The sequence below is a fragment of the Clytia hemisphaerica genome, unplaced genomic scaffold (genome assembly GCF_902728285.1).
Source record: "Clytia hemisphaerica strain Z4C2 unplaced genomic scaffold, Clytia hemisphaerica genome assembly, whole genome shotgun sequence".
NCBI lineage: Eukaryota > Metazoa > Cnidaria > Hydrozoa > Leptothecata > Clytiidae > Clytia > Clytia hemisphaerica.
Genome location: NW_027103910.1, coordinates 589,105 through 660,970, shown reverse-complemented (window position 1 = coordinate 660,970; position 71,866 = coordinate 589,105). Strand labels below are relative to the sequence as shown.

Genomic DNA, 71,866 nt, shown 5'->3' with positions numbered 1-71,866 from the left:
ACACCTCCGATTTTAAACGAGTACGCGCTTTTTCTTTATTTTTCTTTATAAAAATATACTTTATAAGAATATTCATGATGAAATTGGCCAAAAAACAAAGAATATGGTAATTTAACCCAGCTTTCACATGAATGCCAATTTTTTTTATTCCATGCTAGATTTAGGCTGGGTTTTGATCCTACCCTAAGAACACCGCTCGGGAATACCGTATGAATATTTCAGGATAATTTTTTCCAAAAATTTTAGAATACATCCATAATAGTGAAATGCAAAAACACCACACCTAGGATTTTTATCTAATTATTTGTCATTATTGCGGTTTATTTTTTTTTATGTCATCCGATGTGGCTATTTGTTACTTCAAGAGTTATTTTACTTTGTTTAGTTTGATAATAATACAACCCTGTGTACATGTTTTCTTTGAAACATTTAAGCTGCTAATATTGCTAAGTTCCCTAAGGCGTGGCTTTTTTAACCGATATTTTCTCTGAAGAGTCGCTATTAGTGCTACGAGTGCATGATATTTGCTTCTAAAACTTTATCAAAATTACAAATTTTGATTTAGAGCTGTCCTCCTTAACATAAAAAAAGTTTGGAAAATTATTTTTTTTAAGCGTGACCAATGCAGGAATATAAACTATGATTGGTTGTCGCTTGTCTTTGAAACTAAAACGTGGTTGCAGCGTGACGAACAGAGTCTTGAAATCGTGTGCAATTGGTAGACCAATCCAAAAGTTAACTTTTCACCTTAGGATTTCAATTTCCTACCTAGGGATTTTTCCCAATCATCTTTGGCAGTAAGGCTAATTTATTCAAAAAAGCGCTAATTTGTTCAAAAGAGCGAAATTTAGCCTGATTTTGCTTGTGATTTTAAGAAAAAATGGGGTATTCATAAATTTTAATCGCATGTTTTGATTGGAAGCGTTGTGAAAAACCACAACGTTGCAGAATTTTTCAGCGCTGTCATTCTAAACTATCATAGCCTTCATGTAATCCTAAATGATCATTTATCAATATCTGCAAAAATTGTTCATATTATAATCGCTCGTTCGCTCATTGCAGCGATCTATTCCTAGGAATAAAGAACTAATCTTATCAGAGTAGACAACTTTCGAGTTCCTTTCGGATTTACGAAGACGTTTCGAGGAAACATATAATCGGATGTTCGAAATGTCTTTCTCGTGAGATTGATAAGGTTTTCTTGCACGGAAAGGGAAGTCAAGATAAAATGTTTCAAAAACAGATTTTTATCCGTAAGAAATTGTTTAAGTTGGCAATTGAAAGATGTGACTCATTTTGTTTATTTCTCCTGTTTGTTGCCACTGTAATTACTGTACAAACCTTGTTCCCAGGTCTCTATTACGTACACGTAGACTACAACTTTTGAAATAATATTTGGCACAAATTGATATTTTCACAGTTTTTGACCCAGGAACCCCACCCCTAAAGTATCAATGTTGTTTATGTCAAATTTCTTCAAATCCAACATTGATATTGGGGAGGGAGGGGTCAAATACACTTTATTTAAAAGCTGTTGAAATTATATGTTGACAAACTTTATAGGTTTGATTGAAATTCAAATACTAACCCTGACTAAGACGAGATTATATTCGATCAATTTTGCGGCCTGAACTACAAGATATCCCCTTTTCTGGCGAACGTCTCAATACAATGTCTTTTATGTTTTTTAACCCTGAAATCAAACCCAGTCTCTTTTTCGTGAAGTTTTGTTGCAGGTGTTAATTGGTGTATTGTGTATTCTGCGAACCAACCACCATAATTTTATCAAGGACATGAAACTTAAAAGGACTATTTCCAAGGTTGGTTAAGTCTCCAGTAATGTTTAGCTTAAACGAAAATGTAGTCAAAGCAATTTCCTTTTCGAACCTCCTCCAGCGCAATAAAAAGTTTTGTTTTTCTAGAAAATGATTTGTTCGTTTCATAATTCAAATTATCTTTGTAATAAACGATCAAACCTGTCCAAATTCACGTTTTTGAGCCAAGTAATTTTCTTCATTATAAATGCAATATTCCAGGCAAAATTGGTAGATAAACTCCACACTTAACTTTGAAGGTACCTCTAAAAATAAAGAAATACCTCATATGACATGGAGAGAAAATTTTTGAAAATAAAGTAATAAACCTGATCGCCTTAGCCTTTTATCGTAAAATCTGGGTATACATCATGTTGCTGATAAGATTATAGTTGACGCTCTCTAATTGACGTTCTATACTTCGAAAGGCTCTCTTATTCGATGAAATTTGAAGTCCCCGTCAACAAAAAACTCTCATAAACGACGCTCCCTTATTCGATAAGCTCTCTTATTCGATGAAAATCCAATTCCCCTTGAGAGCGTCAACTAAAATTTGAACGGTTTTATGGTTTCAAAACTTGAGTTATTAGCAAAAGAGCGCCAGGCTGATTGAGAACACACCCTTGCTGTTAAGAATAGGGTCAAATGCCATTTATATGCACTACTATGATGTTGGAGTTTCTTCTATTAATTTGATTTTAGTACCTTTGGGGTATCCTCCATACAATCACTGGCCCTTCAAAAAAAGTTGCTATAATTTGGAGGGCCTGAAAATATTTTTATGGGCCCCATTCCGATTAAAAAAGAATTCATAGATAATTTGCTGGAGTTTTTCTTGGCAAAGATCTGAGGGGACTATAAACTGTTTTAATTAAGATCAGTTGGCTGATATTCTATTTGTTTCACTCCAAGAATTCCTAGCAACGTATTTATGGAAACAATTTTAAATTCGTTAATTGCAGTTCTCATTTTACCAATTAAAATTTTTCATGTACAAAAATTAAAAGTTAAATTAGGAAGGAAATCAAGAGATTTGTAATTGAAATTGGCCTCGAAATGGTATTTTAAAGTATCCACTTGTCACATTTACATATTTGCTGTGTTTAATTAATGAATTGATTTGTTATCGTTATTATAGATACCTTTTACCTTACCTTAAAAGAACTCGAAGGTAACGGGGTATTGATTTAAATTTCAAAAGATCATTCGAGCGGAGTGTTGATGCTTTTTTGGTTCAACACAAAAAGTTTCAGCCTGAAATTCCGCCTAAATTTTCAGATAGAGGGTACCTCTATTTTTTTAGGTTTTAATGGGGTATTAATTTAAAACCGCCGTCAAAATTAATATCTTTTGATGCATTTTAAGGTTTTAATCAAAACTTTTTCACCGGAAAACCTTCTCTACTAATTAAAATAAATTAGCGTGGGTTAAGATGATCTCGCAACCTCGTTAAAAATTTTCATGATGCACATTATAAATTTTTTTGCTAATTTTCTTTTCATCAAAATGAACTTATTTATGGTAGAGATTCTGAAACTAAAGGTAATATGTTCTTCATCTGTCACAGACCCGCCAGGACCTCCGCCCCAGTGATAGATTTGGGCTAAAATTTCGTTCCCGGTAGGAAAATACCTTACAATTTCAGGCCCACTCGAAATCAAACTGACTTTTTTCATTGCCATTTAAAATTCAATGGGAAAAAAATTGCATTCCAAAAAAATCTCAAATGGATTTTTTAACCCGGGAACAATAGAATTTCTTACCAAGGGTCGGCGGCACACCCCGTCAGCTTGCAGCCTCAGTACCCCCCCCCCGGGGGGAAAGGGGTGTTTTTTGACGTATCATGCAAAATATCCTCTACTTTTCTGATGGTATTATAATTCTCTATGACTTCAAAAATCTTTCGTGCCGATAAAGTCCTTTAAAAAATTTTACTTGACCTATAAATAACATTTTATTGCTATTTTTATCAAATTGCAAAATTGCAAATTGAAATCGATCAATATGACCTTGAAAGAAGGAAAGTTTTGAACAGAACAGTGCATTTTATGTTAGCTGCTAAAGTGATGCTAATAAAGCATGACCCAGATATAAAAAAGCTTTTTATAGGTATCTGGCGTATTCTAAGGATTTCTCATAGGTGTTCTTATCTTTCATTCAACCTGCAGTTTTCTAGAGTTCTGCAATTCTATCATTTGCTTACTTACTTACACAAACTATTTAAGAACACAAGACTTCGATGGCCAAAATATTTAGAACAAGTTAAGAAAATTTTAAGGCTTTGTGAACGCTAAAACACCAGATTTCTAAAAGGACACTGCTGACATAATGGTGAAAATAAGAACATATTAAGAATACCTCTAGGCTTTAAGCTCAAAACGTTAAGAACATCCAAAGGCTTCTGAAATTTTGGATGATCTTATAATAAGTACAGTGAAAATTAGCTTATACCAGCAGCTAACTTCTTCTAAATGAGTAAGTGATATAACAAAAAAGGACCTGATTTTCGGTGTCCAAAAGATTAGACCACCTGTGCCACTTCCCAAATATTGATGTCTTCATTTTGATACAAAAGAGAGATTTGATAAAGTAATCAAATTGTATTTATTATTGAATGGGCGCAATCTACTGCAAATAGACATGCTTTCGAATCTCGAGCGCACGGTTCTTCAGTCCACCGGCTCCTTCAGCTCAAAACCCTGTATTTATTTTTGAATGGTTGCAATCTACGATACTGCAAATAGACAATAGCCTCCTTCATATCTATGGTTTTTCGATCTTATCCCTTTAGCTCACAACCCTTATAAATAAATTCGTAACCAGGCTTCAGCTTTCTTGCTTTGTTTACATTCTACTGTAACTACATTTTACTCTATTGCATACTGTACTCACTTCAGTGCCTTGTTCATAAAAGCACTTTAGATTTCAATACTGTACCTTTGTTTATAAAGAATGGTTGACTTCCATTTTCAAATTATTTTGAAATGAGCGAGGCATATCCCCCAGAAATCAAAAAAATCAACCAATGACCTCATCCATAAATGCATCTATTCAACTCAAACCCTCCATATCTTGAATCAATTTGTATGTTCCTATAAGCGTTCAATTTATTGAGAAGGTTTTATGTAGCTGCCATATTTGAGGAAAAAAACGAACATATTTTGGTTTTGTTAAAGTTTAAATATCTTTTGAAAATCTCTTTTATAGTCGTTAACCTACCTATCTACGAATAAATATTTAAAAATAATTTACACTCTAATAATCTTATTATAACTATATTTACAAAAAAAGGTAATTTATTAAAATATATATCATATTATTATATTCTATTTTCTTTTTATAAAAATTTGTCAAACTATTTTTATCCCACCGTTAATTTCCAATGTTTGTTGAACCAGCCAACTAACTGTCAATTCCATAAGTATTTTTTGGGGATTTTTTTTGTTCTCGAATCTACATTGTAACCAAAAATCTACGCCGTATTTGTATCAGTCATATCGTTACCGTCAGAACCATCAACTATACACATGGCGAAAATGCCTCCGAACAAAGCCCGGCATTTTAGTTTCTTGCCACAGTTGTCTTTACAATCTTCATCACCATTTGCTATACTGCAGTCATGGTTTACTTTTGATTGACATTTTCCTTCCCCATTCGCCTCTGTAGTTGTTGTCGTGGTCGTTGTTGTAGTTGGGGTGGTCGTTGTGGTTGTAGAAGTGGTCGTTGTTGTTGTCGGATTTGTCGTTGTTGTTGTCGGGGTTGTTGTTGTCGTAGTCGGGGTGGTCGTTGTCGTAGTCGGGATGGTCGTTGTTTTTGTCGGAATGGTCGTTGTTGTTGTCGGAATGGTCGTTGTTGTTGTCGGAATGGTCGTTGTTGTAGTTGGGATAGTGTTTGTCGTAGTTGGAGCGGTCGTTGTTGTAGTTGGAGTGGTGGTCGAAGTGACCGTTACCGTCGATGATGTAGAGCTCGTAGGAATAACACTTTTCAAGTCATTAGATTTTTGAGAATTTACATCAATAATAGAAGATGTTGAAACTGTACTTGTATCGATGTGATTCAATAAAATAGACTCTGTGCTTGTGACAGCTGATGATGCGTGTATAACACTTGAAACTACGGAAGCGATATTTGATGAAGGTGACAGTTCAGTTTGTATACTGTTGCTTATAGATGGTGTTGGCACTACCGACAGCTGCGGTATCTAGAATGATGAAAAATAACATGATTTGAGATACGTTCGGTTTTTTAATAACCTTGTGATTCAAAAGACATATACATCTATGAAACTGTCTGATGAAAATTTCTAGGAAAACAATTACACGTATTTTTTCTAAAAGAGCAAAGTTTATAAAAACATAAGGCTTCGAGGCAGAGAAATTAAGGAACATTCTAAGAACGATTGTAAGGCTTCGCGGGCTTTAAAACATGCAGTTTCTTAGGAAATTCCACCAAAATGCTCCATGCTTTTCATAATAAGGAAAGAATAAGTGAACAGATTCTTCTCATCGTCTAATGAAAAAAAACATTAAAGAATACTTACTGGTTTGGCTCGACAAAATGTGGCTAATAGGACCAACAGAACTAAAAAATTTTTTGATTTCTTCATTCTCAGCATTACTCTGTTGTTATTTTCTCTTTTTCAATAACTCATTTAGTTTCGTTTTCTATCGTCTGAAAAAAAAGACAAATGGAGTTAATGATTAGTTAGATGATACGCAACGGAGGAAGAATAATTTTTTTTCTTAGATTCGATTTTCATTCCCACAGTAAGCCCTATGCCCGCGCATCCATAAAATAAACCAACACACAAGAGACGAGATATGATGAGATATCCCAAATTATACAAAGGAATGATGTACCGTTTTGTCTTTATCATGTTTTTGTTAAACAGCACACTGCTTTCACCAGCCTTTACGAAAACATCCGGCTCAATATAAAAAGACATGTACAGTTTTTCACATGGTGTTGCAATTGAAAGTACAACACTCTCTTTAGGTGATTTTTTTTGTACATTTTGAGTGATTTTTTCAAACAATTTCCTAGTCTAATGTTTGTTCTTTTCGTGTTATGTTATGACTCAATTGAAATACAATGTCACGATGACATACATACTCTCTCAAAATCACTCTCTCTAATTCGATCTTCAAGGGTCAAAGCTTTTCTGTTCGAATTACAGAAAGATTCAAATGATAGATTTAGAGAGAGTTGCCTAGACATATTTTTGACTGGCTACAAAAACTCTAAACTCTAAACTCTAAACTATTCTTGCATTTTCAGCGTGAGAAATTTGTGATTTGTCCCCTCTCAAAAGATAAAGATAAAAAACCTTCCATCTGTTATAAAGTCAAAACCACCTTGTCTAATTAAACTGTTTAGTCATTATAATCAAAATTAATTGACAAATTGCGTAACTAAATTGAGAAACCAACTTAATTTTAAATTCACTTTCTCACTCGTTCACTCCTGTTGTTTTTCAAGAAGGTTCAGTCAATAAAATGAAATATATGACTTCTTCTTTTCATTTGAGGCAGTATAAAGTAATATGCCTTAACTAATTAGACTGGCAGTTATGTCTAATTACCATATTAATGATAATTTCATAAGCTAGCGTTGTTTTCTTCTCAGTTTCGGTCACATTTGCTAATTTTCTATACAAAAACTAATAATCAACGCGTTTTTTACAAATTATCTAAGTCTCGCAACCAAAAATCTTATAATCTCCTAAACTTTTGCTGTTTTTCTTTTTTAGTGATTTCTATACAAAAGTATGGAGAAATGTCATCTAACTTTTTAAAGAGCAAAAGTCTTAAGATGTCAAAGATTTCAAAAACAAAGAAATGTACATTTATCAATTTTCGAAAAAAGAAGAAGACAAAAAAGACCAAAACAAAAATGAAGAGCCAACAAACCTGCAACTCCTCTCTAATCATTTCTATAATGACTTTCATGAAAACATTAATTACACCTATTGTCTGTTTAGTTCCCCTTCTTCAAACCAACGACGAAAAATCTAAAGGGCAGCAATATTATGAAAATAAACACGGTCTTTCTTTTATATAATTGAAATAATTTAATACAGGAAACCCTTAGTAATGACAGTCCGAACTTCAATAATTTAAAATATCTTGAGAGCCCCGGAGTATTTATTTTATACCTACGCCGGATTTGTGATTTTTAAAGGGTGATAATTATTGTAATGCTCAATCCCGGTAATGCTTATTGACAGGTATTAATCTATCTGAAAATGTATATTATGCAATTTTGATAAAAATTATCTCTACTGGTCTCTTTAATTTCACCTCCAAGCAAAACTTCTGAATCAATAAAAAAAGCTATATAAACTTTGGTATTAGTTTTTATTTATAGTTAGTAACGTCGATTCACGGTTCATTGAGATATACAATAAACGCTCTCTACTTCGACGCTCTACTATCCGATACGCTCCAATTATTCGATATTATTGAAAGTCACTGACAATAAGAAAACTCTCATAAAAAATGCACTCCACTATTCGATACGCTCTCTATCCCCCTTGAAAAATCGAATTCGAGAGCGTCAACTGTAAAATCAGATCTAAATATACAAAAGCTCCAAAAACAGGAATTTGAAATTACAGCACTTTTCCCATAATTTGATTTTGAATGACCACTCTTTGCACACAATCAATGACCATCAAATATATTGCATATTTCTTTGTATGAAAACGATACAAGTTTCCTTATTTAAAGACAGACAACATTTAAAAAAGAATAAAATCGACCATCATGATACCACTATGCCAATTTCAAGTTCAAAGTGTATGCAAATAAATTAACATTGCATATGAAATTACCTTTTTTCCTCCCTTTCCCTTTATTTAAAAACTTCAAGCCAATGCTTTCACATAAAGAAGCTATGCTAAACTGAATTGCATACTTCTCGCACTATCTCTTTTATACACACGGAAGCCTTTTTCAGGGGGTTTTGTGTGTGTTTATAATTATGATGTCATAGGAATCACATGGACGATTAAGCTTTGGTTAATGATTTGCTTTATGGTCATTTTCTAGATTAAAATCATCATTGAATAGATAGTTATCTTCCCTTTAAAAATATGTATTTTTAAGCACCATTACTTGACTTTTGTGTTTATTATAAGAATGTTTGGTCAACTCTACTCATTTTCCTACTATTCGAGTTAGCTCCTATCCAGATTGAATGACTTTTTCCTTTACTTTGCTTCTTGGAAATCTATGTCTCAAACCAATATACTCTACCGTGAAGAGATTTATTGCTCCTCTGTTTTGTTTGTTACTTAATCTCGTTCATTTTTCTTATAACGATAAAAAAATGTGAAAGTGCCTTTAGAAGAAAACAATGCCATTTGACTTTAATTTCTTTTTCATTTGGTAGTTAATTTTGTTGTCCTATGTCTTTAATTATTCCCTTAGGTGATTATTGAAAGTATATAAGCTATAAGGAAACAGGAGCCCCCTCGCCCCAGTGGAACTTCAAGTCACACGCACGCTTCACGCAGCTTTTTAAGATTTTCACGCATTCACGCAAGTGAAAAAAAACTATTTACGCATTCACGCAAAATGACTGCTGGGGGGGGGGCACCTAACCCACCTTTTTTTCAAATAGAAATTTAGATTTAGCTCACGAACGAAGAGTTTTGCCAAAGCATTCCAAAATTAGAAAGATGATGATCGTTTTCCATATTTATGAAAAATATGCAATTTTAACGACTCAATTCATCGACATGCACTTGATGTCATATGCTGCCAAAATTCCGTTTATTTTCAAAAGAGAAAATGCATATAAATGATGTATACAGATAAAGTCTTTTAAGTGAGCTTTGCCAGGATTTGTTGCCAAGTTAAGACTACAAAAAGCTAAAATAAACTAGTCAAGGAGGTTTAACAGGTCAAAAGCACTTATACTACAAGGATTTAAGTTTTAAAGTAGGTATATAAGACACTCTCTTGTAAAGAGTGAAATATTATGATTGTTAAGTGATGTTGAGTGCCTGTAGAGTGACTGTAATCAGATATCTCAAAATAGATATTGTATTATGATAATTAAAGCTATAAAAAAAGCATTTAGTTAACAGGAGACGCAAATTCGCGTTCATGACGCATTCAATTGCCCAAAAATCTCAAAAAAGTTCTCTGGAAATATTCTCATGATGTGCTGGTACACAACGCTGAGACAGGGATACTTAAATTAAAGAAACACAAGATGAACTTCCAACCAGTCAGTTAATTCACCCCCTTCTCACAGACTCCCTGGAAAAATCGTCCCTTGTGGAAAATTATCCTCCAATCTTTGTCCCGCACTGAAAGTAATCAAATAAACCAATCCTCGCTGCAAAATATTATGCTATTTTTTCCATCCCCACTGAATTATCTAACTTAAAAACAAAAGAATTGTCACCTCCAGCCATAAAACATATAGGAATAGCAATCCCCATCAAGTTTAGTCCGTTATTTTTATCCCCGCTGGCTGAAAAAATCCTACCGGGTCTGTGAGAAGGGGGTGTGTAAATGATAACTAGCCTCATTATTTCCTGAACTGGAGCCATCCTCTCATTTGTAAGAAAAAAGCAGCAGCAAGAATCTCCATTAAGTCACAATTCTGTCTTCTCTCTTAGACATCGCATCCTCTTATAGCCAATAGCGATACAACTGATTCAGCAAAGCTGCAGAGATGTGGTCTCAAATACCAAAGAAAGTTTTCATGTTGCTAAAATTCAATACAAAATAAATAGTCATATCTTATAGAATTTTTAGAAACTGATTTTTGTATTAATCTGATTTTCAAATTGTCGTTGTTATATGACTGCACGTTTTTTTTTTTAAGAAACACAGTTTTAAGGCTCAGAATGCCTAAGAACTAAGAAACATGTAAGGTTCTAAGAAACATGTTGAGGCTGAGAATGAGAAAATAACATTTTTTAATTCGGTTTTTTTAAGAACCTTCCAATCCAGCCTTCCATGAGGCTGATTATTTATGTCAAAAAGTTTAGAAACATGTAAGAAACATTTAAGGCTCAGAAGGCCGATTTCTTAAAAAACATTGAGGCTGTTTGGTAAAACTAGTTTCTTAAAAATAAAACGTGTAGTCTCTCTCAGTTCATCATACTGATGCTAAATAAATGACCTTGTATAATTGTATTTAAGTCGTAACAACAACCTTTAATAACTTATAAAAAACCTGAGGGCGAAGGGGCTTTTGAAGTCAAGTAAATAGTCAAGATAAATGGCAAAATTTCATTAAATATTATGAAGCATACAGTAATTTTAATTAATTTTGCAAGTCTTTATGATTTGAGTGTTCAAAGTGCTTTCCATACTCAAAAAATCAAAACAAAAAATTACTGAAATAACTGCACGTAGAAACAGTATGATCCATGTTTGCATGTCACACTCGAAAAACACACTCAGAGGAAGTATTTTCGAACCCCGATGAACACCATAATTTAGCTCCTCCCATGTTGATTTTTCTTTAAAACTCCATCCCACTTTGTTTAATCAAACATAGAAGAATAGAAAGACAATTTGTTAAAATTATAAATGAAATGAAAAATGATTCATGTCAAATTTTCTTCATTTCTTTAATCTTTTTCTCTGATAAAGTTAGCCAATAACCCTCCTCACTGATTCACCCATCTATACTTGTGAATGATCAACGCGTGACTAACAATACTCACTGCTCAATCATACAAAAAATGCATAACTAAATTTCGTCCCTTCGCAATTTTCTCCTTCATGCAACGTAGTAAAGTGGGCGACACTTTTTTGAGTAATAAACCATCCTTTCGTTTCCTTCCTGCAGCGACTGTTATGCGTGCAAATATGTAGAGTTCAGTACGGTATTATGGGCTGTCCGATTGAATGAAAGATGGTCGTCACTAAGATGCTCTGTGCTTAGACGATCCCATCGTCTACAAAAGATCACTAAAAAGGGTGATTAATTTGAAAATGGTGGTTAGCCCAGGGGCGGAGAAAGCAGTGGCGGAGGTGTTTACAGTGTTTGTTCCAAACTCTACTGCTACTTTTTTCCCTAACGCCCTTTGCGGCTTTGCGCATATATATTTTCCCGCGTTTACTGACCCCTCTAACTCTTTAAGGACTAAATTTATTCTCTGATAATTCTGTCTAAGGGAGTCAAATTTTTGTCGAATTTATGCCTGATTTTTACTAAAAGTTGGTTTCTGCAGGGAGTGTGGTTTCTGACAGTGTCTATTTTTCGAGCTCCGGCGGCGCGTCTCCATCGACTGTCTAGGTCAGTATGCCATCAGATGGTATCCAGTGTTTTAATATAAATACCTGTTTTATGTTAACTTATATAGAAAACACTTAACACGGAGTCTCATAGTTAGGATTTTTCCCCATTCACGATCGTAGTCCCACTTGTAATTTTAGTCTCTTATAACCCCTCACATTTTCCCCATCAAAAACTCCCCCAAAAATCAACGATACAGGGGTGTAACCGATGGGAAGTAGAGATCTTTCTCTTATAGTGTTGTTGTTACTAGGACATTATCTTCTTTATTCATTATCATATCACGAGAGGAAAACTGGCCAACATTTTCCCATCTCAAAGTTGATCAAAAAGTCACACAGAAGAAAATTGACAAAATTGAGAAATCAAAAATTCCTATACCATTTTTGTTCCAGTTATAAATCTTGGCAACTATGCAACTATCGTTTTTTTTTTACCGGAAAAAGGAGGATTCAAGTTCATATAAATGTCTTCTCCCACCTTTTAAAAAATCCAATCAATGTATTATTCATCCAAGATAGTAATTTGTTCTTATCTTCGTCTTCATCTTAATTATAGTATACTGAGTTATTTCATGGACCTCCCCTTTGTTTCAGTTGTTGAGGAGACTCAATTTTGTAGGTATTTTGTAATTTTTGAAAGTTTGAAAATTGTCTTGGAATCTAACATTGCAAAATCTATATTGGGACCTATTAGTAAGCTTTACAACAATGATATTTTTTCTTTACAATCGACTATTGTTCTTTCATTTTCAAATAAATGGTGTTTTTTCGACTGAACTTTTTCTACCCAATATCATTCCTTAGGACAAGTTAGAATTTTCTCTCGTTATTTTGGACGAATTCAGTTCCTAAACATTCTAAATATAGATTTTCAACAGTCAGCATTGAACGCTAACAACTTTTGTTTCATCCCTTTTAGAAGAAGATATTGGTCCTTTGTCCATCCGTGCACCGGTTATAGTTTCCAACTGGATAGGAACAATTTCGATAAAATTATATAACAAAATTGTGTAATGGAGATATACTCAATTGCTAACGACAGCTAATATCCCACGATGATCATTATCGTCTCATCGGGGATAGTTGTTAGGTTTCCTTAATTTTAGGATATTTAAAGATTTCTAAAACGACCCGGTTTGAAAATCTTGTAAGGAGATCCGAGATCTAAATCATATTCGAACTTCCAATTACCTTGGAAACATCATTGCCTATAATGTGTATGTAATGTAACATCCCTGTCTCCAAAAGTAGGATGAAAATTTTAACAAAAATAAGATGAAAATTTCTATAGAAATTCCAATCGGATAGTTTCCCACACAAAAAAGTTGGGATAGTTTTGAGTGGGCAATTTTTTCCATTTGAACTTAAAAAACAGGGGACGAAACTTTAATCGAACTTTCCAGTGGGGGATGGGTTCCAACGGGTGACACGGGGGTCGGAGAGCAAGGTTCTAACCAATTTTCAGAATTACGTAAGCGTGAGATATATTCAGAATTTGTTCTCAAAAGTGTCCAATGTCCAATCTACAACTTTTTTTAAAATTATTTTCAATATTCATGATATTCATGACGTAATGTTTTCTACGGAAAGACCCCGGTTTTTGCCAGTAGTGGCAAATTTTATACAACTTTTGCCTAGTTTAAATTTTCCACTACGGGCTAAAACCGGGGTATTTCCGTAGAAAACATTACGTCATGAATATCACGAATTGGTACTGCATACTTGTTACTTACAAATGGAAGCAAAGTCCAAACAAAACACTGCTTGCTATTTCATTACGTCATTATTTGTTGGTTTGTCATTACCTCATCTTTAAGAAGATTAACATTCTTTAATTACGTTTTGATCACGTGATTAAATTGATTATAATGACCATAAAAGGTATTGCTTTTTAAGTATCAGTTCAATTTAGTGGTGAAGTTCTTAAATGGTGCCTCTGCTATGCGGTCTAAAGTCATTTTACAGATGATTACTAATTTTCAGATAAATTACCCTGTTCCTACTCTCTGCTGAGATTTTTCGGAGAAGCTCTGATTGATTTTTACTTATCTGTGATGTAGTCAAGTCTTGCTAAATTTTCTGTAACTTACTTTCAAGGGGGGGTTGTACTTTTACGGTGTAACGGGATTGGCCCTTTTTTAGTACGGTATTACGGGATTTGACGAAAAAAAAACGGGAAAACGGTATTTTAAAATCAGACGGTGACGGAATTTGGCATTATTTTTTGTCATTATGCCGGTATTTGAACCTGTACAAACCGGTGTGACGGTGTTATTATTTTTTTCCAATTTTCGGGATTCCGGGAATCAGCAAAAATTTTGACGGGAAAACGGTATTTCGAACCCCTACAAACCCCCCATTCTAAAGTCAAGGGGATATAATTGGTTTTACTTTTTTTCATTTTCCTGAATGGTATATATAGTTTGACTCTCTAATTCGATCTTCATGGGACCAAATACACATTTTATCTTCTATATTAATTACGAGTTACTAATAAATTGCTGAGAGTAATTTCAACCACTTTCCAACTGAGGAGACCGATATTTTAATTCGAATAAAGGAGGTTCGATTTAGAGTGAGTTGGCTGTAAGCACAAAGTTCTTTAACTGTTGCTACACTATTAACTATATGTGATCCCTTATTGGTCGGAGAATGTTCCGGTCTAATAGATCTCAGATTTTGACTTAGATCTCTTTTCCCTTCTTATATCCGGAAAAATATTTAGCTCCTTTTCAATATGACAGGGGATTTGTATTCATCTGTAAAGTTAACTTCTCCAAACTTATCCATATTTTGAGTCCATTTTTTCCATAATTGCATACGTGAACGACGGGGTTTTCAGCATAATTGCTAAATATCATATAAATTATGTGTCATTAGCATAGATCTTTATAGAACATTGAAAATAAGCGTTGATAATCACCATTACAATGATATGAGTAGTTTGGTGATTAAGCTACGTTTAGCTTGTGATATTTACGACTAATTAATCCATTATTATCCAACCATCAATTCAATAATTCTCCAATAGTAGTGACATTCTGAAATTGGACCAACTAAAGAAAAATATGCATAGGTCATTATTACGTCATTGATACGTCATTTTATAAATATCATTTGGCTTAATATATTTTCTAAATATATTTTTAATGTGATGCTGCATGATAGTTTGAAGATTAACACGAAATAAGCAAATTTAAATCATTCTCTAGAGATTTAAAGCGATTAGAAACAATCTATAGCACTTCTATTGCCGAATCTCATGATTCAGCGCAGAAAATTTTTCCAAGTTTTGAGCTACCATTACAATCTTTGTGAAAACCAACTTTAGGGGAAAATGAAACGTTAGGGTCACTATCTGTCACTTAAGTGCACTCGCCCCTAAAAATGTTAAAGATTTTCCTGAAAATTCCTTAGTTATACACTTTTCAGTTAAAAACCCTTGCTATTAATCTTAGAAATGATGTTATCATCCGTTGAGGGATAGCCAACGCGGGAAAATTTATATGCACGGAGTTTACAGTCGGGCTAATGGGCTTACCTTCGTTTTTAAATTTATCTCACCTCCTAAATTATTTCTTTTTTAGTGACCTTGTGTAGACAATCATACTAATCCTCGTGATTCAGCTAGAAAGAGCTCAACTGGCGCCAGTCAGACACAAATAATTTAGATATGTCATTGCAAATATCATGCTCATTTTGGATACTTGGAAACGACAAGATATAAACTTTTAAAGAGAGAAAAAGTTGCGAAATGATAAACTTGGTAGGCGGATACTCCAACCTCCCACATGAGAAGCAAAAAGGATATGAATAAATTGGACGATTACCGAAATCGTGAAAATCTCATTTCAAATATTTCATTAAATACGGGTAATCTCTACACTTATTCATAAGATATTTTTCCGTCCGAAATTAGATTTGGACTTTGACCTCTTTCGAATAGCGTTATATTGAGGCAAAATTAGTCATTTTTAACAACGGCAGTAACATTTGACCTATGAATGTTCAAAAATAGACTATTTGTGACGATTTTCGTCCAGAAGTAAATGGACTTTGACTTTATCTTTTCTAATTATCAGTATGAAATTTGCGGCTCGAAATTGATCCTTTACTATGCACTGACGGCCAAATGAATCAAAAACTTGAGTTAAAAATCAGTTTAAAACTCATTTGAGGTAAATTGGTAATAAAGATTATAGTACAATATCGGTAAAAATATATATTGAGAATTTTGGTTAATTCCTCGTTCTTAGCATTTTAACGGGCGAGAAAATGGCTATTCGTTAGATTTAATCGGATATTTCAATTTGGGTGGGGTTTATAAACTTTCAGGTAATATTTTGAGAGCCGGACCGTTATTGAACTTTTGGATCCTCAGATTCTAAGGTCCTCTGATTCTAAGTTTTTCTACCCTTCCAACCTAAGTTAGAGCGCTTCCAAATCGATTGTGGCTGTAAGATTTCGTGGGGACTTTACCTTTTTTCTCAAATATTATGGCCGGTATTGTAGTTTTATCAATAAATGAAATCTCATTGGTCGTTTACAATGAACCCATCTACATTCTTAATTTTTTTCTCCACTTTGCCGTCACAAAATTAAAATTTACAATGACGTCAAGAATGACTTGTTATCATAGTAACTTTTATACATCTCAAATACGCATATAATTATCAATGTAATTTGTTGCTTCATAGGATTTATACTACACTTTACCTTGGTAACCAAAGGGCCGTTTAAGTCGACGGCCTTTCTGATTTTTTCATCAGGGGGTTTCATAGACTAGTGAATAGACTTCTGATGATCTTTTAAGAAACTCTGAGTCCAGTGCAGATAAAGAGGAGCACTTACAGTGGTCACCATTTTGAAAAAGTGTCATTTTGTTTGAGAAGAATTCCAAAAAATAGCTGACCCTAGTCCGTGAGCTGAGGGTAAACAAATTGGACTCAGTTGATGTTTCCATAATTAGATTTTAACTGCCTAATTTCAGTTTGTTGGAAAATTTATTTCAGCAATTTCAGTGAAATTTCGACAAATTACCTAATTACTGTAGTAAGAGGTTTCGACTATATGGTCCATTATGGACCTACAAATTCTCATTTGAGGCATTTTTCTGAAAATTTCCGTTAAATCAAAAGTCTGGAAACCATTTAAGTTAACTTAAATTCTGCGCAGAGAAGTGAAGCAAGCTTGGTTTCTCAATAAGCAATTTGAATAACATTAAAATAACTACCTAGCCCTCATTTTAAACTAAACGAGATGTGGTTTCGCTAACGTGACCATGAGATTTTCGATTTATTTTGAAATCATAGTGCAATATTTAAGTGTTATATGTAGGGGTTATGTAGGATGCATAACTGTTTCAACTTTTTCATCTATTCTCTAAAGTCGTCAATTTTATTGAAAGTACACAAATTGATCTATTACCTAGAGGGCCCCAATAGTACTCTAGTCTGAATATCGCAGACCTCTACAAAACCACATATCTTATAGTGGTACGCCTCATTATGCCACCATGCTATTTCTTGCTTTCATCACACGACCATGAAAATCACCAAACTTTCCTCATAACGCCAAATACCTAAAATTAGTCCGATTCATTGACCGTATATGTAGGCCTTTGAAATCGGATCATTGCAATGCAGAGAAACTTAGTCAAATCTGAGTAAATTTTGGCGTAAAATCAACCTTTACGGTGCAACTGTTTTTGAATCGGAGCACAAAAGTATCCATGGAAACTGGTCCAAGATACTTCAGAATCATATAAGAGCAATACATGGGAGTGCTTCTTCGAAACATCAAAACAAGTTTTTAGCAAATGGAATCCTGCTGACGGTTGTTAACAAATTTTTTTAAGACGCAGTACTGTTGTGATTAATAATCTTGTCAGAATCTAATAAAAGTGGAGAGGCTGAAAGCCCAAAAAATGAGATAAAATTCGCTAGAAATTATTGAGAAAAACAATTTCATTTGTTCAAAAATGGGGAGGCTGATATCTCCCCAAGTCTCCCCGCTTTCGATGGGCCTGTCTCAAGAAGCATGTCGGTGACTGTGCTAGAGGTAAAGTAGCTCTGAGTAGTATGGGATTTTTTAACTACTACTGTCTTTACCATTGGTAAGTGGCTTCATTTCACATACAGGAGTCTAGAGTCTAGCCCTTCGGGCTTGGAAGTTAATGAGTTGAACACGCCCCCTCCCCCCTACCCTGCGCTCAAATTTCCAGAGGAAATATCGATGTTTATTAACAAGCTCATGGTACCCCTCCCCCCTCCTGCTGTCAACCACCACACCACGCTATTATTTGTACACTGTAATTGGCGAACTAAAATATCCACCCCTTCAGCTTGAAAGTGCTTTGAAATACTCCCTGTAATAATCAAAATAATCCTTCTCTATCCAAGAAGATCCTGCCTCTGAGAGAGCGCAGCATCAAAAGTTTTCAGTTCAACTGTTCTCCCGGATGACCTCGACTTTCCCCGGGTTGGTATTTAAGCGGAGGGGTTACCCGTCGCTATAGACACGGAAAAAATAAATCGAATTTTCATCTCACGGGAAGTAAACAAAAATGGCGGTCCAGATTTTGAAATTTTGGAGAAAATTTTTTTCATTGACTGGTCACTTTTTAAATGTTTTTATTACTTCAACAATTCCAGTATTGCTATTGAAATTCTGGTAAATTTCGATAGGTTTGCTTATTTGAAAATTATCAACTAGGTAACATTTAGATTGAAAAACCGGAGTTAATCTAGTATAAGCTAGTAGAGGGCATTTTGTAAAATCGCTCGACTGTTTTGTTAGAAGCACTTGTTATACATTTTTGGAAAGCTAAGGGGTAGGGGAATCGAAATTACTATGTTTCCAATTTTTTTTTGGACACTTTGGTGTGATTTTCGGACAAATAACTCGAGATATTGAGCTTCAAAAAGCGCAAAAACTGGACAAAATAGCTGTTTCTGGCTGAAAAAACACGGTTTTCAAGGATTAATATCTCGAGTTAGGTACAGAAATCACCTATAATTGCAATATATCTCTAATCTTAATTTTTTGAGAGCTTTCCAAAAATATACAACAGATCTCTGTTTTCTTGAGCTAAAATTTTCATTAATTTTTAACCCTGTGATTTTTGCCTGAGACCGTCATATTTGTCCGAAAATCACACCAAAGTGTCCGAAAAAAAATTGGAAACATAGTAATTCCGATTCCCCTACCCCTTAGCTTTCCAAAAATGTATAACAAGTGCTTCTAACAAAACAGTCAAGCGATTTTACAAAATCGAACAAAATTCCCCCTACTATGCCTGCCACGTTGCCTGCCCCTTTTGATTTGTGCGAGGAGTGCTGTCAGCAGAGAATCCTAAAAAAGAGAAGAGACTTGGTTTCGAATGTCATCTTTAACATGTACACCCAGACAGCATTGGATCCTCCTTGTATGCACTTATTTGTGGAGTCTTCCTAGAGGAATATAGCAATTTAATAATGAGCCTATCTCAGTCAGGAGTTTTTGCCTATAAATTTTATATAGCAGGCAGGGGCCGCGACCATTGAGTTTCAAGCCCGAAGGGCTAGAGGTCAATCTCTAACCTTTCTCAGGCAAGAAAAATTGAAGCCTTAAAATATGCGCCGTATTTTTGATGACGGATTGAATCTAGCAATTCCTTTGTCTTCGAGTGATATATTTTTCGAAATTAAGCGGTAAATTTTAGTTTCAATCTGTCATTTGTGTAAAAACCAGGCGGGTCGCTCAAGGCCGCGCAACTTTGGTAGGATTTGTTGGCTTCAAATCCTACCAAAGAGATTGACCTCTAGCCTTCGGCTTGAAACTCAATGGCCGCGACACCGGGGTGGCCGTGGTTGCCATGGCAACCCCAATAATTTTCAAAGAAATTCTCTTTTTTATAAAGTTTTATCAGAGAAAGTAAAAAGAAAGCTAAATGTTTATTGAAGTTGCCAAAGAGTTATTTCCCTTCGTATGGTTAACGTAGTTTGTTTAAGAGTTGTAAATAAAAACCAGGCTCTGACTCCTTTATCAAAATTGAATTAGAATTTAGAAAAAAGACAAATTTTCTTTTTCGTAAATTGAGTACAGTAGAGCTGGGTAATATATTTAAAATGAATTGGTTTTTAAAAAGTTTCAAGTTTTAATCATTTTTGCCCGGACAGGGCGAGTTTCATCTATGTCCCAGAAAAAAAATTCACTGGCAATTTTGAGCACACATAAAGAGATTTTAGATACTCTCTCTCTAGTCGATATTGCAAATGATTTTACTGCAGCAATAGGTTATCTAGAAAGGATGATTTTGGTGTTTTCAAAGAAACAGAACTGTGATAATAACTTTATTTTCATTTTTGCCGTTATTCGGGAACTAAACACTTGTGTTTGTATAGCCTGGGAATCCAAGCTCATAATTTTAGAAAAAACAAAAAATACCTCACCTCACAAAGTTCTAAAATTATAGAGCTTGGTGCAGGTAGATTAGTCTGACACAGAATGTTATAAACAGTCTGTGTGTGAACCCTTGTTGACAGACTTTCTGAACTTTGGAAACCCATGTAAACACACATAATCAACTTACCATAAAAACTTATTCACAAGTTCTAAGGACTTTCAAAACTACTAAAAACCACATCAAAACATCAGCCACATGTATTTAGACATCCAGCCAACAGCCATTTTGTTTCTAAATGAATCTATGTTTTCATTTTCATTTGTTTTCCTTTTTTCTGCAGAGTCAGCTTTTTCCATAAATTATGCGCGCGCATCGAAATAATCAAAATGCGCGCGAAAGTACTGCTAAGTAATACGTCGAAAGCTGGCCAATCAGGCCGAACCTGCATTGCAGGGAAAAATCTCCCTGCAGGCGAGTTACCTGCACCAAGCGTTAAACCAGCAGCAAAAATATCATAAACTAGACTGTGAAAAAAGTTTAACGCTTGGATTCCCAGGCTAGTGTTTGTAATGTTATGTTTTCATTTATGATTTAAGGAAAATACATATATTATGAGATAATTATTTTCCGTATTCCATATATATGAGCTCGTTTGAGCCAATTCTTTCGACAATTTTAAATGGCCTGAAAAGCACCTTTAGATCCATATTTTAAGGCCTAAAATCTAAAATTTTAAGGGCCTCCGCCACTTATCCCGCAGAGGGGGGGGCTAGGCTAACAGCGCCCCCTAACTCCCAGCTGACTAAAACTTAGCGCAATCTCAAAATCGTGTCACGGCCCCTGATTAGGAAGGTATTTTACGTTTTTCTTAATTAGGAAAGCGCTTAAAAAAGTTCCTTTTCTCCTAATCCCTCCATAATCGCAAGCTCTGACAATGACCATTGGTTTCAGTAAGTCAAAATTGATCTGCAAAAAAATATGATCTCTTATGGGGGGAGCGTTGAGATATACTGCCCGGAACGAATAACTTTTCTAGTTAGGAAATTTCAAAACGTTAAAGCCCTGGACACATGTTGAAATTTTGTTTCCGCATCATGCAGAGAGGGTTTTATCGGGTCTTTCCTTTCCTAGTTAGTAAGGACTTTCGTATGTACTTTATAGCCTAAGATTCCAGCACTGCCACTTTTAAAGCCGGGTTGAGAAATGTACCTTAACCCTTTCCGGACGCATGATTTCACGGCTATATGACGCAAACAAAAATTTGATTTTTGACTGGCTTCACTAAAATTGCAATAGAAAGTGGTTGATAAAAGATATCACGATAAGTATTACCTCGTTTTTTTCACATGTAATAGGGGTTTTGAAAAACCAAAAAAAAATTTTAAATATGGCTGACACCTGGTCACGTGACCGAAAAATCGGCAGATTTTTTTTCGGAAAGGCAAAATTTTTGACTTTGAATAAAGAAATAGAGTAAAAGGCCTTTGCTTTACGCCTTGAACTTTGAATATGATTTAGAGAATTGAATTACTGGCCGGGTAAAAAAAATTTCATGTCAAAAGCTTTCCAAGAATCTGAGTAAAGTGATTTTTTGTCCAAATTTTTGAGCAATTTTTCCCTTACAGATTTAGCCTGAGTAAATTTACAACAAATATTGAAAATTTATAATTCTAGTTGTAAACAAGATATCGAAAAGCGGTTTTTTGCAGGTTACGGGAAATTTACCTCAAAATCATTATTCAAAACCATGTTATTGTATTTTGGCGCGAAAACGGTTAAAATCTTTTACAAAGCTATGGGCCACCCGGTGGCCCGTGCGTCATATAGGAACACGATTCATGGGCCACCCAGTGGCCCGTGCGTCCGGAAAGGGTTAATGTAGAAAATAACCCTTTCCAATCTCATATATACTGATCATCCCCGGGAAAATAAGCGGCAAGATCCCAGGCCGGGGGAAGTCGGACAGTGGGATCTTAGTGCGGAAAGGGAAATCTTGAGTGAAATGAAGCTAGAACAAATAAACACCCTCTTTTATCACAGACCCACTAGGACCCCTTCCCACTGGAAAAATTGGCCAAAATATTGTCCATAGGGGAAAATTATCCTCCAATTCTTTGCCCCCACTAAAAATAATCAAATAAACCAATCCTCACTGCAAATATTTACTATTTTTCCCTTCCCCACTGAATTTTCTGACTTGAAAACAAAAGAATTTAAATCCCCAGCCATGAAAAAATGGGAATATCAATCCCCATAGAGTTTCAGTCATTTTTACCCTTCACTGGCTGAAAAAACCCTACCAGGTCTGTGAGAAGGGAGTATAAATATGTACAGGATGGTTTAGTGATACTTTCATTTAGTAATACCTTGATAGCACCAAGTCTTTGAATGTTTCTAGTTTGAACCTGCACATGGTTTGCTTTTGTTTTATTTTTGTGGGTACAACTTATGTCAGTTAGACACATCCGTTGTGGCACAATAATTGAAGACATTAAAAAAAACTATACCTTAATTCCATTAATATTCGCGCGCCTTTTATTTTCGCGCCTCTAATTTTCACGCCTCTAATTTTCATGCCTTTAATTTTCGCGCAACTCGTAGAAAAGGTTATTTGCGCACCCTTTAATAGGCCTATTTTGCGCACCATCTCCGCAAAAATAAAAAGGGCGCATAAATCAATAGAATTAAGGTAGGTCTAGCAGTGCATCATGAAGATATAACATAAGTATGATATAACAGCTTCATTTCCTCTCATCATATATTCATAATGTTATAAAGTGACACAGATATAAACCTTTATTAGAGAAAATGTTTTTAGTCATTCTATATCTCAGTAACTTTCTATATCTTTTGTCTTTCTGCGTTGCACATAAAATGATTGCATTCTCGAAATTTCTAAACCAATCAACACACAACAACGGAAACTGTGCTATGTCTTCCCTGACAACCTAAGCAGTTGCTGCATTCATTATTATATATTAAAAATCAGAAAGATCAAATTCTGCAAATGGGTTTTCTTTGAAGACAAGCTTATGACAGACTATAGGAATCACTGACCTTTATATATCCCTGGACCAAGCTAAACCCACCATCTTCGGTTTTTCTTTGAGTTTTTTTTTTTGGAATTGGTACCCAAGAAGAAACCATGCATTGTTGAAAATTAACATCTAACGTCGCTACATCATCAAAAGTAATCAATGAAAAGTAGATCTAGCGCTCTCAATGCATTTTCATTTAGTGTCGCCATTAGGGTACCAATTTCAAAAAACTCTGATCAAAGATTTTTGGTTGGCCTGGATTGAGTAAATTAGTCCAGGGATAATTAAATGTCAGTTATATGAATAATAAAATAATTTTTTATCTTTTCGAGGCATCCTTTGTCTTTTGATGTGATAAGAGAATTTCATAAAGTGATCTCGCCTAAAAATTCCCCAAACCAACAAGATTCTAGCACAAAAAACTGTTCTTGGTCTAAAAAATATCAGATTCAGTAGACTGGGGTTTGTTGCCAGGTTACCAGGCTACATTTTTTTTGTAGAAACTTCAATTGATTGAAGCTTCAATGGGCATTGATAATGCGTCATCAATTGATTTTGTTGCTCCTTCTTTTTTGTTTTCAAAGTAGACCGGTATTATGATCTTTGATAGGTTGTTGAGTGTGAGAATGTCAATAGTTTTTTGGAACCTTGGATGTTAATTGATACTTTTTGGTGGGATAATTTTAAACTTATGATTTCAAAGTTAACTTTAGAGTGCCGTGCTTGGACTCAATGATTTTCTTGATAGTTTTGACTGGATAAAGTTTATATTCTATGCCAGGAATTCTTTTAAAAAGAAGAAACACAATATAAGATACAGAGGAACAAGGGGGAACCTGATGCTAAGTGGATACATATTGCTATAACTATAAGGTTTCCTTCCTAATAACGGAAAGGGTCAAAGAATTTAAAAACACTGTTTTTTAATTGTTGTTATTTTTACTGAATAGTAAATTTTATTTTTAGGGGATTAAAACTAAATACATAATTATAGGGGTCTAGAAAATAATTTGAAATATAGCTAGGAAAAAACTAGAATAAATATGACGCTTGATCATGCTGGCCGAATGAAGGAATTCTTATTGGATAACAAAAAAGGTATACTTTCAAGTAAAAGCTTTTTGACCCACTGTTTTTTTACTTTCAGAAAAGTTTTAATTTTTAAACATTTTAACGTTAAGTTTACAAACTTGTTACTTGTGTCGACGAACAATTTGCAATGGAATATTCAATTATAATAATATAACATTTTGTGCTCATTACTTATAGTAAATCTTCAAAATACTTACAATAAACAACAATAGACATTTTGGATTACATCTGAACATTAAAGAATTAATTTTTTTCTTTCCTCTAGTTTCCAATGTTTCCTTTGGTACAACATTATCAAGAGAACTTTTACCACTAAAAACACCACACACCAAGGCTGGTAATGAAATGTGTTTACGGGGTGTACCCAATCTTGGACCAGGGTCTTATAAAAATGATGAGGTAAAGAAAAAATTCAATTTTATTTATCGTTCGATTTTTGAATGAGATAATTCTACTATTAGTTAAGCCATTTTTACAACTCAGCTTATTGTTATAAGTGACGTATTGGGCAGAACTTGAAGAGGCCAGAAAATGTTTGTTATTGCATAAATGTAAGCCGTTGCAGTAGTGCATACCATAAATCTTTTTTTGAAATCTATGAAACCATTTTAATTGCAGTAGAAGCATGATTAATACCCAAACACAACAACTTTGTTTTTTAGGGATGTTATGGCCCTAGTTTATCATATTTTCTTTTTCTTTTTCTTATTAACAGACCAGCTCATTCATTCACGAATTAGAATTAAAACCAACTTGCAAAAAAGGTTATTCACTTGGTGCCAGGACAGCTCAACGCTTTCTAGAATTCAGGGTAAGCATTTATCTTGCGATTAATTAGTATTAGATTAATTTAGCTGGTACACCAATTTGATTTTCCTTATTTACGAGTTTAAAAAGTTACTCTTGTTACAGTAAGTCTACAATTTCAAATCCAAACATTCTAAATTCAATATGAAGAAGAACATGCTAATTTGAGATCTAGTAGGTTCAATTATCTAGTAGGTTCAATTTTTGAGAAATTTGTACTAGATTTGTTGATCACTTTCCGATCTCACCTAAATAAATCGGAAAAAAATGCTTAAAAGAGGGTTTTTAAGAAAAAAAACAACACCCGGGAAAGTGACATGTGAGGATTTAAGATTATCCGCAAACCACAAAAGTGAGAGTGGAATGTAAATTCAATCTTTTTAGGGTCCATTAGTGTATAATTACATTTTAATTTACAGGAAGACTTTCCAGGACCTCCATCGTTTCAAGAGATCATTTCAAAACCACGTGAATTTACTGCGGATAAAAAACCTTTCAGATCTGGTTCATCAAGATTCCCATCGATAAAACTTGAAAGTTTACCAGGGTTAGTTTCTACTTTTAACCATTTATATCTCGGATAGTCAACATCAGGGTTTACTAAACCATTGACAGGTTTTTTGCTTTTGAACCTATTGTTATCCCAAGACAATTCTTGGATCAGAAGAGGATTTTACTGAGCTAAATAAGGACTCTTCAGAATCTCAGTTTTTACTGATATTGAAAAGGCCTCGTTAGTACTCCTTATAACGATAGGGAAAGCCACGATGAAGTTTCGCTTCGGTGCAGGCCGATGAACTTTTCTATCTGATTACTGTGTATAAATATATTTGTTGTTTCAAAACAAAAGGGTAGTACCGTCAAAACTTGGTGTTTCTTAGAGTTGTGGCTTTTATCAAACTAATTCGTGGAACTAATTTGTCAAAACTAATTTTTGTTTTTTCCTTCCCAGCCCGGGTACTTATGAACATAATGTTGGTCGAAATCGTAAAGTTCAATTTCATGGATCCTTCGGTGGACCACAAACACTACGCACATCCATTCAAACTATCTGCTCTTCTGATGTCACTAAAACACCCGTAAGTACTACATTGGGAAAATCTCTTAATGTAAAGTTTTAGTGTTTAATTCGGCTTGACATAAACATGAAGTAATGTTGACTTATTGTCTTGAAGTTGGAATATTTAAAAAAAGGAAAGCCTCGAACTGAAAGTTTTAATATCTATTACGAGAATTCCCCGCGGGGAGGGGGGTTGTACTAGGTTTGCGTGATGGTTTGTGTCGCCCGACTTTTGGCGGTGAGGCTCTTAGAGGGACTAAAACTGACCCCTAGAGAGACTGAAATAAAGGAACAGCAGAAATTTTCATAAATTATATGACCCATATTGTGACTATTTTGCTTTGAGTTTAGACTTTTGAGGGTCAAGAAATTGGATTTTAGCTGATTTATAACCCTTAAGGGGACTGGAATTAGATTTTGTGATTTTTACGACTCTTCGTGGGATTTCAAAGATCGAAAAAAGGCACCGTTAAGGGCAGTACATACCCGTACCCTCCTTTCGCCTAAGTGACCCACCAGGGAGGGTTTCAAATGCATAAACTTTCGCAAAAAAAAGGACAAAATTCCTGAAAATCTCAAAAGTGTGAACGCCTAAAGTATTGGATACAGCAATGTTAAGTTTAATTCTTATTTTTTTAGTGTTGTCGATGTTCTGCTGACCCTGCTGGTGACTATTACATGAACAAGAACAACGTTTCAATGTGTCGTAGTTGCAAAGAAGATGCCCCTTCCAACCTGACCGATAAAAATAAAAGGTAACATCGAAATTCGTATACCTTTTCAACCGTAGCCACCAATTGCCGCGCGGATATTTTGTTGTCCGTTTTACCACCTTAAAACCGTCCCAGTCTTTTTTTCGCATTTATAGACAATAGAAAAAAGTGTAATAAAAGGATTGGATCGAGTTAAGGGTGGTAAAACGGACAAAAATAAGCCCGCGCGGCAATTGACGGCTACGGTCGAAAAGGTGTATTGATCTATTTGTACGCGAATAAAAAATAGGCAATTATTTTTTTCAATGGCCTTGAAATTGACATATCAAGAAGTTTAAAATAAATCACTGTGCTCATTGCATTAACAAACCGGCTGTTTGAAACTAAGGGAACTTTACTATTTCAACGAAATTTTTCTATCGTGTTACAGTAGTTATATTTCTCGTTATGTCGTCTCGTTATTGAATATATTTGTTTCAGATTAGAGAGATGAACTCTTTTTTTATAAAAACCGGTAAATTTTTGTTGAGGCTTGCTTGACTGTTCTTATCTTTTTGGAACCTCGATCCTCGCATTGTTCTTTTCTTGTTCTTATTTTATACACGATTTAAAAAATATTTTGTCCCATTACGTGAAATTCAGCATTTCAGGCTCTTTTTTTTTAAGTTGTTCCAATTTTCGACGATTTTGAGCCTCATTGTTCTTATAAATTGATTGTTCGTGTAAAAAAAGAGTGTATTCGGGGAACGAAAGATGACACTTAATCAGCTAATGAAAAATATCGTTCATGGTACTTTAATCGGATTAAATTTCGCGAAATTTTCTGGATTTAATTTCGCGAGTCAAAGTTTTGAAAAATTTCGTGTGGATTTAATTTCGCGAGTCAAAGTTTTGAAAAATTTCGTGTGGATTTAATTTCGCGAATAAGCCTGAAAACAGCTGAAAATAGGCATTTTTTGCCACAAATGGAGACTTTGGACTGGTTTCTCCACTGAAAATGCAATTTTAAAGATTTTGTGGTGGATTTAATTTCGCGAGACAGGAATCTCACGCGTTTTCGCGAGTTTTAATTTCGCGAAAATGGCAAAAATTCCCGAAATCGCGAAATTTAATCTCGCGAAAGTTAATCCGATTAAAGTAAACTAAATCATAGACTGGGAATCCAGTCGTTTATAACGTTTTTGTTGAAAGCGGGAAATTTTTATGTCGGGATATGGTTAAAATAAACGACTGGGCTAAGGTGGTTTCCGTAGCTTACGGGAGTTCCAGCAGGGCCCGCAGATTTCTGCGGGGTGAGAAAACAATCATATACAACAAAATATATAAACAAATAAAAATTTCTAAAATAGAATTTCTAAGTGAAAGAAAAAAAAACAAACCAAATCAAACCAACAAGACCCCCTGAAAATGTTATCCAAAAACATGAAAAAAGAGAATTTTTATGAAAAGTTTGTTGTGCACAAAATATTCTAGACGACTATATTGATGCTCCTGTCAAGTTTTCTACTTCCTATTTTTTACTGAGTTAAGTCGTCTAGCATGCTAGACTAACTAAATCAATGTTTTTCTTTAGGCAAAAAAAAATACACGCTTTTTTTTATAAGCATAGTGTACTTTGGATGAGTGTCAAGTATTCTTAAGAAAGTGCCAAAATTTAGGGTGAAATATTCTTAACGTAATATTCTTTCTTATTCTTACTTATTTAGACTTGACTTTTTTACAAAAATGAGAAATGATCAATTTGAAAGTTTTGGACTTTTGAGTGAACATTTGGGTTAAAATTACATTTCTTCCTCAAAGCTTCCTTCAATTTCTCTAACAAAGGAAGCAGTTTTTTCTGTTAACCAAATACAAAATTACTGTATTCTTATCAATTTCTGTGAAATTCACCCTAGAGGGTATTCTTAGGGTATTCTTACGATTTGGCCGATTTTTACCCTGATATTCTTATAGCATGTTAAAGTGTGTAATCCTATTTAGTAACAATAGTAATCCTGTTTGTTTTTTTAGATTTTGGAGTGGGTTTTTTAAAGTACGCGATTGTACTGGTATACATTCACACGAAGGGACAAGCGCCAAATTAAGAGTAAGTGCACCTTTCCATAAAATATTTGCTCAATGTTCATAGAAAAAACCTAATAGTTTAATCAGATTAGTTGTTGCGAGATTCAGTTTTGCGAATTTTTGCCTTCTTTGCGAAAATGAAACTGGCGAAATAACGTGATTCGCGCAGATAAATTCAAATAATTTTGCGAAATTAAATCTTGCAAAAATTAATCTGATTAAAGTGTATCATTCCCCCTTCTGGACATCTTCTATATTTCCACAGACTCTTGAGCTATTCTTTCCTGAAAGCGATGTCAAAAATCAACAGTTTAAGCCTCCCTTAAAAGCATATTCACTGAGCTTTTACGACAAATGATTTATCCATCCATCCCTGGTGCATACGCCCAAAATAATATTATGATCAACTTTTCGACCAATCATCAGAAAATTATCAAATTGAATACGACGAGTAGTATACTTTGCCTAAAAGAAAATTATTCGTTATTAAACCTACGGCATCATTACTCGAACAATCATTGCGTTGTCTTGTTACAGAGTCCTATACAGAGTAGTTAAAATTCAACCTTCGACATGGTTACTTATTCAAAGTTTGTTCTTTTTTTAGCTGAAAACTGACAAAGACATCAAGAAACAACGCATGCGTGAATCCTACTTCAGTTTATACTATTAACCACGAACATTTTATGAAAAACCATTCACATTTTTATTTTTTTCCAAAAAGATCTATTTTCTATCATATTTTTAAGATATTTTTGTATTATTGTATCTTTTGGTTTTGAATGGTCCCGGGGGTACCCGACCTGCTGCTTTAAATGTCTGCAAAGTTGATCCAAACAGTGCACTTTTTTGGTAGAATATTGAACCTAGACTAAGATATAACGTCTTAAACCATACAATGGACCGAGATAACAAAAGAAAACATCTGAGAGCCAATAGTGTCCCCTGTCATATCTTAACTCTTATCTTGTCTCTTTAAAAACACATCCCTCTGTGTCGCAGACCCGGAGGAAAACTTAGCCAAAATTTCGTCCCCGGTGGGAAAATATATTGACTTTGATCTTATCCTCATTTGAAATTCTATTTATAAAATTGCACTTCAAATCCAAACCATTCCCACTGGATATTCTTAACAATAGAATTTCTATCCCCATTGGGATTTCGATATTAATTTTTATCCCCGCTGTGGGGAAAGTTCCAACGGGGTTGTGACGTGAGACAGAGGTGATGCAGCGAGAATTTTTTGCTTTCCCAATATAAAACTTTTAAGTTTTTCATAAACCATTTTACTACCATAAACTTTATGGTAGGATAGTTACTTCAACAACTAGATTTTCGCATTCTTTCCAATAAAAGCGGTTCTTTGTCCTTGCTTTATTTATAAAATTTAAGTAAAATATTAGAAAAAATATACTTTTTAATTACATTTTACTTTATACTCAGTAAATCTCTTTCTTCTGTAGTGGAATCAGTGGAGTCAAATATGTCCCACAATGAGTGAACATTTTTGTGCTAGATTCTTTTAGATCGAAATTAAATCTCTTAACGGCCTTAAGAGGTTACCTCTAAAGCGCACTATATTATCAATCGTCAGAGCCGCTTGTCTCCTTAGTATCTGACCTCTTTGACTTATCCTATATTCGGGTAAAACCACAGATATCTTTATATAAAACACTCTAGATAGGGCTCGTCTGTCCCTGACTGAAACAAGAATGTGCCATTTTTAAAAGTAGACCAGCACAGTTCGGTGGAGATTTGATCAATCAAGCCTTCTCTCATTTCCCGCCATACCAGTTGTTTGTAAAACGGCTTCAAGCACACTCTCCGCCATACCATAGAGGTATAAAGAAAAACAGGAGTTGAATGTGTCGGTAATTGGTCGTTAAAGTCTTTTGATTTCTTTTATAAAATGTATCAAAAGAAATTCTAAGCTCGCCCGATGAAATAAGACTTTTTAGTAGAACTCAAGTTTGCTATGAACATTCTAATAATCAGTATTGAAGATTCTCGCCTTTTAATATACGAAAATTAGATAAAAATTCGTCCACGAAGCAAGTTTATGTTCCATTTCGCTATCCGTTCAATTTTGTTTTGAAAAGATATTTTCTCAAGCCAGAAAATGAAAAGTTCTTTATAAGCACACACGATTTCAGACTCAATCTGTAGACATAAAGTCGCTGGAGAATTTTGGAGGAAAGTATCAAGCAATAGAGTTCACCTTAAGGAAAACATTGATCTAAAAATCTTATCATTTGATGAAGGATTGCCAAGTTTACCGGCCTTTTTTTAGTCCAAATATTTTCTTACACTGATGTCAGAAACAATGAATCTCGTCTCATCTAATTTCTAAAGCTTAAATGAGCCAATAGGATTTCACCTATGGATAAAAGAGCTCATTAAAAATGCACGATATATGAGATTATGAGCATGCATACATCGTAACTTTTTTAATCGTAGGGCGAGCTTGGTTACAATAGCATACTTCTCCTGTTTCTTTATACCTCCATGGCGATACGAAGCAACAAAATCTTGAAAATATTCGAAGTAGCAGTACATCCAAAGAAATTTCATTTTCATTAGATTTTTTCCGAATTCGAAGTTTGAATTTCGAGGTGACCTATCATCATGCTTTGATTGCACAATAAGTTTCGAGAGAGGAAGGGTGTATTTAAATATTTCCCTACTATAGGGGAATATTTGTTAAAACGGCCTTTTTCCGTCTTTTCTTCGTCCATTTTCGATGTTAATGTTTTCTTTATTCGTGCTGCACATTATGACTAGACTCTTCAGTCACGTGACTAAAAATCGTCGCGAAGATTTAGCGGGGAAGAAAATAGTATCCTTCTATCAAAATATGGCAGGGGTTTTTACGGTTTTTACCAGCTTTTCATAAAACAAATGATTGTGTGTAAAGCTCAGAGGACTGCCTGAGTTTCTCTCGTGTGTGCTGAATTTATTTTTCCCATAAGGAGAAGAAGAAGGGTGGAGAAAGAAGCTGAAACACATGGAAATCCAATCCATTCCTATCTTGACTTGAGAAGAAGGTGAGCATAAATTTCTTTCTGATTTCCATCATGTATATATTGTCTAGATATTAATGGTCAAAACTTGGAAAAGCTTGCACTCTTCTCAGTGCCCCATTTTTAGCCTTGATGCCAGATGCTAAAAAGAAAACTAGATCATAATAGATGCTTTTACTCCCTGTTTACCTTTTTGTATGCTCCCCTCCCTTGTACAGTCTGGGAAATCCTCTCAATTGCACGCTTATCAAAGCGCGCCGTAAGCGCGCAATTGCACGCTTTATCAAAATGGCAGAATTTTTATAAAGGCTTATCGAAATTGTTCTGAAACGGGCGGTAAGCGTTAAGCAAGCTTGCTAGGTGACGGCTTTTGCGGTAAGCGTGCAATTGCACGCTTTAAAATTTCCTATATTTTTGACACGCAATTCCTTCCGAAAGCTCTGTTGAATTTCAAAAGCCTAGGGCAGTTTTACTCAAAATTTATCGTAGAAGAAGATTCCGTAAAAATGGATCGCCCGTTAAACCATGCCTTCGCCCGAATTAGAGAATTCTGAACCCCTTGAAATCCCTAAGCAATTTCAACCGGGGCGGGAGCGGGCGTAAATTATAACCGTGCAATTGCGCGCTTACGCCCTCGGAAGATAAGCGTGCAATTGAGAGGATTTCCCAGACTGTTGTATCTTTTGTGTGCGCTCTCTGGGATCCTTTGGTACGTTAGGACCCTGCCGACGCACCGTACTGTCTGGTGTATTTGTCCGGTGGCAAAAAGTATCCTTTTGCTACACCGGACAAAATAAGTCCGGTGTTCGTTAAGTCCGGTGCGTCGGCATGGTCCTGGTACGTTTTGTGTGGTCCTTTTTGTACACTACCCATGGTCCTTTTTGAATGCTTTCAAGGTACCTTTTGTACGCTCTCCGTTGGTCCTTTTTGTGTGTTTCTGGGTACCTTTTTGTACGCTCCCCGTGTACCTTATTGTACGTTGTTCCAGTGTATCTTATTGTGCCGTTCCCCGTATACATTATTGTACGTACCCCATGTACCTTATTGTACGTTCCCCAGTCTGCCAGTACCTTATTGTATGTTCCCTGTGTATACCTTATTGTAGGTTCCCTGTAGGTTCCCTGTGTACCTTATTGTGCGTTCCCCGTGAACCTTATTTTATGTTCCCGTCTACCTTATTGTATGTTACCAGCGTACCTTATTGTACGTTCCCAGTGTACCTTATTGTACGTTCCCAGTATACCTTATTGTATGTTCCCCGTGAACCTTACTGTACGTTCCCAGTATACCTTATTGTATGTTCCCCGTGAACCTTATTGTACGTTCCTCGTGTACCTTATTGTACGTTCCCCTTGTACCTTATTGTACGTTCTCCTTGTACCTTATTGTACGTTCCCCTTGTACCTTATTGTACGTTCCCCTTGTACCTTATTGTACGTTCCCTGTGAACCTTATTGTATGTTCCTCGTGAACCTTATTGTATGTTCCCCGTGAACCTCATTGTATATTCCCCGTGAACCTTATTGTATGTTCCCAGTGTACCTTATTGTACGTACCCTGTGGTCCTTTTTGTACGTTCCCGTAAACTTCTTTAATGGCTCAGTTTATATGCATGGCAAACATAGCTCAAACCATCAAGCAGAGTCTCACCCTTTTAAAGCCTTTTTTTTTGGGAGATTTCAGCGAATGACCACACATTTGGCATTGATTACTGTAAAGAGATTATTTCCCATTATGAAATTTTGAATTTTTCTTTCCTTTCACATTCAGGTGCCAGGATTACAAATTCAACAAAGTTTGACGACCTCTAAAGCTGACAATACAATGTAACTTGCTGGCAATGATGTAATGATAATGTTGCACACAATGAGAATATGAACAAAGATAAACATTCTTGCAATAATTGAACCAAGGAACTCTATTGTTCCAAGATGTGATTTAATGTTCAATGATACAAATGTCATGGAGTTTAGTTTATCAAGACACAAATTTCACAAAAAAGTTTGCTGGAAAGTGTTGTAAATATTCAGCAATACTGTAACTAAATGTGACAATTTCAAGGTTGACAATTTGGTATATTATCACATGAATACTAATGTAACAGATGTTATGCACTGGAAATCTAAATCTGTAAAGAAGGAGATCCATTTTTAAGTAACTTTTTACTTGTGGATGGTATAATATGGTGGTTTAAAATATTGATGACAAGGAAGTTTTTCATATGAAACTAATGTGTACAACATATTTCGATATCTCCCAAATTCATATTGCCATATTTCCATATTAGTCCCTTAGTAGACAGTCTCAAGATATTTTGGCACTTTCTTACTCAGATGAGTCTTAGAATAATATCAACTTGTAAATCTAAGATTTTATTTCCTTAATGAAGGTAAAAAACATATTAGTTGAATAAAATACATTTTTCTTTGTGTCAAAATGGTTATCATTTGCATGCAATTTTTTAACAAGTTTTTAGACTTACATCATCTGTGAACATGTCTATGAAATAAAGACAATTCTTAGCAGGAATATGGTTAAATTTTGTTTTGCACCGGATATTGCTTAATATAAAGGCTTTAATAAATCTAAGTTACTAAGTTGGGGCTTTAAGATAATCTGTGGGGTTCGACTGCGACTACAATCTATGCTCTGAGCTATTGGAGGAAATATTTAACCACATCTTTGTGGCTCTTGTTCATATAAACGAGGGCTTTATCAATAGTGGGTGTAGAACTAGAAAAAAATAGTTTGAGCTCTTCCTTCCGTCCCGAAAAGACAATTTTCAAACTCAACTTAACGAATGGAATTACAAAATTGGCTCAATTTACCTCGAGTATAATATAACAGTTGTCATCGATGCAGTTGGGATTACGTCATCCTCATCCCGAGAGGTCAACATTTTGTCTGAAAACCTCGGTGGAGGATACTTAAGAACGTAAACGACCTAGTACGTACGTAAGTATGGCCCTTAGCCTGAGGATCCCTTTTTCCAAGCTTCCCCAAAGTACACGGTATGTGCCCGGGGTACTAGGGTTGGCGAATGAGAAGGGTGTGTGCAAACGGGACCTCCGAAAACCGACCCTTAGAGAAACTGATTTTTGCTGAAAAGGTGACCCTCAACTCCTCCCTCAACCTCGTTCCCTGCTCATTATCAGCTTTTTTATGCTTTAATTTAACTATATTTATCTATCCTGTATGTATGGCGCTAGATATTTATTGCTCCAGCGCGCAGCAGACTGGACCTTTAAAAAGCAACTGATCGAAAAGATTTTGTCTTTGTCGGGGCCTGTGCGCGCAATAAATTAACAAGTCCAGGCTAAACCAACCGCCGATCTAGAATTTTTGCCCCGCCTACCCGCACGATGTTTGACATATGTTTTGGATTGAATTGGTAGTAGAGTCAAATTTCCCGGTTAGATTAAAGGGTTGTTTCAGGTAGGGTCAGGTAGGGTTAGAGCTAGGGTTGGGGATGGGAGTTAACCCCTGGTTACGGTTTTAGCCCCCCGGGTAGAGTTTGGAGTAAATACCATGTTTATAAGCAACTACCTTGAACTCCTTAATGCAGTTGTGACTCGATAGCCGAGTGGTTAAGGCGCTGGCGTTCTACTCATAGGTGCTTTGTATATAGTGGGTTCAAATCCCATCAGCGGCAAAAGTTTCGAAATTTCGGGAATAATGCATCAAAAACTTTTAAAACTTAGCAATACAAAGAAAGTGTCAAAGAATAGAAGCTCGGAGTGGACGATGGGAAGGAAATTTTTTTGCGTCACTCAAGGAACCCGGTACGAACGATATTCGGTTATTGCCACGTCAGCTGGACCTTCACGCCGCTCCGGCTTCTTGTATATACCTATATTCTCTGGCGTCCATATCCGTCCGTAGTTTATATTATTACATTCTCTTTAATCACCAAAAAGGTTTGTTGGTATATATTATGCCCCTTAACTTAAAATATATACAGGGCGTTTAACTACAGTAGTAGTGTAAATAAAGCCTGGGATACACGGGCAAGAGTTTGGGTGACCCTTTAGAGAGACTTTTTATATATTTTTTTTTTATTACAACTTTTTCTCTGGAAATCAAAAAATTTCCTAAAAATCCTGAATTTTTCGACCCTTAGTTAGAGAGACTTTGAAAGGTGAAAAACCCGGGGGGGGGGCACTCAAGGTAAATGACCTACCAGACGTTCGGCCCTTAAGGGTAGGTTTTTCATAGTTCAGCTAGTGTACTGTAACAGGCAAGGGTAGGAAACCCGGGGGGTACTAGGGTTGCGAGCTGACGTGGGGGGGGGGTGCCGCCCGACTTTCGAACTTTGGACCCTTACCGGGACTAAAAAGGAGAAAACAAAGGAAAATTTTGGGAATTTTACGACCCTTAGCGGGACAAATTTGACCAAATTTCGATCTTTCAGTGGGTAAAAAGTTGAAATCTTCCTATTTTTCCGACCCTTAGTGGGACTGAAATTTGATTTTCTGATTTTTCCGACCCTTAGCGGGACTTTGGAAGTCCAAAAAAGGTACCCTTAAGGGCGGCACATACCGTACCCTCCATTTGCCTAAGTACCCCTCCCCCCCGGGTAGGAAATTACAAAACTGCGAAAATTCACTGCACTGTGTAAGGGTCCGATTTTAGAAGCCAAATTTTGGGCCGAACGTATGGTCGTTTTCAGATCGAGTGCCCCCCGGGTGAAAAAACCGACCCTTACCGTCTGCACATACCCATCATCCATTTTTGCCTAAGTACACCCCCCAGCCGGGGGTATGTGTATTATTTATTAGGAGTAAAAGGGTCGATTTTTCGCCTCTACACGTCTACTACGTCTAAGAAGTTTACTCAAATTTGGATAAATTTTCTTTGTATTGTACTGTATGCTCGTGTAAACAGGGGTCTGATTTCAAAGGCCTAATTTTTGGGCCGCACGTACGGTCGTTTTTTAATCAAAAGCCCTCCCCTCTTTGCTGAAAACTTGCTCTTATCGCTCTTATCTTCTTTTTGAGTGGGCGTAAACGAATGCTACCGCCCATACTCTAATTTACCCTTCCGCTTAACGCCCGTAAATACGCCCTTATTCTATTTCCCGGATATCAGAAATCGGGGTTAATATTTTCCCGAAATTCCCGAAAAATAGCCCGAATTCTCGGATCCAGACTCCCAAAACATGAAGACAGAAAATCCACACGCTCGAGTTCTTTTCCAATAGGGCTGCCAACCAAGGAGATAAGAACGTGTACTCCTTGCACTTTGATACTTTCAAAATGAAGAAGAACCCAGCCGTTTCCTCATCCAGACGAAAGTCGAGAAAGGCTCATTTCGCTGCTCCCAGTAGTGTTCGAAGGAAGCTCATGAGCGCACCATTATCAAAAGAGTTGAGGCAAAAATACTCTGTTCGATCTATGCCAGTACGAAAGGACGATGAAGTAGTTGTTACTCGAGGACCATTTAAAAGTGCCCAAGCTGGTAAAGTCACCAGTGTGTATAGAAAGAAATGGGTTTTACACATTGAGAGAATCCAACGTGAGAAAGTTAATGGTGCTGCTGTTAATGTTGGAATTCATGCCAGCAAAGTTAGTATAATTTTGTTGTTTTTTGTTTGAATTCAACTTTGGTTAATTATTGATCCTGGTTAACTTGTTATTATAATGTATGGTAGTATTTAGCTTGAGTTTCAATATGTCATACTCATTAATTGGTGATATTATCAGCAAAAATTGTATGTTTCTGTCCTGCACTTTCATTTGCCATTTGGCCATAGTGCACTTGTGTTTAACAGTTCGGTATTGAAGATAAAAGCAGCAATAGTTTTTGGCAATACACTGTTTGGCAGTCTAGCTAACTCCAAGGTGCTCCACTACTGCAGAGGCGGTAGGTAAAAATGCGCTCTAGAAATAAGGTTAGGAATTGGCTATTCCATTTTTAAACCATACAGGGGTATTGACGAACTTTTTCTGGGGCCATCAACAAACTACTTTCCTTTTTTTTAACGGCCTGAGGCTGTTAAGGTTCAGACCCCCAGCGGCCAAAAAAATTCTTCAAAAGTAAATACTTTCACTGGTCCATGGCCGCCATGTTCTTTCGATTCGTAATCGCATGGAATAAACTTGTGGTTTTCAGCCGTGACCTTTCAATTTTGAAACTCCAAGCCCCGCAGCAAGTCAGGGCAGGATGGGTGGAGCAAGGAGTCAACTGAGGCGGAGGAAAAGATTGCCGACTTTCGTCACGTGACCAGTCATTTTTCTTGTCGAAGCATTTATTGGTGATAGGGAATAAGGTGAATGTTGTGTGGTTGCTTTGGTCTTAAGGGTCACTCAGAAATATTGATTTTTAATACATTTACATGGCATGAACCCCCCCCCCAGCCAGTTACATCAAAATGCCTCGAAAATGTCAATATGAAAATTGCGTAATCAGAGAAGGTATGTCTCGCTCATTATAAAAAGGCCAAGACAAACTTTCAATAATTGGATTGTAACATCGAGTTAAGTCTCTTTTGTTAAGTCACCAGGGGGTAAATAAAACAGACCTTGATACATTTATTGTTCGTTTCAACTTGACCATTTGTTTAAAACTCAGCCTCCTAAATATTTGGGGTAGGTAAAATATGTACAAAGAAATTCATACTTTTCCAACCCGGCCAATCTTTAAAAAAGAAGCGAACAATAAAATGTAATTACCCTTTCCAAATAAACCTCTTCGGTGGCGAGCGTAGTCTACTCTGACGTAATTGTAAAATTTATGTAATGGGAGTTTGACATAGTAATGTAATGTTGTTTGGGGAATTATGAAGTTCTCTGGGATTTCGATTGCATTTATTCAGGTTGATTTTTTATGACTTCTAATGGTACTTTTTCTAACGAGTTTGATTACTCTGTTCTCACACTTATGTCTTTTTTTTTCGCGTCCTTTTCCGTGATTACTTTTATTTATATTTTTAAAGACAGGTAAGAAGGCATATTGATGTAACTGCCAGCCCGCAGGGGGGGCTACAACCAAAATCTTCCTGAAAAAGGCTGGGGGCTGGATTTTTTTTCAATTTCAGGGGGTACCTATAATTTCTGGGGGTATCTAACTTTTATGCAGTAAGGTCTGGGGGCTTGGGAACTATATTTTATCTTGCTTTATCTAACTATCATTATTCTTTTTAATTGTAAAAATATACAATTTTTTTCATTTCTTGACATATACTCAAGTCACAGGGGGTACCAATCACAGGGGGTACCTACTAACGTCTATTGTTTGGGGGTACCTATTTTCTTAGGGGGTACCTAAACCCCTGGTCAATGCCATGGTTTATTCCGTGACAAATGTTACTTTCCATATTTCTTTTCCTCCTTTCACATACCTAAATACTTTTATGTCTATGATTTTACAGAAACTGTAACCAAAACAAACGGCCTGATATTTACGTCTCGAGTTCCTTTTGTTCAGACGGTCCGCACGGCCCTTGAATTTCGCCGACGGTCGGCCTTTTTTTTGTGAAATGCGGCTTTTCTGTTGATTATGATTATGGAGATAATTAATTCCGGCAACTTTCTGAAAAAAGTGTAGAAATTATCTCCATTATTTTTTTAATGTAAACTGCCTGAGCAAGCCGTAGCGAAATTAAAAATAGCTGACGAAACAACGATGAAAGTTAAGGAGAAAATTTTCATCGATTTTTGATAATTTTTGAACTTTGATATTAAGAGGTGTGGGTGGGGGGTTTTCAAATTAGCGTAAATTTGACGTTAGTCGTGGGAAGAATCGATATGTGAGTGACCCCTTAGCCTTTCTTCACATGTTTCTACTTTTTGGACTGATGAAATTTGTAAGTGAGACTTTCCCTTTTTTTTAAACTTTTTTAACGGCATTGCAGTGAACCCCTCCCACCCCTTACAGCCAGAAGCCGTTAAAAAAAGGAAAATCGTTTGTCGACAGCCCCCCAGGGAGTCTCAGCCTTGATTTTCCAATGGGTTTTTCTTCATTTTTCAGATTTTCCAAGGTTTCCAGGGGGTTCTCTCCTCCAGTCGTAGTCGAGGATTATGCTCTAAATAAAAGATATACTTTAGATAAGAGAACAAGGTCAGATTGGCATTAAAAAAAGTCAGAAAAATGGATTTTAAAATTATGGCTCGGGCATAATCTATGAAAATTGAAAATAAACAGTCCACTGTTTTGTTGTGTGTTTATGTTGCTGGAACGTCAATGTTGTCTTTGAGTTTGAATTTCACGACATGGTCCTTTTTTTTAAATGTGATACTTTAATGGAATAAACTTTCACAGATTTTGGTGTTATTCGCAAAAATCCGTGAAATTAAGTCCCAATGGAAATTTGGAACAGCCTCATTTGCGAGATATTTCTAAACAAAACTCAAAATATGTTAAAAATATACTATTTCAATCAGGGGGGGGCACGCAGTTACTACAAGACAGTATGACACTTACTACCGTGGTGGTACTGTATTCAGAAGTTATGAAAACAGTTACTACACAGTGTAGTAACTGCTGTTTGGGGGTGGTGCCAAACACTAAAATGAACACTTTTGGTGTAGTAAGTGCTTATATTTCAATTCTTTATAAAGAACTTTCAAAATTTTTTCACAAAAAATGATTTTTCTTTTGAAAAAATTCTTTGTTAAAAAAATATTTTTGTTATAAATGGACGAAAAAATATTTTTCTCAGACCCAACTTTGAAATTATGCTTTCCCTAATTATCATTAAAATGTTCTCAACAGCTGTTAACCAAGTAAATTAAAAGAAAATCTAGCACAAAAATGGCTTTAGGTTGAAAAATAATCGCAATTTAGGGTAATTTCGAGCATGTTTTCTGAAAACAGTTACTACCAAGGTGTAGTCACTGCAAAGGGTGGTGATCCTGAAAAAAAGTGTTGAAAAAGCACTTACTACACATCATGTCTTGTAGTAACTGCGTGTCCCCCCCCCTGTTTCAATGGTTACTTGCATCAAAGGAGCGCAAGTAATGTGTATTTCAACAACCAACATCATGATTTGGTAGTAAAAGTCACAAAATCGTGAAAATATTGCCACCCAATAGTTCCACCCACAAAATTAAGTCACCGCAAAATTTTTAAATTTCAAGGATAGGTCCAACCGCTAAATTTATTCCCGGGAAAGTTTATCCCATTAAGGTGGCCATCCACTGGGTTTGAAAATAGTGAGACTTTTTGGTGGTTTTTTATTTTTTTGGCTTAAAGTCAAGTATAACTTCTCTGGAACAACCTCTGAAAATTTCAATTCATAAAAGTAAAGAATAAGTAGAACATTTTAAGTTTTAAAAATACCTACCTTTAAGTTTTTAATGCTTCGCCCATGGACGCCCTGTTTCCCGCCCGTTAGTAAAACCACAATTCTACCTTCTCTAGCAGCTCAAACGGCTTGAAAATCTTTACGGGTCGTCTTCAAGTCTCTAGAAACATTTCTAGAAGGTTTGAAGTTGCTTGGTGTACCCATATTCAGTTTTCAAATTTTGTAAACAATGACTGCCCTCTAATATTAAAGATTGTTTTTGGAGGATGAAGCTTACTGACTTTTGCCTAGTGTGTCATCCACATTTGTTGCTGTAAATGATGTTTTATGGTTCTCTTATTTATACAAGGAGGTTTGTAAAGCTCTAAGGAATATTTGATCGTGATGTAACTTGTGATTTCTTTTGATTAAGAGCACGGTCCTGCACGGTCGGTTGTTCTGAGGTATGTAGAACTTTTGTTTGTTTGTTTATTCTTTTTTGGGTGCTATTTTAATGTTTTTTGCCAGGAATCAAAATTTTTTTCACTCATTCCATTCTATGTCCTAAAGTGCCTCTACCATGGAGGTAATAAAAATATAGATGGAGAGTCGATGCCTTTTGTTCTATTCTGATTTATCATCGGAAGCAAACAGCTGTTTGGTTAATTTGGGAATAAGATGATTAATTTTGGGTATACTCGTGGGAATATTTAAGATGAATGAAAAGACATTAAATTTTTAACAAGTATCTTGAAATATAATAGCCTTGTCATGAAAAATTGAAAAAAACTTATAATAAAAACACATAATAAGCACAATACTCCAAACTTCTAGGGGAAGCTGCCCATAAAGCCATTGATAGATTTAAAAAAGAATTACGTGTTACGATTAGGAACCTTGTATCGATCATTTTGTCAGAGTATGAAAACCGCTGCCCACTTAGACGTGAAGATTTTATAAGATAAGAATCTTTCAATGATAATGTGATGCAACTTTCAATGTTAACAAAATGCCAGTCAAAAAATGTGTCCCTATGAAATTAATATACTCTTTTAGTCTTACATCAGTTGAAACTATTTCAAATCGCATTTGAAAAAGGATTTTCGGCAAAATTAAGTTTTTCAAAATCAACCAAACAGTCTCTTTCTGTTCTTATAAGTTATAAATTGTGTTTTTTTGCTTCCAATGATGGTACATCAAAGAAAAGCCGCTTTGAATAGATTTATAAAAGATTGCAACGACCATTTAGATCATTATCGGGGCGTTTTCTCTCCATCTATATCTTTATTACCTCCATGCCTCTACATACCAAAAATCATTTACCAAGTATTTGTAGTTCTCTCTAAAAAGTTGACACAAGATTATTTTGATTTTTCTGAAAAGTTGTACCAAACCCCTGTCTTACAATTTCTTTTTTAATATTAACTTTAGGTCATAAATAATAATACATGGAAGTTTCAAGTCCATATCATTTTCAGTTATTTAGTAATCAACATTTAAAGTTAAAAGGTAGATTTTTCAATTTCCAATGGATGGCCACCTCAAAGTATCTCTGTTTTATGACTAGGGAGATAATAACACATTCCTGTAAATCTATAAGACAGGGGATAATCTCTATTATACTTAGATGAATTCTGTAACACTGGTTTTATTTACATTCACTGAAGTGTAATTAGTTATGTACTAGATCATCGCATTTGCCCAAAGGAGTATAGTGGGGTCGTATAGCATAATTTACAGGAAAACAATAAGATCTAGCTGAAACTTACTCCAGACCATTTCTATAGGATGGTTATGCCTCAGGAAAAATTCCATTAAAATACCACTGGTGGAACATTTCTTTTTTCCCCAGGCAAAACCCTAAGGGCGAAATTTTTTGAAAATTTTAAACTCATTTTCAGACATTATCAAGTATACCATTCGAAAGCTCTCGAAAAACTATATAGAAGACTTTTAAACGGGTATAGCCGATTTCATTACCTAACTTGAGATAATTCACGCAGAAAATGCTATTTATGGTCAATTTTGACCAAAGTGTGGCGAAAAGTGGAACTTGCGCATGAAATATTAGTTATGAGTTAGGTAAGGAAATCAGCTATAACCGTTTAAAAGTCTTCTATATAGTTTTTCGAGAGCTTTCGAATGGTATACATGATATTGTCTGGGAATAAGTTTGAAATTTTCAAAAAAATTTGCCCTTAGGATTTTGCCTGGGGAAGATAGAAATGTCCCAAAAAAGGGATGTTCCACCAGTGGGATTTTAGGGGAATTTTTCCTGAGGTATAAGCATCCTATAGAGAAGGTCTGGAGAAAGTTTCAGCTAGATCTTATTGTTTTCCTGTAAATTATGCTATACGACCCCACTATACTCCTTTGGGCAAATGCGATGGTCTAGTGCATAACTAATTACAAATCAGTGAATGTAAATAAAACCAGTAGTGTTACAGAATTCATCTAAGAAAAATTTAGCCTAATGAGTACACTCATTAATCACATGTGTGCATGTTAAATGCCCATTCTTAGTGAAAAAATTAAACATTTTGATACATGCTCAAATACAAAACCAATGTAAACAGGATAAAATCATCTTTTGTGGTTTTTGGTTTTTACTTTTTACTTTTGATATTACTCTAGGGGCTGAGTTAGGTCCCGTATGCGCATCGGCGTATAGTCATTTTTTTCTTTTGATCATGAAAGTATAGCCCTTGAAGAGTCAGAAAACGTGTGTGGCGTTATTTGGATCAGGCTCAAATTTCCATAATGGTGGATTTTAGATTTCAACCCTTTTTAGCCCTCTTGCTTGAAAAAAAATTTTTTTTCGACTTTAAACATAGACATATTATATACCAATCGATCACAAATTTTATGCTGATTAAGAAAAAGGTCAAAATCATGGTCTGAAAATTTCGTTATCTGGAGATATGAAGCACTTTTGATTTCGATTTTTTGAAATGACTACTTTTGGTTCCAGATTTGCGTGGCTGCAACATTTGATTGGCTTACTTAATTTACTTGAAATTTTCGGAGGGTCTTGCCTACCGTTCAAATAATAAAATTCAGGAAAAGTTTTTTCTCTACATGAATTTCGAAATCCACAATGGTGGATTCAAAATTTTCTTTTGTCACATGGGCTCTTAGGCTCTGCTAGCCTAAGAAAAATATTTTTTGAGCTTAAAACCCTGCATATTATATACCAATCGATCAGAAATTTTATGCTGATTAAGAAAAAGGTCAAAACTATGGTCTGAAAATTTCGTTATCAAGAGATACGAAGTACTTAAGTTTTCTAAGTTTTGAAAACGAAAGTACTTCATAGCTCGAGATACCTTAAGGGGATTAATTTTCGCGGTAACTTATTTTCGCGAGACAATTTTTTCGCGAAATAATTTAATTTTCGCGGGACTTATTTTCGCGAAGACGGGAATTCTAAATTTTCGCGAGGATTAAATTTCGCGAGTTTCGCGAGAAGTGGGCTTTTTCGAAAATTCAAAACTAAAAAATCGAACAGTAGAAAATAAAAAACTTGCTTTTGTCTAAAGATATAACAAGCATTGTTGATGAAAACTCTCTGTCGTACCGATTGATATGTCTTTAATTTTTCTGAAAACAAAGGGAAATTATGTCTAAGAAAACTTAATTTTCGCGAGGATTATATTTCGCGAATTTCGCGAATCCAAAGGTTTTTAAAATTTTCGCGGGGATTATATTTCGCGAATTTCGGAAAAAATCGCGAAATTCGCGAAATATAATCCCCGCGAAAATTAATCCCCTTAAGGTAGAAAGATTTTCAAGCAAGAGGGCTAAAAAGAGTTGAAATCTAAAATCCGCCATTATGGAAATTTGAGCCTGATCCAAATAACGCCACACACGTTTTCTGACTCTTCAAGGACCAGCCCTCGAAATTCAAGTAAAAGTAAGTCGGCACGCAAGTGCCGTCCAAATCCGGCCGAAGGCCGGCAAAATTTTGCCGACCTAAGCTTGTTTTTAGGTCGGCAATGCCGATCTGAGCTATATTTTAGGTCGGCAAAGTTGTTTAAAGGCTACGGCAATGTTTGTTTTTTTATTTGAGTGCGATATGGTTCTTTTCTCTTTTAATACTTTTTGCTGTTAAGGTCGGCTTTGCTGACCTAAAAGATAACTTATGGTCGGCTGCCGAGAGAATCAACGAATATGGTCGGCAATGAACTGCGGACCATACGCACTCTTTGGTCGGCTTTTAGGTCGGCACTGCCGAATGCCGACCTGAAATTCGAGGGCTGAAGGACTATACTTTCATGATCAAAAGAAAAAATGACTATACGCCGATGCGCATTCGGGACCTAACTCAGTCCCTAGAGTATATTGATTTTTCACAAAAAATATGTATGAAAAGAATAATTAGAAGCTTCATTTTCACCTCATTCACAAGAGGTCATTGTCAGAGTAAAAAATAATTTAAGTTCAAACGTTTTGAAAACATTTACCAAGGCTGAGCAAAGAATATTTCTTTCTGGAAAATTTCTTTTTTATATCTCAGTTATGTCTTTTCAAACTTTTTATTCTTTCCATTTTTTTTCCAATTTTAACAGTTTCTACATTCAAGTGATCTAAGACAATCTTTTGACAGTCTTTCAATCCTGATTTCGCAGGTTTTGCTTTAAATTTAAATTGGAATTCTGGAAGTTTGTGCTATGATGGAGAACATCTTTACCAATTTTTATGACCATAGCTTTTCTAGATAACAAATAATCAAGGGTTGTAGACTCATCCCCGTGGCCTGTGGGGCTACAAAAGCTTGTGGTTAAAGGGGAACTAAACATTTTTGAGGTCATGCTTTTTTTGTCTCCAAGAACTACACAACGCAGTATAAGTTCGAAAAAATATAATTTCCACTCTTAATCTCTTTCCTATTTTGTATAAAACCTTCTTTAAAAAACGTATAATTTGTTTAAAATGAACCCCCACTCTACACATGTTTGTGACGTCATATCGTTCATATTTTTTATGAATTTTGTGTATGTTCATCAACTTTAAAGCTTGATATTTCGTGAACAAGAAATAATAGGAAGATAGTAAAATCATTTTTGATTTCAGGTAGGATTCAGTTTTACTTGGACTAAATTTGGGGTTGTCAGCTTATTCCAATAAAAAGTTCAATTTTTTCAATCGACTCTAAAATCATTTTCACTCACTTGTTTTCGAAAGTTCAAACATAGTTTTACTCCACTCAAAAATGGCTTTTTAATGAATTCTGTCTCTTGGTTAAACCATTTGTGGATAAAAAGTTATGGCTACACTAAAAAAGTTAAAGGTTCTCTATCAACTAAAAGTAAGAGCTTTTCCAATTACTTTCTGAACGTGTTTACGTCAAACAGATGGCTCGACCTATTCCCCTAACAAAATAAGCATTGCTTTAAAAAGATTAGATTTTCTGTAAACATAAAGAGCTATATCTTTTGATAGAGAAGTTTTTAGAGAAAAATATTTTCAGAGGTCATTCCTTGGAAGTATGTGATGTGATTTAGGTATTTTCAAAAAAATGTTTAGTTCCCCTTTAATAGAGTTTTGATTTCAAAAATATCTTAGACTTCGTTTTTCAAAACTGATTTTTTAGGAGGTAACAAAATAACAATTAATCAATACTTTCTATCCTAATCAGGTTGAAATTGTTCGATTAAAGATGGACAAAGACAGAAAGAAGATCCTTGACCGAAAGAACAAAACTAAATTGCAAGAACGAGCCAAGGGAAAACACACCGAAGAAGATGTTGCTATGTCAACAGAATAAAATGGTATGAAACTTTTTCTTTTGCTGTAGATTCTGTTTTTCTTGTGCACAAATTTAATTTTTTTAAATTACTTTTTAAGATCACGCAAACGACTAGTAAGAATATTTTTTACCATTTGTTGATTCCCATGTGATGTCATAGTCATTATAAAAAACCCCAGTCTGGAAGGCTTTTGTTTCTTTCTATTATTAACCATTAGAGCTTGCGTACCTTAAATTGATTTGTTTTGCATAGTTTTTGATCGTGTGATTATAAAATAAACCAATGCCGATAGTCAGAAGTGGTAACGTGATCAAAAAGTATGCAAATAATCGCAACTTATCTTTTATTTACAACAAAGGAAAAGTTGACAATAAAGCTAAACAATATATTACCAGACCAGGGTTTTTTATAATGACTATGACATCACATGGGAACCAACAAATGGTCAAAAATATTCTTACTACTCGTTTTCGTGATCTTAAAAAGTAATTAAAAAAAATTAAGAGGGATTAAGGATACCATAACATATCTTAACATATCTGCAACTTATATTTTATAATCAGTGTTGCAACTTTTCCGTCTGTAGACGGATATCCGTCCAGTTGAGATACAAATATATCATTTCTGTCTCGCCAGTAAGAGGGTTTTCGGTTCAAATGACCATCTAATCATAAGGTTTCCGTCCATATTCACAAAACCTAGTTGCAACACTGTATAATTCAGTATAATTAGAAATGTTTTCAATGTTTTACAATAACCAAATTTATTAAAAGAATGTTCTTCTTTCTTTTGATGACCATCTAATTCTTTTTTTGAATGTTTTGAAGTTGATTCATCTATATAGAAGGAAAGAAAAAGATAGTTAGAGAAAAACAAAAAGTCAAAGAAAAAGAAACATAAACGGAGAAAAAGTTTGTTGATATTTTTAAAGTTGACGATAGACCAGTTATCACAGGTTATCACACAAAATAATCTGCAGCAGAGACAAAAAAGGCTATAACTTTTGATAAAATTCGAATTAGATAGTGGTTTTGTGCTTGTTGTAAAGACAAATAGGAGTGGAATATTATCAAAAAGAAAAATTTCAAAAAAAATCGAAAATGATGATTGAAAATGAAGAAGAAGAAAATCAATTTCAATAATTGTGCTATAATCATCATTTCAAAAAAACTTTTCAATCGAAAGATATAGCCGAAAGAAAAACAACAAAAACAACAAAACAAGAGCCCTTTTATAAGTCAACCAGGGCAAAGTTTTAAGCTGTATTTTTTGACTGAATAAATATTTTTTAAATTGTTTTGAAATTTCTGGTATCTTGGTGACTCATTCGACTTGACTGAAATTTGTTCCTGAAGGATGATACTCTGACCTATTGTTATTTATATTGTGGAGTTCAATACTGTTTATATTGAGGGAGTTCAATATAGTCAAGGGAAAGTTAGCATCAACTGTGCGTTTTCGGCTAGAAAGCATGAAATTTGTTAAAGTGGTACCTTAGGGGTATGATGATTTTTAGAATCGGTGTGAAAAGACCTTTCCAACAGTAGATGATATGACATGTTTTGAAAAAAACAAAAAAATTTTTGGGCAAGCAGGCTGGTCTGTAAATTACTTCCTTAGCCCAAAACTTGGACCTAATCCGTTTTCAGATAAATTTCGTGATGTTTTTTAGAATCAGTGTGAGAAAACCTTTCCAACGGTATATCATGCATATGACATGTTTTCATTACAAAACTTCATGCTTTCTAGCCGAAAATGCACAATAGACCTTTTTATAAATTACGTCACAAACATCACTTGCCACGATTTGAAATTATTGACATGGTGATAATGGTGATTATTGCACCCTTCTTTTGCTCACTTTCCCAGGACTAATTATGTTTTTAACCAATCAAAATTATTTTCTCTTTTTCAGGTCTTGCTGGTTGGTGCCTTCAGAGAAAATCGAAATAACCGCCTCAACTCAGAAAAAGAACGCCACTCAACATTAATTTGTATTGTCGATGTTAATTTACAAAGGAAATACAAAACAAAAAATATCGAAAAATTATTTTCCCTATTTTCCTCAAAGACCCTTCTTCATCCTTTGTATCTTCAGGTCTTTGTTGTAAAAATCCAATAGTTTCTGCATGAATATGTAAATGGCTGGACGTCTTTCTTCTCTTGTCTCTCTTCATTGCCGTCTGTGTTTCAAATTTGATATTAAAGTCTATCCAGATATAATTGGCAGTGGAAACAAGAACATTTTTGATAGTCAAATATATTTGAAAAATTTTTTTTTGCTTGTTTTAATGGGTGCCAATTTTTTTTTTTTTCGGACACTGACAAAAATCATAGGGTCAAAAATTAATTAAAATTTCAGCTTGAAAGAATGACCTGTTGTATATTTTTGGAAAGCTCTCAAAAAATTAAGATTTGAATAAAGATATATTGCAAAGGTGATTTCTGTACCTAACTGAGATATTAACCCCTTAAAACAGTCTTTTCAGCCAGAAACAGCTATTTTGTCCACTGTTTGCACTTTTTAAAGCTCACTAACTCGCATGAATCGGTGCTGAGAGAACAAATGCTCAAAAATCAAAGTGTCCACATACTTTTGAGACAGACTTAACTAATTTTTTATGACTTGTAAAAAAAAGTATGCCAGAGTTGAAATGTTGTACAATACAATAGGTATTTGAATGTTACAATGAACTTTAAATTCAACAATGTTTTATACGCGATGGGTGTAGGCCTCCAGCTGTAAAATCCATTGCACGGACAGGTGAAATTCAATTCTGTAACTCAAACCCATCCTAAAGAGTATTACTAGTCATAGCTTTCACTAAATGCCCCCACAGAAAGATCATGTCATGCACTTATAAAGCTTTTAATGCTTGAAAGATTAAAGCATTAAAAATAATCAGGGATAATTGATTGATTAAATTATTGATTGATTGATTGATTGATTGAGGCATTTGCTTGAAAAATAAATTATATTCCATTAACAAAATACTTGAAGAATTCATACAGCTTGATAATTTAATAAAATTTAAGGAAAAGCTGGAAAAGCTGGAAAAGCTTCTCAAAAATATATTTCAAAAATTATAGTATCATTAGCTTACTGGTTTTCACATATCCAGTTTGTTTTTTTTCTCCTTGTTTCCTTCTTACAACAATATATGTCATGATTACTATTCACTAAGACCTTTTCTGATAATGCCGCAGACATCTTAGATTGTAGGCAAAATATATAGCGGTGAATAAATCAACAAGGTAACCAATCAGAAATAGCTTGTTTTTTCATTGGCTGCTTTACTTCAACAATTCTCTATTGCTACTGAGGGAGAGAGGGTGCTGTATAAAATTTATCAAAAAGGTCTGCGCCATCTTAAATTGGGTGGAATAGAAACCAATTCTAGTTAAGGCCCGGGCTCCACCTGCGTACGCTGTGATTGCACTTCTCAAGCAAAATCTTCTATGTTGTTGGTCAAAAGAAAAATAAAGGAATGCCATTGTGTTCCATTGAGTTTGGAAACTATTCTAGTCGCGAGTTAGGGAGTTGCTAGTTTCGAGTTGGGGAGTTGTTAGTTTCGAGTTGGGGAGTTAAAAAATTACCGGCTACCGAAAAAGAATAACATACATCAAAAGTACGATTTTGAAAGTAAATGTAATATGAGAGTAATATATAACACATATAATACCTATAATACATATACCACCTGTAATACATGTTTTTTTTTTTATAAGCATAACGCTTATAAGCATATGAAGGCTCAGATTTGCAGAATTCCTAAGCATAACATGAGCATATATGTCAGCCTAACATATTTTTCAAGTGGTCATTTTTTTATTTTTTTGTTTCATTTTTATCTGGTTTGGTAGAGGTCAAGTAAAAAATAAGACATTCCACGGCTAGCTACATTCCACTGCTCCCAAAATCTGAACAAATTTTTTACAAAATTTCTGAAATTTCATTAAAAAACTTGGCTCGGGGTGAATCATAAGCATAATTCTTAAGCATGTAATAAGCATAAACTATGCCTGGATGCTTTGAGAACTTAAGCATACACGAGCCTGACCAAGGGGCATACACTTGCTTATAAAAAAAAAAACATGTATGCTTATTTGCCTTAAACACGTGCGCTGAGAGCATGGAAAGCTATTTTCTACTGTCAATTCATATCCATTTATATTTCCTGCATCACATTGAGTATAAATATAATTCTTGATTAAAGTGACTTTAGAACCATTTTATTTTATAATGTGATCAAAATTTTTATTAAAAAGTGTCAATCATCAATTCCAATGATAAAATGACAAAAGAAAGTGTCATTATTTTTCTAGCTCTATAAGGTATCTCTACGAATTTTTTGAGGCTAAGATGACTGTCAACTCATATCCTTTTATACAATAAGCATCACTTGCAGTATGATCAATATTTTTTGGGGAATTTGTTTGACAATCATTGTATTTAAAGATTTTGTCAATATTTTTACAAGAACGTGTCATGTTGTCAGCATTATGACAATGACATAACAGTACTAAGTATTTTGGCTTTGCTAGCCAGCACCTTACCATTTTCATGATCTTATAGTCAATAATATGTTTGGTACTGGCTAATTTGAAATTTGTACTTTTGAGCTACATTAGTTTAAATTAGAAAATTTTCGGTCGCCGTAAAGTTTTACGAACATCCCAACTCGAAACTAGCAACTCCCCAACTCCCCAACTCACCAACTAGAACATTACCTAGACTCTGTTCCATTCAAACGTACAGTCGAGAAAAGTTAAAATGCGCCTAAATTTCTTTTCAAGTGCATAGTCCTTTTTCATGATGCAATCTTTTCTCCAAGATGATCGCAGCGCAGAAAATGAAGAAACGTGCCTTCAGGAAGCTTGGCTTTGTGAGTTTAGAGCTATATACTTTCACTTTATGGTGTTTCTGTATGAATGTCTGTGTACCTAGTCTAACCACCGTTAAATGCCTTCGGGAAGGTCCCTCCTAATTTGGAAAGCCAGAATTGGAGCTATTTCACAAAACCACTGGAGCGTAAGTTATTTAGGCTATCACAACTGCATGAAAAAGTTGAACGTGCGCATGTAAAGTTAAACGAATGTAAACAAACTTTTTTCAGGTTTTTGAAATAGATTTACCACACTGAAAAAACAGTGAAAACACTCTAAGTGAGGTAAATCTATTTTGAATATCAAAAGAAAAAGTTTGTTTACATTGATTGACATTCAACATTTCATTCAACCACTTTTGGATTCAATTTTACATAATTTTATACATTCAACTTTTTTGTACTTTGGCGGTATCTTGTTTTACTAAGTTAAGAAGGACTTTCTCGAGTTACGACCATATGATGGTATTTAAGGCTCAAGGAGCTCTATAAGCAATAAAGGTAGTTATTAATAAAATAGCAGACAAAGATAAATTACAGTTTGAACAAAAATATCAAATATGTACATTTGAAAAATTGAGCAAATTTCTTTAAAGATTCCAGAAAAAAAATTGAAACCGTTGCTGAAGTGAACTTCTGACTAAATTACAGTAGTTAGTATTCAGTTTCAAAGACAAGAAACAAAATTTGACATACAAAACACTTTTTCCAGTCAAATAATGATAATAACCAGTCTGCCATTTTGTTTGTTTTGATTTGCACAAGTAATATTGTAATTCGTGTTATATCATACACTGTTATAATTTGCATTTATAACACTCGCTTCAGCTTTTCAAAGGTAAATCAAAACTAATAAATTGTAATATGTAATAATGGTAATAGCATATAACATATAATATATGTATACTACCGTCCCGGAAAAAACCGAACATTTACGGAAGAGACTAACTACGGGGATGCTTGCGTGACAAAACAAACAAACGCAACAAAATTTCGAGATTCCAGTCCAATATCTATGCGTGAAGCTATGAGTGCCTCCTCGTCGCTACGCTCCTGCGGGGGCAATAATATGTTTAAATTTTCCCGACTTCTCTTCTTCAAAGCTTTACTCTTAGGTTCCAAATAAAATTTTCCAACCCCCCCGGACCTTATTAGGACCCCCCCCCGTTTATCAATCTCTAAGAATATTTTCAGCTGTCAAAGAGAAGGCCCCTTATTTTGCTCTAAATAGCCTGATTTTAGCCTATTTTACCTTATTTTTGGGTTTCAGAAGTACAATTTTCCAACCCCGCTGTTTATTTGGACGTAGATACTAAACCCCGAAACGGGTGGGAAACTAGTGGAAACGAATGCAAACGGGTGGAAACGAGTGGTGAAACGAGTGGAAACGAGTGGCGAAACGAGTGGAAACGAATGAAAAACAACTGGAAACACATGAAAACGAGTGGAAACGAGTGCTAGGGGTTCATATCAAACTAATAAATTTTTTTCAAATGCCTCTTAAAACATTGTTAAAAACAGAACGCTGCTTTGATAACAGAATGGAAGCGATTTTCTTTTTGGTAGTAAGTAAGCAGCTTATTTTCATTTGAAACCAAATCCAGTATTTCAGATACTTTTGTCTTTTGATGTTATATGTTTTTTATGGTTGGATTTTTTATGACAAAGAAACATGGTTGTTGCTGCAAAGCATATATTCTTGATATTTCCTTAGGATGCGAATGATCACTGCAAAGTCTTTTTAATATAAGGGAAGATTTTTTCCTAATAAGACCTGTCTGTACTGTGTTGCTTGCTTCCAATTTTTAAAACCTTCCTTTTATTTTTATCAAAGGGTGTACATAAACCTTCCTTTTCTGGGCGTCCTTTTGTTTATCTGGACCATTACATTGTAAAGCCCTCGGGAAAACCCTCCAATCGATCTGGTATAATTTTCGCACCACAATGGAAATTAACACCAGGAGAGAGTTTGTAAAAGGAAGATTTTAGCTTTTTGCATTCCAAACTATAACACTAACTACAGTGTTTGTTTACTTCCAGCGAGAGCGACCAATCTTGGCTTGTTTACGGTGTTTGTCAGGAAAGATGAAGTCTTGTAAGCGGTAAGTTTTTTAATATATTTTTGATATTTTAGATCACATTTTTTATCCCAATCGAAATAAAGCTTTTCTCTAATTGGAATTCGTTTGGGAAAAAACACACAACAATTTGTGTGCCATAATATAGCATTTACTTCTCTGAAATAATAAAAAACTACCAGAGTTTGTTTGGCAATGGTTTGTTTCAATTTGAGTTAACTATTGAGGCAAGGTGAAGCGTGACGCTGCAGATCAAATCTGTGTTTTGACTGGACTCGCCAACCTTTATGATTATAAAGGTACAGTCTGTTTAATGCAACAATACTCTTTTTAATAAATTCAAAATCCCATGAGTGTGCTGTTATATGCTTATATTGCTTTTCACTTTATATAAAATTGTATCTTTAAACTTTTTGATGTTCATTATTTGTTCGCGTAATTTAATTTCGTGAAAGAGCAATGCAAAACGATTTTGCGAAAAGGCCGAAAATTCGCGAAAACGTGTCAAGTATATTTTGTTCAAATTTCGACCTGTTCGTGTACAAAAAAGTGGTAAAAAAGATGGAATTTTCAATTTTGTTTTAACGATTTTTAGTGGGAAAGCAATATTGGTTTTCGGTGAGCAAAAAGTAACGAAAATTTGTTTATCCAAACATCATTTTTATACTTCTTAATACAATATATTTTCGCCAAAACGTAAAGGTCCATCAAGTATATGGCACCAATCATCATTAGAACCTGAATAGAACGCGAATGCCAAATTATCTTTACCCCCTAGCACTCGTTTCCACTCGTTTTCATGTGTATCCAGTTGTTTTTCATTCGTTTCCACCCGTTTCACCACTCGTTTCCACTCGTTTCACCATTCGTTTCCACCCGTTTGCATTCGTTTCCACTAGTTTCCCACCCGTTTCGGTGTTTAGTATCTACGTTATTTGGAACCTAAGAGTAATTTGATAAGGCCGTGTTGATAGAATTTCTACATGATGTATGGCGGTGTTACGGGTGATAAGTACAATCGATAACAAGGCAGACTTTTGTTATCTCGTTCGTTTATCATGGTATGTTTATGTATTAATCTGATGTTTGTGTAGACCGTTTTTAAATATCCTTAGAAATGGTAAATCAAAGAACTGCATGCAGAGGCCCCGCAGAGCACATACTCTCTAAAAGCCCGGATACAACGGGGACGAGGTTGGCTCCCTGTATATTATCAGCTTTATGATGCTTACTGATAGTGCTAGATAATATTATTCTATGGCGTCACTTTTTTCGTCGTCAACGCCCCCTCCCTCCTATGTAGGGGATGTCTGATTTTGAAAGCCAATTTTTTGCAAGACATGTCGACTTTTTCCGAGAGAATTATGAACCCCGCCCTGGGTTAGGGCGCACTGTGTGGTACGCAATATTCAGCATTTTTTATATTTCACAGAACAACAGAACAAGAATATCACGAAACAGAGTGTAGACTTTCGATTTTGGAGTTGCGGTTCAAAATCCAAAACTCGAGCAAAAAAAGCCAGTACAAAGGAAGAACGGAGAAAATTTCAAATGCATTGGACTTGAAAGTCTTAATTTCTTGAGACAATGGTTTCTGCATTGATTTCAAGGGTGATTCTGTATGTATATTTTATTCTTTTTTATTAATAGCAAACAAGCAGTGTGGGGGGACCTGCTTTTTCTGAAATTTGATTGTCAAACCGACAGGCACACCAAATTCTAGGAAATATTTTGATTGTCAGATTAAGATTTTGCATTCGATTACATTCGATCATGTTGATGGCCGTTGATTATGTGCCTCACGTCATTCTTGTTCAAATAGTTGTTTTGGCGAACGGGACAGTCTTTTGAATAACTATTTACTCCACAGCAGTTAGGCGGTCATCGAAAAATTGTTCTATTCGCGTCACCCGCCCGCATCAAATTTTCCGCTGATTTTCCGGTACGGAGATGCAGAAAAAAATCTGGGAAAAGCAATTTGCTCTTTTAAAGTATAGCTTTTTTCTCAATTGCTCTGACGACCATCGAAAAATTGTTTTGCTTGCGTTACCACCCGCCCCTGAGTTACTGGCGTGATTAAAAAAAAAAACGGGAATGTTTTTGACCGCCTGTCCGCCAGCATGCATTTTTAACACCCGTTGCGACGCGAACAGAGCATTTTTTCGATGACCGCCTTACCTAGAAACAAGATTATTTATCATGTTTTATTGGCTGAGGGAAAGTAATGTATGTGGAGTAATTAGTTATTCAAAAGACTGTCACGTTTGCTAAAACATCTTTTGTTTTTATTATGCTAGCATTCGGATGTCTAGGCTGTAAAAACACAACCCTGTCGCACTGGACTTAACAAACACCGGACACGCCAAGTATGGTCATGACGGCGCAGCCAGTGTTGGATGAGGACATTTTTTTCAACAGCCCTCCCTTAAATGTCCTTCTCAAATAAACTTTAGGAGCAGTGTTTATTTATTTGAAACAGGTAGCTGAAGGAAGAGTCATTTGAAGGGAAACTTAAAATATTTGTTGATAGTTGTATTCTTTCAGTATTCAAACTAATTTTGACCTAAGGCCGCTGTCACAAATAAGTTGTGTTCACGTCCGTCCGTATCTTAAACATCCAACTCTTTTCTAGTCGGAGAGTTGGAAGACTTTTTAGCAATATTATTCAAAGAATTTTGTAGATTCAGCATACAGCAACCAGCGTTTTGTATGATGGCCCAGAAGGCTCGAAACTTACTTCAGTATACTTATACTTCAGTTTGATTTGATGATATTCATCTGTCCAGCTCGTTGAGCCCAACACGTATAATTTGATCGAAAAGAGCATTTGATTCAGCCAATCTTGTTTGTCGCGACGTAGTGTGAGGTTCGTTGGGTGTAAAGCACAGATATTTATCGAGTCGTTTCTTGAAGGAATCTTCACCTCTAGTTTTCACGCACTTTCAGTTCTTATAAAATTTGTGAACTAGAACTGTCTAGGGTCAATAGCCCAGAAGGCCTAAGTGACACTGCGCACTTTTGACTTTTTGAATGGTGAGAAATTTCTAAGCGAGCAGCCTGCGCAATGAAATTTTTTTCGAGTTGTCGAGTTATGCAAAATGAGTTAAAAATTCCAAGTTGTTCATATCAAGAGTTACAGGTTAAAATTTCCGAGTTAAGTACTGGTCAGCAAGATTTTCTCCCACTGGCAAAAATTGGGGAATTTTCAGACTTAAATCGGCAAAGCAAAAAGTGACCAATATAAAGCACCAAAATCTAGGAGGTCCTGTACTCCTGTACCCTTTACTTCATGGTATTTCTTCAGATTTGTTTGCTACAAAACCAAAAATTCCACAGATTTTTTATTCTTTCAAATTTTGCTTCTGGTGAGCATTCAAGCACCAAAAAAAATGTAGTTATATATAAATCACGGACCAGATTTACAACTCGTCAAACCACAAATGATTTTGCTATTATCATCAATTTATTTATTACAACTGGGTATGTTGGTTGCTGACCAGAACGGCTATCTTTTGAGGGGGACTTTTGTATCTTTAAAATATTTTTAGAAGTGCACAGTGCTGTCACAAAAAAACTTAGAATTGCGTAGTGTCTCGTGAGCCTTTTGGGCCATGACCCCATACAGTGCGAGTTCACAAATTTTAAAAGAAAAGGAAGTTCATGGTGAGCCTTATGTTATCGTAGGCGAGAATGATTTGTAAACAAAAGAGTGTATTTTCAAATACAAGGAACACATCAATCAAACTAATCAAACTTTAACAGAATTTCTCACTTCAATATTTATTGTTTGATTTTGTTTGGTAATGGAATAATATGATTCTTCAATGGGATAAAGGAAAGGATTTTATAGATGTTTCTTCTCAATTTTTTTCTTGGAATTTTTAGTTGATCTTAACTATTGGTCATTTATGTCACCAAAATTTTACTGTTACTCTTGGTAACTCCCCTTATCTCCTGAACCTTTTGATACTTCTACTCTGAACTTTCACACCAAAAGATTGATCTTTTTTCCATATTGTATTTCATTGGAGAGATTAAAGCAAAGCAAAATATTAATTTTGAGATTGTTTTAGAAACAAGTTAACATTTGTGAAGTATTTACTACCTAATGAAGCTCTGAAAGAGAACCAAGTATTGTAAACAGAGTTGATTTTACTTTAAGATAAGGATAAGGGATACAGATAATAAGTACACAATTGTTGTCACTTTCAGGGTATAAGAGGCTTTTCAGGAAGAAACAGCATCATATTTGAAAATTTGCATATTTTGGTTATGATGTTTGTGTTTGATTGACTTTTAATGGTAGTTACTTTGATTGTCATTTCATCTGGAAAGTCTCACACCTTCCTTGTAACTGCCACTTGATGATCATGATGCCATCAAAACAAAACAGGCAGCCATTTTGATTTTTCAGTAAAAATTGTCAGAATAACAAAATAATTAGCATTTAGCGTGGTGACAACTTTTTCCTTTATATCAACCCAACAATTGTCTGTTTTGATGTGCACAGTTTGAGTAGTCTAAATAACGGATGAATCTCACTGTATCAAGTTGGTATTGATGCCAATTTAGATTGTGTCCACTAACTTTTTCAAATTTTGAAAAGTAAAGTTTTTGGAACCTTGATTGAAACCTTGAGTGGAATCTTTGACCTAAATTTTTGTTATTTTGTTATTTTTCTGTTTAGACTTGTATTTGGTACACTATATCCTGCTTATAGATCATACAAGGCTATCAAAAACAAAGATGTTAGAGAATATGTAAGTATTCATAAACTTTTTTATTCTTTTAAATTAATTAAGAAAAACATTGAGTCTCTGACTCTGAGCTTAAATTTTTGAATTTGTAAATCTTGTTTAATAGGGACAGTTCCACCGCTCTTTAATAATCAATACGTGATTTTTTTTGTGATTCAGGTCAAATGGATGATGTATTGGATCATTTTTGCATTCTTCACAACTGGCGAAACATTTGCAGACATGTTTCTATCTTGGTGAGAGCAAGTCTTTTACTTATCATAAAATGTTTTTATGATGGATATGAAATTTCGAGAAATTGTGCTAAACATATATTTGAGAGGAAATTTTTAAGTGGAAGGCATTGTTTATTTATTTGTGTCTTATTTCAAAGTGTTTGGATATTGTTGTTACTAGGCAGATGACCTCTGAGCTGACAATGTCTTTTAAATTATTTAATAAAAGCTGTCCAGTCATGCTTTCTATTATGTAATACACATTTCCTCTATTAGAACTTACATCATTTTATCAGAACACTAGTGCTAAAGAAAATCATAACATTTGGATTTATAACATTCAAAGGCTTGGATGGCTCTAAAAACATGCAATTCTTAGAAAATTTCACCAAAATAATCAAAATTGTAGAAAATGAGAACATTTTTAGGCTTTCAAACCCAAAAAGTCTGATGGCTTTGACATTCTTAAAAAAGGTGAATTATACTATTATTAAAAAGACGAATTATACTGATATCATCATCTGTATGGTTACTTTTTTAATAATTAATGTTGTGGCTTTATTTCTTTTTTGATGATAATATGAAATTAGAGATACATGATATAGCGACAGTTATCAGATATCAGCGTGACTTTTTCCAAAACATTTTATTCAACATTATAAGCTGACATTTTTTAAAAGATCTATTACGACACCATATAAAAGCTTATTTTGGTTTTATTTACAGATCAAAAGTTATTATTTGTCTCTTCTTGTCAAGCTTGGATGCCTCGATATCACAATAATTCTTAGTCGAACCCCATAATTTTCTGTTTATTTTGCTTTAGTTGAAAACTCACTTCTTCAGATTTTATTTGAGTCATCCATAGCAAAACCTCTGCATTTCTTTCTCCAAAATTTGTTAACAAATGGTACTTTCAAAGTATTTTTTAGAACTTATCTAGGATATTACATGAAACAGCATGAAAAGCTATTATTTCTTTTTCAAATTTCATTTTACTTTTTGTCTTTTTTCTTTGTATTCAGGTTACCCCTGTATTATGAGATAAAAATAGTGTTCATCGTATGGCTACTATCACCTGCAACTAAGGTATTGTTTACATTATTCATGATTTTATTGTATTACATGCCATATGGACTTGATCACAATTTACTATAAATAAGATTCCCTCAAATTGTCACAACATGTGATAGTATAAAGAAACAGGAACCACTTCTTTCCCATTAGCTTCATTTGAACTTTTTATAAAGTCTCCTAGCTCCGGATAACAAATCAACTTTTTCTCCGATAATGCCAGGTTGAAACATATAAAAACCTGTTAACCTTTCTAATAATGTTCTAATGTCATTGTCCTGACCTGCCCGTATTTACAATCGTAACGTAAACATATGAAATTATATTTACAGGTGAATAGGAAACCAAAATGGGATAAATATTTTTTTCCAAGAGAGCTTTTCAAATGACGCAACAAAATATAGATTTGATTCGGTGATAGAGAAGTCTACATGCCAAGGAAATGAAATTTCCTATAAAATTTCTTGTTGAAAGAAATAAGGGAGCTATTACTGACAGTGAAAGGGGAAAGGGAACTCATCCAACTGTGCTCGATATAAAAAGCCTCATTTCTTAATATGTATTAAAGATAACGAGGAAAGATATGAAGGTTATCCTCTCGTCACATGAGTGCTTCAGAGAATACTATAGTGGTTTTAAAATAAAGCCCCTCAAAAAAGTATTAATTCATAATCTTTTTGACGTCAAAATCTACTTATTCTCCAAAAAATGTTTTTAAAAACATTAAGTTTTATAAGAGCTTACTTCCTTAGTTTTGTGTACGTTTTAACCTTTTAATCCCTGAAACTTGAATTGGATTTTATACAACCCTTATACAATGAGACCATTAGATTGATGAATAATAATCAATCTCATCATCTTTGAATCGTCATTGTCTTCAATACCTCCTATGTATCATCTACTCTCCCATTTTTCAGAATTTTAATCCGTAATTGCTGAGATTAGGACGAATTCCCACCCGTGATAAATAAAAGACCTATTTATCAACCCCTTGGTGTAAGCGCTACTCAAACTCTAAAAGCTTTGCACTGTTTTAAACCCTTCTAACAAAAATTTGTTTTTGTTTTCTAATTTAACTCTGTCAAATGTTTCCAGACTAAGCGTGGCCTTTTGAAATTCAAAAGGATATGTGAATGAACTACACGTTGTTTTACAAAGAACATGTTTATAAGGAACTTGAGACTGAAAATGGTCCAAAAAGTAAGGAACTATTAAGGAACTGGCCAGGCTGAGAATAAGAAAACAAGTTACAATCAGGGCGTTAAACTTGAACTTGCACACATTTATCCTAAACAAAAAGATGACAAAATATTGACAAAACAATTTTATTTTTGTACTGTAGTCTAGAGTTATACATAAGCTACATACTTTATAGCAAATCCAATCTTAGGAGCTAACTAAATAAGGAACTCGATAAGGAACTTTGAGGCTAAAATTATCTGAAAAAATAAAGCACTTTAGGCTCGGAGCCAAGTCAAGGTTCCTTATGAAAACACGTGTATTTAAGATACTCTTTTGTATCTTGACAAATGAAGACTCGTCAGTTGTCAACCCTCCTCAGTATGAGTGAACGGACTATTTTCCGCTTTATTCAGTTCTGTTTTTTACACCCTTACACATTTTTTTTCCGAACCATGAATAAATAATTATTGTTCTTTTTTCTTGTATATTTTAGGGATCAAGTATTCTGTATAGGAAATTCGTTCATCCGCGACTCGTGAAACATGAAAAGGTATTTACATTCTATAGTTTCTTTATTTTCTTCCTTTTATTGCGGAATTTCTATTTTGCGAGTGGGATTTTACTTTGGATGAATCGGAACTTTTTATAAGATTTAGTTGAATAGTGTTGCGATTTTGTTGCAACGATGAACTTATCTTCATAACAAATTGTCGTTGTCAAGGCAAAAGGGCCGGGGAAATCTCAAAATTAAATCTTAGTAAAGTTAGAACTTTCTATAATAAGATAAACGTTTGACAACGAGATTCGGACTTCGGTCACGTGGTTGATCATTAAAGGAGATTCTCAAGATGCTAAGACAATCATTTTGAGATTGGACCCTCTGCTTTGACAACGACGAAATACCTTTGTGACAATAACACAATTTAAAAGATACCCTTGCATCTTTTGTCCCCTCTAAATTATTAAACTCTCCTGAAGGCTTTTTAAATGAGAAGTGCGTACAACTAAACTACACGCAATTTCTTTAGATCATAAAACTCAGATTTGGTCAAAACTCAGAAACAAACTCAATCAAATGACTAAAAAAATTCTGATCTTAAGCCTGCTATAAGCTCTTAGGTAAAATGAGTAAGACTTTTTAAAAATCTTTTAAAGAACTTTTCTTTGTCTAAAAAGCCTTGATAAGCTCAACCAAAATTTCCTGTTTCCCATAAATAACTTAGATGTGAGCAAACGTTTTATTTTTTACAGGCCATTGACCGATATATTGCACGAGCACAGAATCGCAGTTATGCGACCCTAATGGACGTTGGGAAGAAAGGATTTAATGTGGCCACTGATACACTATTAAAAACTGCTGCAACAGTAAGCTATTTTAACAACTCACACACCCTTGTCTCAGAGAATTTACCTAGGTTTTCACCGGGGTATTGACAGTGAGGATTGTCAATTGAAAATTTTTGATAACTTTAGAATGATGTTGGGAATCGGTGGATAAAAAAATGAAGGAGACTGTTACTTTACTAGGCTGCTCCTTGTGAAAGATCTGGAATTTTCGACCGGGATTGACCTACGTAATGTAATTTACTGACCAAAGTATGATCATAAATTTCCAAATGGTCTGGGTTGGGAAATTCCCATTAATTTTGACCGTGTTCATCATAGCGAGCACCTCTCCGAAAACCGGGATTTTTCAGAGAAAAAGCCGCGACGTTTAGTATGGGCTAGGTTCATCATTATCTCACCGACAAAATTAGGCCATTTTTGGCAATTTTTTTTCACCGGGCTATCCACTGAGGCGGATCTTCATACAAGTTTGTACTCACTTGGAAAGCATCAAAAATACTCCGTAGTACAAACTTTTTCATAAGGAAAATGTTGTTGAGGATCGAGGGATCAAATTTGGCAATTCTTTTTCACTTTCTCGTAAATTAAAAGCCATATAGATAATCTAACCATGACGAACGATAGCCTTTGACCCAGAGGTGGTCAAAGCAAATACGCAGCCACTTTCAAGGCCATAGTCCTTGTAATTTTTGGCGACCTTTTGTTTTTTCCCAAGGGAAGATTTGGTAAAACGATCAAAAGTGAGCAAGTCGTTTTGGTTTTTTTTAGTTTAAAAGAAAGGAAAAGTTAACAAAAGTGGAGACAATCAATATTTTGCCATATCAGGATTTTTTTCAGGTGTCTTATTCGGGTTTTCATGTTTACTTTGACCCAAACTTTACCGTACTTACCTAATCCAAACTTTCCCTTAACAATCAAAAGCGTCAAAGTGATAAAAAATGGCTGTACCGCAGGATTCTTTCCGATAGTTTGCGATTTTGGCGCTTTTGTTTGTTTAAGGGAACTTTTGGATTGTTATAGGTAAGTACGATATTAAGGAGGAATTCCTATCGTAATTAGTATGACCCGTTAATGCTCATTATGAGAAAAAGGTTTTGTTCTCGATTTTAACAACGGCAAGACTGTTCGTTATTTAAGACTGTATTATCTTTTGAATATTTGATCGCACATATTATCCCGTTTTATCTTGTATGCTAATCAAATTCACAATGCATTTCCCGTTTTAAGTCAGTTTTTAGTTTGTTGTTTGAGTGGTAGGCTCTCAGTACACTCAACCAAAGTGAAACCTTGGGAGACCGTTATTTTTCAAGGTAAAGGGTCCTTTCTACCAAGAAGCGGGATGAAACTTCCTTCTTATGAACACTGACAAACCAGACAAACTTGCACTTATTTACCATGTCCGGGGCGGGGGGTACTAGGGTTGGCGAATGAGGGGTATGTGGGGACGGGACCTCCGAAAACCGACCCTTAGAGAGACTGATTTTTGCTAAAAAGGTGACCCTTAGAGAGACTTTTTGAAAAATTTTCTTCGAATTTTGAAAAAAGTCATACTCTTAAAGATACAATTTTCCTTATAATTTTTGGACCTACCTCCGGGTGCCCCGGTGGAGGTTCTATAAATTAACCCATGTCCGTTCGTCCGTTCGTCCGTTCGTCCGTTCGTTCGTTCGTCCGTCTGTTACCAGCTTTTCTCAGGATTGGCTCATTAGTTTTTTCTGATTTTTTGCACAATGATGCAAACTGGCAATACCCAGAACGTGACGGAGCCCGATTTTTGAGAAAAAATTTATTTGGGCAAATTTGGGCCAAAAACTACCTAAAAATAGGGTTTTTTGGACTTTGTGCAAAATCCTGTCATTACTTTTTTCTGATTTTTTGTACAAAGATGGAGGGCAAGATTCTCTAAAGAATGACTGAAGTGGTTTTTCCCGGGAAATTCTTATTCGGCTTAAAAGACGGATTTTCGTATTTTGGGGAAATTCCCTTTAACCAAATAAGAAAATATAGCTTTTCTCAATGTTGACTCATAATTTTTTTCTGATTTTTTGCACAATGATGCAAAATGGCAATGCCCAAAATGTGACGGAGCCAGATTTTTAAAGAAAATTATTTTGGGCAAATTTGGACCAAAAACAGCTTAAAAGGTTTTTTGGGCCTGAATGGTTTAAGTGATTTTCGTATTTGGGGAAATTCCTTTTTACCATTTTACATTATTCAACACACAAGCTTTATTTTTCCATTCTGAATTTTTGTACAATTATTGTCACTTTTTTCTTATTTTCATCTGATGTTAATCATTAGGTAGGTCCATTCAGCATGTTGCTTGTTTCTCTGGAAATAAAAAAAATCTCCTAAAAACCGCGAATTTTCCCACCCTTAAATAGACTGATTTAAAACTTTCTGAATTTTCCGACCCTTAGAGAGACTTTGGAAGGTGAAAAACGGACCCTTACCTCACATACCCAGCACCCATTTTTGCCCCCTCCTGGGTACCATTTTTGAAACCACTGTCAAGGGATTACTTTAGCTAAGATGATTTGGTTTGCTCACGGTAGCAGAAGAGTTCAATTTCTTTTTTCCAATACCTAATCGACTTTTTTCTTGTATTTTTATTCAGGGTCAGATTCAACTAGTACAAACACTACGTAAATACAATAGCATGCAAGACCTAACAACAGACAGTACAGACTACCAAGCGGTCGAGACTAAGCGCGCGACGTGGTACGGTTCAACGTCTGGTCCAGGGTCTTCTGGTCAAAACTTTGATCCTGATGATGATTTAGATATCTTGCAACGTCAGTATGGCCGCACGAAATCTTTACAAGAAGATCCGTATCGACAAGACATCCGACAACAGAGAAGTGGCTCTGATAATACGTAAGTTTTTAGATATTTGCTGAAAAAAGAGAACTTTTCGAACTACGGCAGTGCAAAAATAACCCTCTCATGATTTCATTTTCAACCTTGTTAAGCCCTCGACCTAAGCATCTCCGAGCCTGTTTTTAAATTTTTCTTTACTTATAAAAACAAACATGTAATGACAGTCTTCTCATTGGTTAATTAACGGTGAACGACAAGGCGTTAAAGTATCAAAAAAATTAATGTATAGTTTAAAAAATTGAAAAGTCAAGGAAAAGTCAAAAAAATTGATCAAATAAAAAAAACTTCTGGTCTTGTTGCCTGAGGGCGTTAGGCGAATAGAAGCTTAAAAAAAAGTTAAAAGTCAAATGCTTTTTTATATTGAATTGACACGGATGTGGAGCAAGATTGGTTAGAAAGAGGAAAAGAAAAACATTTTTTTGCTTATATCAGCATGATATAACAATAGGCAGACACTGTCCTGATATGAAATATGTGTCTGATATGAAACGGGAACCTTTAACAGTCTTGTGTTTTCTTTCATTCTGGCAGGAATTTACCGACACACGAAGAAGAAGAAGATTACCCAGAAGACAGCGGTGATGGAGGGCCACCAGATGAACTGGATAATGAAGAAGATCATCTCTCCATGAAAACATCAGCCACAACTGGATCAGAGCAACCAATCAATTATGCATATTCTTCTAACACCTTACCGCGAGCAAGGAAACAAAGGAAACCGCTATACGAGGTAATTTGTTTATTTAATGCTCAATGACTATTATGGTAAGGAATACACCTTTTCGACCGTAGCCGCCAATTGCCGTGCGGGTATTTTTATCCCACTAAAACCGTCCTAGTCCTAATCCATGCCATTTTTTAAGTTGTCTAATAAACAGGCAGCCCGCTCGTTAATTTTTCGATTTTCCATGTTGATATTTGTAGTGGTTTTGAAACATTTATTAGGAATTTTGATTCTAATTCACTTTCTAGAGTGCGAAAGCCATATTTTCAGCACAAAACCTTTCTATCTTAGATTGTTTTGATAACTTTAAAACACAGACTCGTAGCTGTGGGCCTGGTCTTTGAATCATAAACATAAGTTAATGCATTCTTTCCAAGTTAGAATAATAAGAATCTTTTGTTTTATCATAGTCCGTGTAAAAAACCCCGGTCTGGAAGCCTTTTGTTTCTTTCTATTGTTTCTTACTTGAACTTGCGCTGAGAAATTAGTTTTTTTGCTCACTTTTTTATCATGTGATTAAATCTTAAACCAATCCCAAGAGGAGTACCTGGTAACGTGATCAAAAACTGACTACATCAATTTTCATCTTTTGATAATAACAAAGGTAAAAGCTAACAAAAAGTTAAAACAATAAGCTTCCAGACCAGTGTTTTTTATATGGACTATGGTTTTATATTTAGACTATGCCAACGAATGCAAGTAAAACGAGAACAACTCGCTCGTCAAGAGGTGCCACAACCAAACTCGAATGACCCTCAAATAACCATTCCTTGGGCTGAATTAGGATGTGGTCAACACTTAAGTAATTGAACGATCGGTCCAGTCTTCAGGGATAAATGTAACTTATCACCTACTTAACATTTGCGGCTTACAGTATGTTTCGAATAAAGATTTTTGATTTTTAATAAAAATCTTAAAAACTCATCATTTCTATAACCTATCCTTAGAAAATTCGTTGGTAAAAAGTGACGAAATTATTGGCAAGTGACGAAATTTTTTTGCCAACGAATATTTTTTGTTGTCGAATTTTCTACCGATAAGCTAACTAAATATTAATTATAAATTTGGTTTATTTATTGCATTCATTGAATTAAATTCTTAAGTCAAAAAGGACCGTTTTTTAAGAGACGTTCTGTAAGCTACAAAGTTGACTTTGACAATCTCCATTTTTTGAAATTTATAGCCATCAGCTTTGTCCTAAAATCTATCAGCAAAACGTCTGTATCTTTTAACATTTTGAGATAATTTTGATAATAATTTTTCGTTTGTTTAAATTTTCAGCAATTTAGTTTCACTACTGTACTTCAAACTTTCTATTTAAATTTTCTTTCGCTCTTTTTTTGCTATCTTGTCAATATGAATGTGTATTTGAGAAATTTTTAAGCGTTTTTATGTTGTTTTTGCCTTTTTATGTTAACATGCATATTATACTTTATCTAACTATAAATAAACTCTTAAAAAACTATTTAAAATTTCTTACTAGTTCGGACTTAAGCATCGAGTCCTTAAAAATATTACACTTTTAAATTTTAGGCTATTTAGATTTTTTGTTGTTGTGTTTTTTTTTTCATTTTGTGAAAAAAAGATTCGGTGGTAATATTTTTGTAACCACCCTTTATTTTTTATGTTGGAAAAAGGTGGTGCGTATTATGGTTTTAATCTCTTTAAAAAAATGAAGAATTTTTCATCGTATTTGATAATAAAATTTTAAATTTTGAAAATGGATCGTTTTTTTCTTTTGCCTTTATTGATAGGGTGACGTATAAAGCCTAAGGGACAGGAAAAATTGATATGATGGCTCAATATTGGTCGAGAAAAACTTTTCAACGGTGTATGGCATAAAATTATTAGAATTGAGACATTCTTTAAGAATTGACAAAATTAACAATAGTGGACAAAATATTTGGCACAATTTCGAAACTGCAAATGATGCTTTAACTTTTACGGTTAAAAGTAATGTTTTTAAAACTATTTATTAGTTTTAACACGAGACTTCTACGACTCAGGATTTTCAAAAGCTCAAAATTTTTCCAATAAGGCTGGGAATATGGCCTGGAAGTCTTTGAACCCCTCCAAAATCGAAATATCCAATGAAATGAAGAGAAAGTACTGAAATCGCGATTCTCTCCTGACTTTATTTTTACGATAAGTGTTTCCGTTTCATACCAGACACACGTTTCATGCCTATTGTCATATTGTGCTCCACATCCATGTAGATTCAATACCGAAAAGCTTGTAAATTAAAATTGATACCTTATCGGCCCTTTTTACGCCGGCCCTTATTGGTGTTATTTTTAGGCTCTTGGCGTAATAAAGACCGGTGTTAAAAAGGCCAAAATTTTACAAATTTTACTTAAAAGTGGCGTACTTTTTTATCATTATTTCCCATTTAAAGGATTTTAGCATTTAGGTATGATTCGGAGACAAAAATTATCCATTGTTTTACTCCATATCTAAAAACTTTGCAAAGATCAGTGTTTTTCAATGGAATTTTCAACAGTTTACTACTAAAAAATGATATCTTAATGTAAGTTGAAGCAGAAATAGCCATTTCTAACAAATTTTGGCGTTAATTAATTACGGCCCTAATTGGCGTAAGTCCAAAATCAGGCTGTGGCGTAATAAGGGCCGGCGTAAAAAGGGCCGGTAAGGTAATTAAGCAAACGATCGCAAACGATTATTTAAAAACAAAACCTTTAAATTCTAAAATACGTTTTAACTCTAGTTTAGAATCTTTAAACCACATTATTGCTAGATACACGGTGACTCGTATTTATTTCCCACGAAAGGTAAGCCAATTTAACGTGTACAAGAGAAGACTGGAAAAAGAAAGGGACATTTTCTTTAGAAGGTGTAAGGTTACCTATCTATCGTGCGAAAACGTGTCATACCCGGGTGTGATTTTATTCAACGTCAAGAGCTACTAGTACTACTGGGCAAAGCAAAGTGTCTAGTTAGGCACTTCAGTCACGTGACTAAAAGTTGTCGCGAAAATTTAGCGGGGAATCGTTTCTTTATAAAGACGGGGTTTTGGATTTTTCAAAAAATAGTATACATTCTTCTATCAAAATATGGCAGGGGTTTTTACCAGCCTTTCATAAAACAAATGATTGTGTGTAAAGCTCAGATGACTGCCTGAGTTTCTCTCGTGTGTGCTGAAATTATTGTTTTCCCCAGTAAAATTCTACAGAGCTTTGAAAATCTTTTTTAATTATAACTTTTTGTAAACTCAATTTTTAAATACAGCACACCCTAAGTATTATAAAGAAAAAACTTAACTTTCCAAAAACTATAAACACTTTATATTCAGTGTATTAGAGACCATGCCAAAATTCAATATTGTGATTTTCAAATTTCCAACATGACCCCCGTCCCGAAATCACTTTCGATTTTGCACGGGTTTTTTGAGATTCCGGATCAAGAAAGGAGAAGAAGAGGGGTGGAGAAAGAAGCTGAAAAACATGGAAATATCTATTCCTATTTTAATGAGTGGAAGAGAAGAAGGTAAGCATAAATTTCTTTTTGATTTCATGTATATTGTCTAGATAATAATGATCAAAACTTGGAAAAGCTTGCACTTTTATTTGTGGCCCATATATTTAGCCTTGTCTTGATGTCTGATGCTAAAGAAAACTAGATGTTAAAATATCCCTGTCCTGTCGCCTGTGTACCTTTTCGTATGTTCCCCATGTAACTTTTGTATATATGCTCCCTCTGTACCTTTTTGTACATTCCTGTGTACCTTTTGTATGCCCTTGATAGGTCCTTTTTGTGTGTTCCCGGTGCCTTTTTGTACACTCCCCATGACCCATGTACCTTATTGTACGTTCCCGTGTACCTTATTGTACGTTCCCTGTGTACCTCATTGCAATTTCCCGTGTACCTTATTGTATGTTCCTCGTGTACCTTATTGTACGATCCCCGTGTACCTTATTGCAATTTCCCCGTGTACCTTATTGTATGTACACGTACCTCGTGTACCTTATTGCAATTTCCCTGTGTATATACCTTATGTATATGTTCCCGTGTACCTTATTGTATGTTCCCGTGTACCTTATTGTACGTTCCCTGTGTACCTTATTGTACATTCCCCGTTTACCTTATTGCAATTTCCCCGTGTACCTTATTGCAATTTCCCCATGTACCTTATTGTACGTTCCCCGTGTACCTTATTGTACGTTCGCCGTGTACCTTATTGTACGCTCCCTGTGTACCTTATGTACGTTCCCCGTGTACCTTATTGCAAGTTCCCCGTGTACCTTATTGTGGGATTTTCTGGAGTTTTTATAAGATACTTCACTAATTGGATCATTAAAAGTAAAAGAGATGACGCGTTCTTTAGAAAAAGTAACAAAATTGTTTTACTACAGGTTAACAACCAACCAAATCAAATAAGAGCTTGTAAAAACTCCAGCTTGTCCCCTTATTGTACGTTCCCCGTGTACCTTATTGTACGTTCCCCGTGTACCTTATTGTACGTTCCCCGTGTACCTTATTGTACGTTCACTGTGTACCTTATGTACGTTCCCCTTGTACCTTATTTCAAGTTCCCCGTGTACGTTATTGTGGGATTTTCTGGAGTTTTTATAAGATACTTCACTAATTGGTCATTAAAAGTAAAGGAGATAACGCATTCTTCAGAAAAAGTAGCAAAATTGTTTTATTACAGGTTAACGACCAACCAAATCAAATAAGAGCTTGTAAAAACTCCAGCAGAGTCTCACACCTTGAAGTCTTTTTTTCTCAGGAGATTTTAGCGAATGACCACACATTTGGCATTGATTCTTTTAAAAGAGATTATTTCCCATTATGAAATTTTGATTTTTTTTTCCTTTCACATTCAGGTGCCAGGATTACAAATTCAACAAAGTTGGACAACCTCTAAAGCTGACAATACAACGTAACTTGCTGACAATGATGTAATGCTAATGTCACATAATGAAAATACAACACGACAACATTCTTGCAATAATTGGACCAAGGAACTCTAGTGTTCCAAGGTGTGATTTAATATCAATGATACAAATGTCATGGAGTTTCGTTTATGAAGACACAAATTTCACAAAAAAGATTGCTGGAAAGTGTTGTAAATATTTAGGAATAACTAAATGTGACAATTTCGAGGTTGACAATTTGGTATATTATCATGAATACTAAAGTAACATGTTATATGCACTGGAAATCCAAATCTGTATAGGAGGAGACCCATTTAAGTAACTTTTTATTTGTGAATGATATATTATGGTGGTATAAAATATTGATGACAAGGAAATTTTTCATATGAGGACACTGTCATTTAAATGGTACAAATCATGCACCATGCCAAAAATGGCTTAAAATAAGGTTTTTGTAATAACTTGCCCAAATTACATCAAAAGTTAGGGAAAATCTCAGAAAACCTCTATATTAACATTAGAAAGGGTAAAAGATGGTTAAAATCACTCCAGGGGGTTAAATGGCCCAAATATGGCTAATTTGTTGTCCAGAC

The 71,866-nt window shown here is 34.9% G+C and overlaps 4 protein-coding genes and 1 long non-coding RNA gene across 6 annotated transcripts; 4 read left to right on the top strand and 1 right to left on the bottom strand.

Moving 5' to 3' along the window:
* Nucleotides 1-4,991: 4,991 nt before the first annotated feature.
* On the bottom strand, nt 4,992-7,375 carry LOC136809201 (uncharacterized). Its single transcript, XM_067065720.1, has 2 exons — nt 6,355-7,375; nt 4,992-6,015 (listed from the first exon to the last, which is right to left on the bottom strand). Exons 1-2 carry the CDS (start codon nt 6,427-6,429, stop codon nt 5,287-5,289), a joined length of 804 nt encoding a protein of 267 aa, XP_066921821.1. The 5' UTR covers nt 6,430-7,375; the 3' UTR covers nt 4,992-5,286.
* A 17,081-nt stretch (nt 7,376-24,456) lies between these two features.
* Nucleotides 24,457-29,990, top strand: LOC136809200 (ciliary microtubule-associated protein 3-like). Its single transcript, XM_067065719.1, has 8 exons — nt 24,457-24,604; nt 24,864-24,997; nt 25,314-25,409; nt 25,825-25,952; nt 26,358-26,484; nt 27,105-27,220; nt 29,189-29,264; nt 29,850-29,990. Exons 1-8 carry the CDS (start codon nt 24,550-24,552, stop codon nt 29,913-29,915), a joined length of 798 nt encoding a protein of 265 aa, XP_066921820.1. The 5' UTR covers nt 24,457-24,549; the 3' UTR covers nt 29,916-29,990.
* Nucleotides 29,991-32,107: 2,117 nt separating this feature from the next.
* LOC136809199 (uncharacterized) lies at nt 32,108-34,493 on the top strand. Its single transcript, XR_010846954.1, has 2 exons — nt 32,108-32,286; nt 34,033-34,493. It is a non-coding gene; the product is annotated as an uncharacterized lncRNA (long non-coding RNA).
* Nucleotides 34,494-37,434: 2,941 nt separating this feature from the next.
* LOC136809198 (large ribosomal subunit protein uL24-like) lies at nt 37,435-49,282 on the top strand. Of its 2 annotated transcripts, XM_067065718.1 has the most exons (4): nt 37,435-37,826; nt 47,124-47,256; nt 49,151-49,172; nt 49,220-49,282. In XM_067065718.1, the coding sequence occupies exons 1-2, from the start codon at nt 37,518-37,520 to the stop codon at nt 47,250-47,252; spliced, it is 438 nt and encodes a 145-aa protein (XP_066921819.1). In that variant the 5' UTR covers nt 37,435-37,517; the 3' UTR covers nt 47,253-47,256; nt 49,151-49,172; nt 49,220-49,282. The 2 variants fall into 2 exon arrangements, with proteins under 2 accessions (XP_066921819.1, XP_066921818.1); XM_067065717.1 differs by having other exon boundaries at nt 49,151-49,282.
* Nucleotides 49,283-55,651: 6,369 nt separating this feature from the next.
* LOC136809197 (receptor expression-enhancing protein 1-like) lies at nt 55,652-67,157 on the top strand. The gene is made up of 9 exons (XM_067065715.1): nt 55,652-55,818; nt 58,887-58,959; nt 59,116-59,192; nt 60,197-60,260; nt 61,921-61,977; nt 62,679-62,792; nt 65,392-65,651; nt 66,186-66,384; nt 67,059-67,157. Exons 1-9 carry the CDS (start codon nt 55,787-55,789, stop codon nt 67,128-67,130), a joined length of 948 nt encoding a protein of 315 aa, XP_066921816.1. The 5' UTR covers nt 55,652-55,786; the 3' UTR covers nt 67,131-67,157.
* The last annotated feature ends 4,709 nt before the right edge of the window (nt 67,158-71,866 follow it).

What these genes read in the sequence shown, in the direction of transcription:
- LOC136809201 (XM_067065720.1), bottom strand. Translation starts at nt 6,429, where the DNA reads ATGCTGAGAATGAAGAAATCAAAAAATTTTTTAGTTCTGTTGGTCCTA. An exon ending in CATTTTGTCGAGCCAAACCA is followed by an intron (nt 6,016 to 6,354) that starts GTAAGTATTCTT and finishes TCATCATTCTAG; the next exon opens with ATACCGCAGCTGTCGGTAGT.
- LOC136809200 (XM_067065719.1), top strand. Translation starts at nt 24,550, where the DNA reads ATGACGCTTGATCATGCTGGCCGAATGAAGGAATTCTTATTGGATAAC. An exon ending in CTTATTGGATAACAAAAAAG is followed by an intron (nt 24,605 to 24,863) that starts GTATACTTTCAA and finishes TCTTTCCTCTAG; the next exon opens with TTTCCAATGTTTCCTTTGGT. An exon ending in AACGCTTTCTAGAATTCAGG is followed by an intron (nt 25,410 to 25,824) that starts GTAAGCATTTAT and finishes TTTAATTTACAG; the next exon opens with GAAGACTTTCCAGGACCTCC.
- LOC136809198 (XM_067065718.1), top strand. Translation starts at nt 37,518, where the DNA reads ATGAAGAAGAACCCAGCCGTTTCCTCATCCAGACGAAAGTCGAGAAAG. An exon ending in TTGGAATTCATGCCAGCAAA is followed by an intron (nt 37,827 to 47,123) that starts GTTAGTATAATT and finishes TATCCTAATCAG; the next exon opens with GTTGAAATTGTTCGATTAAA.
- LOC136809197 (XM_067065715.1), top strand. Translation starts at nt 55,787, where the DNA reads ATGGTTTCTGCATTGATTTCAAGGGTGATTCT. An exon ending in TATTAAAAACTGCTGCAACA is followed by an intron (nt 62,793 to 65,391) that starts GTAAGCTATTTT and finishes ATTTTTATTCAG; the next exon opens with GGTCAGATTCAACTAGTACA. An exon ending in AGAAGTGGCTCTGATAATAC is followed by an intron (nt 65,652 to 66,185) that starts GTAAGTTTTTAG and finishes TCATTCTGGCAG; the next exon opens with GAATTTACCGACACACGAAG.